General features: G+C 37.6%; 2 protein-coding genes, 1 non-coding gene and 1 pseudogene across 5 annotated transcripts; 1 reads left to right on the top strand and 3 right to left on the bottom strand.

Annotated features, from left to right (window-relative positions):
* Positions 1-57,107: 57,107 nt before the first annotated feature.
* On the bottom strand, positions 57,108-57,180 carry Trnar-ccu (transfer RNA arginine (anticodon CCU)). Its single transcript has one exon. It is a non-coding gene; the product is annotated as a tRNA-Arg (tRNA).
* Positions 57,181-58,162: 982 nt separating this feature from the next.
* On the bottom strand, positions 58,163-59,515 carry LOC129244229 (putative nuclease HARBI1; annotated as a pseudogene).
* Positions 59,516-64,451: 4,936 nt separating this feature from the next.
* On the top strand, positions 64,452-65,095 carry LOC129245276 (zinc finger HIT domain-containing protein 3). Of its 2 annotated transcripts, none has more exons than XM_054883354.1 (3): positions 64,452-64,593; positions 64,663-64,823; positions 64,896-65,095. In XM_054883354.1, the coding sequence occupies exons 1-3, from the start codon at positions 64,529-64,531 to the stop codon at positions 65,075-65,077; spliced, it is 408 nt and encodes a 135-aa protein (XP_054739329.1). In that variant the 5' UTR covers positions 64,452-64,528; the 3' UTR covers positions 65,078-65,095. The 2 variants fall into 2 exon arrangements, with proteins under 2 accessions (XP_054739329.1, XP_054739327.1); XM_054883352.1 differs by having other exon boundaries at positions 64,893-65,095.
* Positions 65,096-66,498: 1,403 nt separating this feature from the next.
* LOC129246489 (beta-glucuronidase-like) lies at positions 66,499-70,229 on the bottom strand. Of its 2 annotated transcripts, none has more exons than XM_054885346.1 (11): positions 69,786-70,229; positions 69,553-69,732; positions 69,321-69,487; positions 68,329-68,474; positions 67,887-68,263; positions 67,665-67,837; positions 67,449-67,592; positions 67,297-67,381; positions 67,053-67,229; positions 66,843-66,981; positions 66,499-66,785 (listed from the first exon to the last, which is right to left on the bottom strand). In XM_054885346.1, the coding sequence occupies exons 1-11, from the start codon at positions 70,098-70,100 to the stop codon at positions 66,586-66,588; spliced, it is 2,103 nt and encodes a 700-aa protein (XP_054741321.1). In that variant the 5' UTR covers positions 70,101-70,229; the 3' UTR covers positions 66,499-66,585. The 2 variants fall into 2 exon arrangements, with proteins under 2 accessions (XP_054741321.1, XP_054741322.1); XM_054885347.1 differs by having other exon boundaries at positions 69,812-69,920.
* Positions 70,230-72,089: the final 1,860 nt, after the last annotated feature.

Raw genomic sequence — 72,089 nt, 5'->3', positions numbered from 1 at the left:
GCTTCCGAGGTTAACTCTATTTTATGCAAAGGTTAACTCTATTTTATTGGAACTTGCATGATTATTGCAGTGTGAAACTCAAGCCTTAAGTTTAAAACTACCAAAAACACGATTTTGAGTTTTTACTTCCAATTTTCTAGAGTCATGGAATGATGGCCGCTTAAAAATACATCGAAAACAAATTTCATATAAAAAAAACACTTGTAGACGTCTAGCCAACTTTTTTTTGCGGTTCAAATCCTAAATAGACTATTCCATATACATTTTCACATACATGTATGTTTGCATGTAGTACATTCCATTGGAATTAACAACATAAGGAAAAATTACGAAATAACAAAAATTACATCTCTCGCTTTTATCAGCTGCTTTCCTAAATTGAAGCACTGTTGAAAATTTCTAATTGAAATTCGATTTCGGTAATTTAAACTCACACCTTAAATACATATCCAAAAGCTATTTTAATTTCATAAATGTGATTAAAACATTGCAGATGATCAAGTTATTATATTCTGGACTTACGCGCAGAAGCTAACGGCATATCGAGTCTGTGGGTGGTTAAACAAATTAACGGATTGTTTGTTAGATGAAATTTTGCGGCGTAGACATAAAATGGAATTGATTGGAGAATTAGGTAAATGCTACACTCTGATTATAATGTATAAATTAGTGATTTAAGTTTGTACATTTGTATGCATATTTAAGTACATGCATATGTATGTATAAATACATATAAGTAAATGGTAATCGATAGTTCAAGTTCTTGCTGATAATTTTGTATCCAATTGGGTATTTTCAAAAATCCATTTGGCAAGTCAATGGACATGTCAGATAACCGCAAAATTGTTGCAGCATTAAAAGCTAATAATGGCATACATAAATTGGGTTGCGTCCGAAAGTGTGCAGCAGCTTGCATTGTTTTAACTCGCCGATTATGCAATACAAATAAGCATCAATGTATACATATGTACTTATATTTATTTGGGAGTAATATATTTGGAGTGCTGTTCATATTTATTGATTTACTTTCAGATATTTTGTGATACTCAACTGATTTTAAAAATATTTTTTAGTCACAAGCTGAACAGTCAAAAGTTTTGAATTGGAATTTGACATTTTTTAACGCCAAGATTTACCTATAAAAATTAAAATATACAATATACAAATATGAAAAACATTAATAAAAGCTCTCGACTATTAGAACAAAGGATCGATTTGCGATCAATTACAATTAATGGTCAGAGTATGCCACAAAAAAATAAAATAAAATATCTCGGAATTCACTTAGTTAAAATACTCACATGGCGGAATCATATTGAAAGGAAAGTGACTAATATGCAGCTTAAAATGAAAAATCTGTATTGGATACTTAATTCGAAATCAGCATTACCTGTAGAGTACAAAGTGCTACTGTATAAAGCCATGCTAAAACCAATACGGGCATATGATATAGAAATGTGGGAACTGCTACGCCTTCAAATATCGAAAAGCTTCAGAACGCTAACATTCACAGAGGGTTGAGCAAAAAATACCTCCAAAAGGTGGACGACCATTGCAACAAACTAACCGGAAATCTATTTCTAAATGAAGGGCACTGACGAAGAGAGAAAAAAGGCATATTCAAGTCTACACTATCTAAATTATCTCATCTCGCACCAGGGTCCGTCTACGAAGGCAACGGAATGTCGGTCATTCCCGTTTTCAGTATGATCTCATCGTCATTAGAGGTAAAGACAATTTCAAAGGAGACTGGGCACTAGGCCTTTCCGGTTCCTAGCTACGAATAGTCGGAAACTCGAAAACCGTCCTTTCCGACTCCCTCCATTTGTTCACTTCCATCACATTCACATCCGATTTGATCGTATATACGTATGTACATTTGAACAAATAATTAGTTTCTGCTAGCACTGGCGAGGAAACTGTTAACTCTTGCGTTCCCATTCCTTTTTCCGCAGTTCCTGTAGCGTATTTACGGACCATTCTCTTATCTTGGCGCACACCAACTTCAATTGCAGTATGTGATTTACAATGTTGCTTGGGGTTATTCTTTCGTCTATCATTTCTTCAATGGAGATTCTTTCAGATGCGTATCTCGGGCAGGAGAAGAAGACTTGTTCCGCGTTCTCACCACCGTTGCCACAGAACGACCAGTCTGCTGCGTCCTCGTGGCAGAGTCTTTGAAGATACTCTCTATAACATCCATGTCCTGTCAAGAACTGTGTCAGGTAATAATCTGCGTCACCATGTCCTCTCTCAACCCAAGCCTGTACGGCTCTGATAAGTTTGTGCGTCCACCTCTCTTTTGTCGCTAGGTCCCAGCGTGTGAATATTTGATCGACGGTGGAGCGACCAGGTCTGAAACCGCACTGATACGGTTTTAATTTATCAAATAGCAGGCAGTATAGAATCTTAAATACGATGGAGACAAGGCTTACCCCTCGATAGTTAGCGCAGTTCGGGTCATCTTCCTTTAGAATAAGACAAAAGGTAGGGCTTCTTCGAGGCACATAATACAAGCGGCAATACTGCTGCACTGATGATAATTTGAAACACTGTTTCAATTGCTTAACTGATACATTGCCGAATTTTTGACAATTCAAACGTGATGCTTTTGACAATGTGGCCAGAATTTTACATCGAACCTGATACTTTCAATAATCATGCAACACTGCGGTTGTGATTGAAGCTCGAATGAGCCCATACTGATTACCGGGCATGATTTCTGCATGCCATATCAAGCTGATAAGTCGGATGGCGCCCGGTATTGAAACCTTGTGACAGACACTTCACCTTTTGGTAAAATTTTCCGTCGCTCGAGCCTTTCTTCTTCCCGTTTTTTGCGTGGCTCATGGGGAAAAACTTGGTTTTAATACGTATTACGGCCGGTCATTCACTAACAGTTCTAAGCCGCGACACAGCTTCTCGCAGTTTCGTGCTTACCACCAATCCAGACTCCAACATGTGCTTGTCCGCATGGCAATTGTAGTGCATATCGCCGTTTTATGAATACCTTCTCCTATCCATCGCATTTCCTGAGTGGATAGAGGGTTTTTCCCTATAGAGGGTCCAGACACTCTAGATGCATATCCGTAATTCGTGGTCCTTATAACGTTTGCGGGGGTCGTCAACTGAAAAAGGGGCTCTCATCCAAGGCAGTTGTTCGTCTTTTCATTAGTTGGTGTTTTTATGTGGCTGGTTCTAATGCCAGCGCACAAGCAGAACGCAGAAGAATCATTCTGACCACTACCAAATGAATGGCGTGGACCGCTTGCGTGGACTTCTAGCATTAGATAGCATTAGCAAGTGTTAATTATATATTTCTTAACACATGTCATTGATAAGAAAATGGCAGAGAAATACTGTAGGGAAGAGCATGAAGAGAAACGACTTCGGTGTCGATGCCGCAATACCTTCGCCTCCGAATTTAATTCACAAAAAAGTCTCAACCAAACTCTTGTCACCATATTTTTCGAGTTTAATTGCTAAATCAACACAATTTGCGCTATAGCATAAAATTCCTTTTATCATCGCTTTACGTAATGTTTTACGTAAATCACTCAGCGCTCACACCGTCAGAAATGCACACACTAATTCACACATGGATAGATTACAAGAGGCATGAACTAGCGACCAGTGTAACCGCAATGTGATTAATTGTGATAATCTCAGAGAAGCCAGGACGAGGCTGCAAAAAATCACTTGATAAAAATGAGCGGCGCAAAGGCAATGCTTGGTGTCTAACACACATTCCACAGCGGCCACAAAGCTTATGAAGTGTTCCAATGCACACATATATGTATGTACATACATACATACATACATATACGAGTATATATCTATTTATATTCTATGTATATGAGCATCATGCACTTGTATATTTACGTACAGCACCAGTGCAAAATCTGATGGATCACACCCTTTTCATCACCGCTTTTTTCGTGATTTTTCCGACTAGTGCCCATCGCTCCGACAGTTAAATCTCGATGCATGCCCTTAAGCCCCACTAACGTACATATGTATGTCTTTTGTTCAAATAGACTAGTCCATCAACAGGAAAACAGAAAATTGGTCACCCAGAAAACAGCAGCAACACTACTATTCTACTTGTATGTATTAGTGTCCGGTCGTAGCAGCAACGCAGTGGGGAGCGGTGGCTGCAGAGTCAGCTACACCAAAATGTTGAATGAATTTGCACTTTTTGTGCATTCGCAATGTGTGTTTATTTTATTTCTACTGCTGTTTATCATTTTTTATTGCAGTTGTAAATTTGTTTTTATGCCACGCAGAGCAATTCCATTCTTTACAAAACCGTACTGAACTCCTTCCTACTATTCAAATGAAAAATTTTGGTGAAATTTTGCAGTTGGAAGTTGGACGGACATGGGCATGGACATGTACATCCATGTACATAACACTAGTTTGGACACGGGCTAATAAATAAGTGACAATTTTTATTTGCCCCACAGTCAGCGCTCAAAGGGCAGTAAAAGGGCCATATAGAAATCAGGCCGTTCCGTGGATGCAATTTGTACTATAAGACTATTTTTAAATGTGTGCTCAAAATAGATTAGACTATAGAGGAAATATTAATTTGCATGTCCTGTTAGTGAATGCAATTTCGTATTGTTTTTCAAGCTGCTCGCTGTGAAGACTCAAACGAAACTTCGTTAAAGCGCACACACATCAGATTAATTCGACTTTAATGTTCATTTGCGAAGGCTGTCTTCAATGCAATGCTCAGAAAATTATACATCGCTAACTAGTTGTTCTAAACTCCTCTACCAGGATTATACTTGTACAGGGCCCGCCATCTATCGTTACGAATTTGAACTAGGTATTATTTGAAGAATGGTAACACTTAGCTGTCATCTGATTTGACAGAAAATTAGTTTTATTCTTCCGCTGAACGAAAATGGTTGTGTATACGCTCAAAGAACGCTGGGAGAAATTGCGACATTACTTTGAAAATCATGGTAATGTTGCAGAATGTGTACGGAAATTACGTACGGCAATGGGAAGAAGAAAAGCACCGAATGAATGAAGCCGAAGTTCTGATATCGTTTGGCCGCCTCGGAACTGCGATTTGATGCTGTTAGATTACTATCTTTGGGGTGCCGTCAAAGACCAGTGTTATGCCAACAAACCAGCAACAATTGATGCACTGAAGACCGACATACGAGATGTCATAGCTGAAATACAACCGCATACAATCGAAAATGTGTTGAAAAATTGGACCGATCGTATGGGATGGTGCATGGCTAGCCGAGGCAGCCATATGAATGAAGTTGTGTTCCATCATTAACCGGAAGGATTGTACTTCAAAATAAAAAAAAAAAAACAGTTTGGAAAAATATTGAGTAGTTTCTTTTTTATAGCATTTTTAATTCCGTAAAGTTATATGGGGGACCCTATATAGGTATATGCATGAGATGTTATTAGTATATGCAGTTTCCACTGGAATGAATTGCGAAGAATAACATACATACTATATGTAGACTCTCTTACAGAGGAAAAGAACTTCTCTTCAACTTTTTTCAGTAAATGCTAATTTTTTATCAAGTCATGGGATCCAGTAAGTGATAAGTAAACTACCAGAATGTTTTTTTTTAAATAGTGCACTATCAATTCAATAAAACTAGAAGTGTAGCTCACCATTCTATGCTAGTATTAGGCACAGTTCTCCTACAGTTTTTGATATGCCTCTTGGCTTTCTAGCTAAACATGGCAAGCCTAGTTTTGCAGAGTGAAACTTAGGCGCGATACCCACGTGTCCCGGGACACATGTTAGCATCAAGCTATTATGTCTACCGACATCGTTCAGCCTGGATTTACAGGACTCGACTACCTGGAAGTGGTTGGTGGTTGTCTAAGGCCGTGAGCGCAGCTTGGCTGTAGCTGTAGACACATATAGATCTGCCTGTCCATCGGTTTTCCACAACAAAATTCATCGCTTCTTGAACAGCATACACCTCCGCTTGAAATACAGATGCATGCATTCCAAGAGCAAAGTGTAGTTTTGTCTGGCTGGATTCCACGTAGACCCCAGAGCCAGAGCCGTGCTCGATCCTGGAGCCATCCGTGCAAGTGCGAAAACAGTGTTTGCCGGGCTCATTTTCTGAGTTTAACCACATTCGAGCCTCTGGCAGCACTACACTGTATCTCTTGTCAAGCACGATTGTGGATGGCATGGAGTCAAGGAGCATGGCAAGGATCGTTGGGTCGAAGTCCATGCCTTCTCTGTTTTCCAATGCCGTAAAGAGGTCGTACCAATTTACATTGTGTTTCAGCCTGCAGATGGGCTTCAAGGCCTCTCCTTGGATGAAAACAACAAGTGATGGTAGACTAATCACAGTATTTACTGCAGGGCCTGAAGTAATCGGAAAAGCTCGGTGCAACAAATGACTACAGTGCGTTGTAGTCTCGATAAGGTCCTCCTGACTCCCACGAGAGAGAGTCTACTCATCCAGACCACTTATGCATAGCTGATAATAGGTCTTATCATAGCCATGTAGATCCATAGGACCTTGCTAGGAGAAAAGACCCACGTTTTCCCAAAGACTCCTTTGCACTGCCAGAAAGCTGTCAGTGCTTTGGATCTCTTTGTTTCGACGTGTGATTTCCAGAGGAGTTTACTATCGAGAATTACTCCAAGATATTTAATTTCCTTGGATATCTGGATTGTGGCTCCTTTTAGCTTAGGCAGAACGAGTGCATCAAGCTTTCTCCTTCTGGTGAATAGGACAATACCAGTCTTGGTGAGATTTGCCGATAGCCCATTCGCACAACACCAAGTGTCAATCCGATCCAGAGTTTTCTGCACTTTGCTGCAGATGTTCATAAGCGAAGGGCCTGTTACCAAACAGGCAACGTCGTCCGCATATGGTTGTGCGTAGACTCCCAAGTCGTTTAAGGTGGTGAGCATAGGATCGATCACCATGCACCAGAGCAATGGAGACAGAACACCGCCTTGGGGACAACCTCTATTAACCCCGGATGACACCAGAAAATCTTCCCCTGCTCGCATCGTGACTATTCTTTGGGCCAGCATCAATCGAATGCTATTCACTAGTACCCAGTCTACGCCGTGTCTACTAGCAGAGCTCCGCATACTGTCAAAAGTGGCATTATCAAACGCCCCCTTTATGTCTAAAAAAACACCCAGCCTGTCGATGGCCAGCTCTATCCTAGCAACAAGATTTTGCAGTGCCGCATCGCAGGATTTTTCACTTTGATAGGCATGTTGAAATGGAGACAGAGGGTTAGCCTTCAGCAACTTCTGACGTATGCGCAATTCCACTAGTCGTTCGAGACTTTTCAGCACGAAAGAGGTCGTACTGATGGATCTAAAGCTTTTGGAGCTGGAGTAGTCATCTCTTCCAACCTTTAGGACGAAGGCGACCCTCACCATCCTCCAAGAGCGTGATACATAGGACAGTGCCAGACATGCAGAGAAGATTTTCTTCAAGGCTGCTGTCACGGACTCTGCGCCTTCCTTCAGCATGACAGGATATGTGCCATCTGGTCCGGGCGACTTGTGGCCGCCAAAAGATTTGATGGCAAATCGAATGGCTGCGTCATTCACCACAGATCTGGCAATGTACCAGTCATGCCGAGAAGGTGTAGCAGCTCTGACAACCCCCTCTATCAAAAAGGGCTGTTGAAGCTGACGTTTATCTGATTGAAGGTTAGTCTTGCGGGCCCGGTTAAGAAGTTTTTTCCACTCACGCCTCAACATCTGGAACTCTCGATTCCTTCAAGGAATGGGTGTCCGCTCAAGGAGAGGTCGAATTGGACCTTCAGTTAAGGCAGCGTTGAGTTTCTCAACAGCCACCTCAATGTCCTGTTCTTTCCGAAGTTTTGGGGACGTCACGTCACTTACCTAATAATACATTCACATATTAGTAGATGATCTACTTTTTCGTGCTTAAGTCCCAATCCGTGGACATAATTATTATAAAATGTTTGTTAGATATTATTAAGTATGCATTCATATAACCGAAATAAACTTCGCATAGGGCATGTCTTTATTGCTGGATGAAGGCTTTACTTCAGCTCTTGGAGTTAGTAGATCTTCTATCCTCTTAGATACATTTTATGGAGCAATTACATCAAGAATGTAAGTAAAAAAATTTTTAAAAACAAAAGCACCTCTCGCTGTCTACGGAAAGCTTATTAGTACTAGAAACTCCAAGCTCTAGTACTTACAAAGAGGGTTCAAAAAATTCTGATTCCAAGAATTATTACTCTTCCGATTTTAAAGTCCAATCACGAAATGAACTAGAAGTTGAAAAATTAAAAATGAAATATAAAAATAAAAAGAAATTAAAAAAAAAAATAATAAAAAAGAAGTCCAAAAATAGTACTTCAAGACCTCGTGATGAACTCTGAAAACTACAATTGTTGTAGGCGAACTGCATAACAAAAGTGACTTCAGATTTTTAATTAACGCAGACAAAGTATGATAGATGCGATCCAAAAAAATTTTCGATGGGAATCTAAAAAAGCAAGAAAGGGAATAAATTACTCCAAAGTCATTTCAATGTCGTGAAGGTTAAAGGATGTTTAGTAGAACTTCAAATAATAAAACCATAATAATCAATTCAAAGTCAAAATCACTTGGATTTTAAAAATTGGCAATATTTTGAAGGAAAGGGCCCTTCGGAACGCATCTCAGTGTGAGCATTGAAACATCATATCAACTTCCTTTAAACTTTTTTATTATTTGTACTATGTTATTATTCTTTATTTATGAATAAAAACATATTACAGTATATTTAAGCAATTTCACAAGTTTATATTTGTCAATTTTCGCAAATTTTCAGTGAATTCCGGCCCATAATGCGGCCTAAGTTGGCAATTTCTTTGCGACTTTTTCCTTCAAACGATCCAATTGCTGACAGTACAGACCCAACAGTACAAGAACTTGTTCATAAGAGCAGCTCATGGTAGAGGACTTCCACCAAAAACACAGCAAAACCTATATTTTTACTATACCTTACATCAAAGTACCGGAAGCTGTTTTTGAAACAACAAATTAATAAAAAAAACACATTAAGCCGGGTAATTGTTCCTATATAACCGTTCATTCTAATCATGAAATCAGGCTTAAAATTAGATTACTTTCTATTTCATTCATTTAATACTTTTAAGCAGTAAAAGAAAATATAAATCAGAACTTCAACGTCATTAATATTTTTATTTGGATTAGTTGAATATTAAGGCCAAAGTTCCTAGTCAAGGCAAACCCACACAAGGTCAATTCTTTAAAGAAGCGGATTTGTTTTTTCTTGCGATTTGCTGGTTGAATGTCACAGTGTCTGTTTTTTTTGTTGTTGCTGGATGGCCGCACGACGATTCATATGACCAAATTGCAAAAGCGGCATTTAAATACTTTTGTTCCTCAAACGAAGTCGCCTTCTATGAATTCATTCGGTATAGATTAAATCCTGATAAAACAAGTAGAAGATAGTTCCACTTAAAATTATTTTGACAGGCACAGGTATTTTTGAAGTTACTTACATAAGATCACCTAGTATTGATGGTCCTCGCCAGCATTACTCCCGGCAAAGACCTGCTTCTAAAACCACTTACCAGGAATTCTAGAACAAATATCGCACTTAGGGGCATACCAAAGATATGGAGTAAGGCGAAAGTGGTATTTATACCGAAGGCAGGAAATTCTTCAATTCAATTTGTCTTACATTAGAACAGAGGCCGTTCTACTAACAACTAACCAACATGCTTCGAGGCAGTATAGAAAAGAGGGGAACTGCAATATATGCATTCTCGGATATGGAAGGTGCCTTTGATAACACCTCACTTGAAGATATTAGTAGGATTCGAGATAAGAGAGGTATTAATAATAGTCTCCCTGAATAGATGGGCAATATGCCATGTATGAGAAATGAGAGATACCGACCAGCTCGGATAGCTCGTGCGCCCGCAAAGTAGTGTACTACCGCCACTAATATGGAGCTTAGTAGTAGATGAAATTTTGATGGAATTAGAGAGCAATGGTTTATAATTTTAAGGTTACAGTCATAATGTGTAGAAGGAAATTCAAAGCGAATCTATGCAATATAATTCAATTAGGATTTAAACTAGCTAAAAGGTGACCAAAATGGACCATCGTAACATTGACAAGGAAATACAAACTTAAACATTCTTAGCAAAATTACTTAGATGGAATTGAGTTACAAAGCGAAGTAAAATTCTTGTGTGTAACATTTGACTAAACATTACTAAGGAAGGCACACATAGAAGAGTGTAAATCGATTACAGGGAAAAGTTGGAGATGTACATCTTAATTACTGCGATGGTTCTACCCATACTTTGCTACGTGACGGAAGTGTGTTATAACTAAAATATTCGAAGAGTAAATTTCACTGGGGCCATTTGATATATTGTAGTTTTATCGATCATTATCCAAATCTAACAAAAGTCCTGCCTGGAGCCTAAATATACAAATTCGATAAAACTATGTTGATTTGTAAGATAGCTGCAATATATGTATTACAGCCTCCATTTCACAAAAAAAATCTTTACAAAGAAGCATAAACAACAATTTTTCACACTGCTCTTTTTATGAATTCGGTTAAGGACTCAATTTCTTTTCTTGTTTAGCAATGTTTTCTGAGAGCGGAGGCATAATTCGTGTTGGAATTCTACTGATTGTCCGTAGCGATTGTAACTCCTCTACGTCAAGCCTTTCTAGTAAATTCACATTTTTTGCGTTGTTGAATTCTCAGACCGACTTACACTGTCTTCCATCTTTTGCAACACGATTGATTTAGATTGATTTTTTATTACAATCAGAAAACAGAAATTATTGGACATTTTTGTGCTGGAACCTGGTGATACAAACTATCATGTTTCGGGCCTCGCTAAAGTTGATCGACGTCAGTAAGCTAGCGGGGGTTCCGTTGTAGACGTAAATATTTCTGACTTTGAAACCACAAATTCCTTCCTTGCCCAACATGGGGCTGAAATGATCTAGTGATTTTGAAATCGCAATGGGAACAGTGCTAGTGAGAGTCCCTCAAGCACCTTCGAAAGACTCTGCCGCAACTCAGAAGTTTTGGGCAACACTTAACTTTACGATATCATTTTCTTCCTCTCCTTCTCATTTTACACTCGGCTTTGTAAGTTTGCAAACATTTAAATCTACCGAAGTAGTTTGCTACTTATTCGAACAATTATGCAAACGATCGAAATTATTGAAACTTAATGCCAAATCTACAACTCAAATAACTAAAAGAATGAGATTGCATGCTAGTTACATAAGCGCTTCATTGATTTCAAAATAAGCAAAACTTAACAGGTGAGTAGAGGGTTCTAACAGTATTATGAGGCAAGTTGCATGCGTGCTTTCCACTCCATTCCCATAGACCAATGGTCACTCAGCTATTGGATCGTTTTTGGCAACCGACCGCGAGCGTGGTTTATTCGCCTATTTTGATTTTTGTTTTGTTTATATCCGCAGTGGAAGGTAATAAACTAAAAATGTCAAATAGTCACAAATAGCTGAAAACACAACATGCCAGAGCAAGAAAAAAATTACACGACAGGGCAACACGCCAAACACATTGGCACGCTCACACGCACAAACTTTTGGTCGTAGTATACCTACCTAGAAGAGCTCGGCTCGTCGAATAGGCAAACTGACTGACCAGGTGTAGCCACGTAACTGGATATCTACAAATAAGCGCTGTGGCCGTCGTATTCTGTGAATGTAGCTAGCCAATTTTAATTATAGCCGCGTTGGCCGTATGCTGACGTTTAAATTAAACGCAGTTGTTTCAGTATATGTAACACTACAACAATAACAACAGCGCGTTAACATGCGCGTTCACAAGAGGAAAGAAGTGCTCGAGCCGCCAAAGCCCTGTAAAATTCCCCTGATGCGATGCACAAGGAGTCCAAAAACTTAACAAACATCAAGTTGGCTCGAAAAATGAATGCAAACCAATTGTGAATTTCTCTGGTTTGCAGCAAATTACATAAATTAACATTTGGTAAAACGAAACGCACACGAATAAATACCCTTTCGCGTTCGCTAGTAACGTAACGTTTGCAATCGTTATTTGAGGGCGTAGACAAGGAAGAGGGTCACATATAAAGTAATAATTTAGATGTACTCGTAAATGTATGCAGAATCCGGTTTATTATAAGGCTCCATTAGTTATCTTGCATCGGCGTTCATATGTACAGAGGAGAATAGACAATTTATGAGCAAAAAGCTATTATCAAAACATCCGAGGTTAAGCCACGTTTAACAAAGGGGCAACTTTCTTGGCGACCAAAAAACAAGATGCTCACTATGCAAACGCCTGGGGCTTAAACCGCTGTTTTTTTAGTGAACCCAACCAGATAGCTTATATGGTCTGTTTTAGATCCCATCGGAGAGCATGAGCTATTAGTTAACCGACTTGAATTATGGTGTACACAACACACTAACTGGCCTAGATTGTTATAAACGACAAGAATTAGTATTAAGTATTTTATAGTTTAGAAAGAATAAAGTTTATGTGGGTGGTGAAGTTTGTTGAACTTGAACTCAAAATAAACACCCAAGTCTTTTAATTCACTAATTGACTTTAGCGGCGAGCTTGAGATGTAGTAAGGAACAATATTAAAAACTTTCGCATACGAAATATAGTCACATTTATTAATGTTAAGGAGCAAACGATTACGCACATACCAACTATATAAGATATTTATTGTAACTCACGAGCGCTTTAATTTAATAATAGATCTTCAGATCATCTGCGTATAGAAGAGAAAAATAGGAGGAAATATCGTTAATGAAGAGGATAAATAGGAGCGGTAGAGCATTACCTTCAGGGACACCAAACGAAGCAACAAAAGAATAAAACGATACGTTATCAAGTCTAACGACACAGTGCCTATTATTAAGATAGAAAATTAAGCAGTTAAGAAATTGAAAGTAAAAGCTGAAGCGCTCAAGTTTAGCTTTTAATATTGGGTGAAATACCTTATCAAAAGGGTTAGAAAAATCTGTATGATTACATCCATTTGGAAACCTCTTTGAAATGTATCCAAAGCTACAGCTAAATTCGTTAACAATTGGGGACATAAAAAATGTTTAACCGTAATGTACATCTTGTCTTTGACTATATACTCAAATCTATATATTATATATAAAAGAAAGTCATGTTAGTTACACTATTTATAACTCGAGAACGGCTGAACCGATTTGGCTGAAATTTGGTGGAGAGGTAACTTAGAACTAGGAGACGGGCATAGGATACTTGTTATCTCATTCGAACGCGTTTTTGTGAAGTCACTATAAAATGTGGTATGAAATAACAAAACGCAAATGACAGCTAAACGTAATCTCGTCTATGGTTAAGTACATAGAAAATTTGATAATATAAATTTTGTCGGAAATATTGTATATAATCACACTAATTTGTATTCTCTTTGAATCATCATTATCAATGCCGCGACCAAGACGATCGAATCTTTCCGAACAAAGCCGTAATGCAAGAAGGATACGAAACATTGCGAATGAATGAAACGACTGAAGAAGCACAAGGAATTGCCCGTCAAGAGCGCCGCGCTAGTATGGCTCGACTTCGTGCTTCTCAATCACAAGAGCAATGCGAGGCAGCCCGTGGAACGGCTCGGTTGACAATGCGAAATTGTCGGGTGAATAATAGAGATCAACAAGTAGGTCATTTTCGACGCACAAGAAGAGAATTATTAAGTGCTGATTTGAATCGAGCAGCGTTTCCATATGATTGCTACTGCTTGCATCCTAGCGTTTGCATTGGGCCAATGAACGTTGTTTCCGAGTATTGTGGCGCATTGAAGTTTTCCGGAGAAACGCCCGGATTGTGCTGCCTTAGTGGAAGAGTGAATATGCCATTATTGACTTTTTTGGAGGCGCAATGATTTTACTGTTTAGCGACTTCCGCCAAACACTGCCAGTAATTCCAAGATCAACGGCTGCTGACTAAATAAACGCTTGCCTCAAATCATCGAATCTATGGCGCTCTGTGAAGAAACTTCAGCTGACAACAAACATGAGAGTTGCATTACTTAATGATACATCTACTGAAGATTTCTCTGAGCAATTACTGACTGTCGGTAATGGTCGAGTACCTATCGACGAATCGAGCGGATTGATTTCTTTTCCTCAGAATTTCTGTAACTTTGTCTCATCGAAAGACGAACTTATCAATAAAGTATTCCCAAACATCATTAATAACTACAAAAATAATGAATAGTTGAGTGAGCGAGCAATTTTAGCGGCTAAGAATAAAGATGTATCATTGGAACAATGCATTCATTCAAACCCATTAACTGTGTAACAAATGAAGATGAAGCCACCAACTATCCAATTGAATTTTTAAACTCCTGGATGTGCCTGGCTTGCCACCGCGCAATTTACGCCTAAAAGTTGGCTCCGTAGTAATCATGCTTCAAAACATAAGCCCACCAAAACTTTGAAACGTTACGCGTTTGGTGGTAAATAAATTGATGAACAATGTGATTTGCGCGACGATACTCAAAGGAAAATTCGAAGGTGAAGAAGTTCTCATTCCGAGGATCCCGATGATCCCAACCGATCTTCCGTTTGAGTTTAAAAGACTTCAATTCTCGATCCGTCTTGCAGTCGCCTTGACCATTAACAAATCACAAGGCCAATCCTTGAAAGTTTGTGGTCTGAATCTAGAAAATCAATGTTTCTCACATGGCTAATTATATGTAGCATGTTCACGGGTCGGAGAACTATCTGTTTGTTTTGTTTGTTCTTGCACCTGATAATAAAACAAAAAATGTCGTGTATCACAAGGTGCTTAACTGAAGAGTGCAATCTATTAAAGCTTCATTGAAATACTTGATTAATAAAAAATTAACTTAATGAAATCAAAAATCTGCTTTTTTATTGCCTCTAGGGCGGAACAAAGTACGCCGGGTCAGCTAGTAATTTATAAACTGTAGATAGCTTGGAAATCGGTGTATAGTTTTCAATATTATTTTTATTGTCGCTTTCAAAGATATAAATACTTATGCTTATTGCACTTATACTTATTTTTTATTGAACTTTACACAATCAATTTTAAGCCCCTCCGGATGCATTTCTTGCAACGTCTCTGTATTCACTAACTCTCGTTATCGCAATAAAAGGTACTCATATTGTTGGTAGTTGCAATAACATTCTCGTTTGTTTGAAGTAATGAAAATAGCCAAAGGTAGTTTATTGCCCAGGATGCCCCTCAAAAAGTGTTTGGTAAATGCGATGAGTCGCATTGTCGCGAAGTTTGTCGCTCCCCTGTCGCGATTGTTGGTTTTGATTTTATTGTACTAGAAGCGATTACGGTGGCATTATTTTCTTTTTTTTTTTGCAATTTAATATACTCTTGGGACGAATGAAAAGGCCGAAATTTTCATCGTCATCTTCACTAACGTATAACCAATACCACCTTTCAATTAGACGTATACATTTTGCTTTTGATACATATGTATATAATAAAAATAGCTAAAACCAAGTTCAAAAAATTAAAATGAGGAAATTTCAAAATATATAATATTACTTCTTTATTGTGAACATTTATAGATTTATATGGATACGATTACTCGCACGGGAAATGTATTATTATAATTTTAATTTATTTAAAATTGTTTGTATTGGTTGCAATTTAAAAATATAGCTCTGGAATTAGAAATCCTAAAATTTCTTTCCTATGTTAACTGCGCCAATGAGATTTAAATTTCGTTCTGTTAAAAAATGCCCGAAAGTGATTATTTACAAAATTCCCGTAATTATTTATTTATTTATTTATTAAAAGTATAGTTTTTTATAAGTGGATTGAGCAGACAAGCGGATACTCCTTACATTATATATATGTACATATGTAATTTGCCCTTACACTCTTTATTTCATCCGAGCTCCAACTCCTATTTGTGATGTGCATCTTGATGTTGTTCCTACACTTTTATGACGTCTCCAAAAGGCAGATTATTTTTTGCGAGGAGCTGTTTTCGTCGCAGAAATACTCTCGGAGGTTTGGTAGTGACGCAAAAACCTTCAATTGTAAGGAGTAAAATGGTTCTGAAATACGTCAGATAACTCGCTACAGTCGATATTACCATCGCCGACGTTTTATACAACAAATTTTGAGGAATAAGTTCTCCTACCGCAGCCCAAGTAATTTGCGACGTAAGTAATAAGATCTTTGACCACCTTATCTTACAAAAAACAAAGACATTTTCATAAAAAATTGTTGGACTTTTCCAATTTTCTTTGAGTAAGCATCATAGTAAGAATATCATATTAGTGAGTAGTATGAGGCGGTGGGATGTCATAAAGCCATAGAATATTAAGCCATAATGGCTTTATGTCTCAATTCAAACGGACATAAAGCCATAATTTCAATATGGCTTCAGTCTCATATCAATTTTAGTCGAATGGGTTTTGCTGATGATGTTTTGCGTTACAAATGCTTTTTTTAACTTAATATGCCTTGTTATCTATGTTAGGCTCCAGGTTTAATATCTGCGAACATTTTGTGAAAGGAAAAATTAAAAGTTTTTTTGATTTACTTGCTTCATTTATTTGCTGATAGTAAGGCTGGCAAACCTTAAAATGCTTACCTGGATTAAACACTAATTGCCTTTCCTTATCGCAGCAAAATACGCATAATAGAGTTTCTCTATGGTTTTGGTTTGTTTTTCGTACAATTTTCTTCATTTTCATTTTCAAACTCATCATCGGATGTATGGATGCCATTAATGTTGTTCTCTGCAATCATGCAGTTTTCAATTTGTGTGTGAGAGTTTCCATCAAAGACAATTTATTTTGCTTTTGTAAGCGAATACGTTAGTGAATAAAATTGGCGCGTTGTTCATAACTACATTTTCTCGGTTTACATAACGCAGCATTACCAGACATTGCTTTTAAATAATCCATAGATTTATTTGAATCGATATCTAGTAAAACGTCCAAAACCTTAAAAAAATGTCCACGCTTAGGAAGCTGCATACTTAATGTACTGTGAAAGCCTTCAGTAGAATTACTTGTTCGTACGGGTTGTTTATAACCTGTAAAGTTGACAGGTTGCTCCTAGATTTATTAAATGGTAAAATATGCAAGTTTATTTTATGAGCTTCAATAAAAATATATAAACTTTCACTTACTTTTTTCATCCATTCATGCTCAAAATACTTTATAAAGGGTTTAAAGAAACTTTCTCGCGATTGTCCACTAATAAATTTTCCATTCATGGCTTCTTTTCTTAAACGATCGGATTCATATCTATCATTTCATACTCGTGAGTAGTATGGAGTATCTCAAATTTTCTAATAAAAATGTTGTCCGAATTCTGAAGTTTAACGAAAAAGTTCTTTCATAACAAATATGAGATGAGAAATCTTTTTCTGTTGCCAATCTGCGCGTTAAAATTATTTATATATACCTATATATAATTGGCGCGTACATCCTTTTTGGGTGTTTGGCCGAGCTCCTCCTCCTATTTGTGGTGTGCGTCTTGATGTTGTTCCACAAATGGAGGGACATACAGTTTCAAACCGATTCCGAACGGCAGATATTTTTATGAGGAGCTTTTTCATGGCAGAAATGCAATCGGAAGTTTGCCATTGCCTGCCGAGGGGCGATCGCTATTAGAAAAATGTTTTTCTTGGTTAGTGTTTCACCGAGATTCGAATCAACTTTCTCCCTGTGAATTCCGAATGGTAAAATGCGCACCAACCCATTCGGCTACGGTGGCCGCCTTAAAATGAGTGAAACTTGTTATGAAACAAGAACAACATATCGCAAAAATCGAAACTTTTTTTTGTGGAAGCAATCATCAGAATAAGTCGACAAATCAAAGGTTGGTGAAAAGATTTCAAGAAATTGGTTCTGTCAAGGGTAGAAAAAGGACTGGCAGACAAAAAACTGAACCTTCCGTTGAAAATATTGCTGCTGTAGCGCAAAATGATGCTAAACAGCAACCTTTAACGTTGATACCTCGACGTTCTAAACAACTAGGCATTCATAAATTGACTTGTTGGCGAATTTTATCAGTACACATGCTCATGATGGACATTAAAATAATGTAATTGTTCACATAAAATTATTAAGAGCCGTATTTCGAATAAAAATAATGAAACCTGCAAGAATCAATTTTTTTCAAGATGCATTTGAAAAAATATCTTAGCACGCCTTTTGGAGGACCCTTTATAATAGGCGCATGCATTTTTTACCGATCATTCAACTTTCAAATGGGATTGAGTTCGGTGAGAGGCTAGTGGTGAGATTGTGACATGATATTGCTCAATGCTTCAACTTAGAGCTAAGATTAAATTACACCGAGTAAAAGAGCAAAATTTGCAACAAAAAGTTATATGTGATTTCTTAATATCTATTATGTATTATGTTAAGTTTACGTTTCATATTATTGATAAATGTTGATAAAACAAAAGCTCATTGGGAATAGTTTTGAAAATCAGGTGTCAAATAACCAAGTTATAATAGAAAAACAATTTTGGTGGTTCTAGAAGGATAAACAAATTGTTTTGCTCTAACGGAATCCTCTGAACATAAACTTTAAATACAGTGTTAAATTTTTGTAACTTTTTTTCAACCCAGTCTACTGCGCAGTGTGTTGTCTGCAAATATCAGATAATTAGCAAACTTAAAATTAGTCGGTAAATCATTAATAAAAAGATTGAATAGCAATGTATCTCAGTGAGTTTCGTGAGGTGGGCCAGACCATGCCAAAAAATGTTCAGCCTTCCAGGAAACTAGCAACAAGAGTTTTCTACTTATTCCTTAATAATTCCACTTATGCAAAGCTATGGAATAACATTTACCAAAACCAAAAGTGGTCAGGCGTTGTATAATGAACATTATAAGGCCATTTGAGAAAGTAAATTCATAGCTTTTTGAAAGAAGAACTCAGGGATTTTTCACTGTAGGTAATCGACCCTGGCATAAGATTATCATTGTAAACGAATTACTGGCCAAGAACTTATAAAATATTATCGAACAACTCATGTATTAATCTGGTATGGCTCCGGCTGACTTTTTTCCCTTTTCCAAAGAACAAATTACCACTTTGAAGCACCCATTTTCATCACATAGGTAGTGGATGAAAAGAGAATTCACGGCAAGAGTTTCTATGAAATGAAATGAAAATGTGTTTGAAAAATATTTTGACGACGTGTATTATTTTCGGAAAGGACCTCTTTGTAAGCCAATGCAATGCATTTGAATAAATAATAAATATTGTATATTATCAAAACAATTCTGGGCACTTTTTTTACAGAAGTTAAATGTCATACAAATGTTTGCGTAGACAAATTTTAAATGCCAGAAATATGTAATGCACGTACATATGAAAACGCAGATAATATCCATATAAGAGTATTGCACATACAGTAAAATAGTGAAGAGCTAGGCCAGCAATGACATAAACTGATTTCATGAAATATCATTGGCAGTGGAGCCAGTGGAGACATATACATTAGGTGCAGAACATTTAGAAACCTCAATTTCGGTACACCACTGCGTATACGTAATAACAACAACAGGTACAAAAGCAAGCAAAAGTAGTAGCAGTAACCACAGCAGTGCAAAAACATGTTACCAAAGAAAAAACCGTTACCTTTTACGTACTGAAACACATGATGCAGCAATTTGGGAAATGTTCTCTCTATTTGCTTGTATGCTTTTATGTACATTTTAGCATATAATACTCGTACTCTTCGAGCTTGGCAGTGCGGGCTACGTAATGGTCGGCCGCGTCGGCCGATTTCGAATGCTCAAGAGCCAATGCAGTATTGCGTTAGTATTGTGTGTGTAAATTGAATATTTCTCAGACATTACTGAATAGTAGTTCACCATATGTACGATTCCCTTCCTGTACCGCTACCCAACTTCATTCTGCACTCTTGCATAACTGTCAAAAATCAAAAGATACATACCATACAAAGATAGAATATAAAAAGGAAAACGTACAAAAGTCATGTGAAAAACTTGTTTGCTATATAAGTTTGCTTATGTATGCTTATATGTGTGTGCGTGCGAAAAAATGTTGAAAGTACGAAAATGTGACGTCATTGAAGGAGATGAGATGCGCCAACGAAAGAGGTAATTTAATTTATGTTGCAGTAAAATTGAAAAGCCTCTTGGGAATGTATCCTGCCACTAGCACATGAACACGCACTCGTGAAGACTTACGTACTTACACGCATACATTCATTCCGAGATACACGAGGCGGAAAGTGCAACAATGCAGTGACAGTGCAGACGTAACGTCAACGAAAGAGCCCTAAAAGGCACAAACACAAATACAAATATGGTAAGCAAAAAAAAACAACTATTGGCAAGCCAAAAACCGAAAAAGAAATACTCGAAGGTTGGGAGTTGGGTGGAATGCGTCGTGGTAGGAGTTTTGGTGGTATTGGGTTTGGCCTGGGGCTATTGTGACAACGGGCCATGTTTGGTTCATGTAATAGTATCAATGGCTAGCAACAACAGCTCTCTTATGGGGTTTGTAGAATATTAAATTTCAACCTTTCACCTGCTATGCGGCACCTAAGAAACGAATACCCATAAGGTGCGTCGTAAAATGATCCTACTTATGTGTGTGGAGTGCGAAGTGCAGGGCAATTGGCAACCATTATTGGGCGTATTTTCAATCATTGAAAAACAAATAAAACAATGCAATGACGCTCACATCACTGTTGATAGCAGTGCAACACGTCTGGAGATCACCGACCCAAGTTGTTGGATCATAGTACCACACAACAACATTACTGCAGCGGCACATTGAATGACTTTTGGCAAATGGCGATGGCTCTTGAATATTTGTATCGGTGTCGATAGAGCCCAGCTGCGTGTTGGCTTATCTTTGCCAAACAAATCATAGATATTAAGGGATACAACTGCGTACAATATGTGTCACGGCCGCCCAAAGCATGCTGCACCATTCAGATTAGGCAGAAGCGCAAGTTAACGTGTTGCATGCTTCCCATTAGACCGTTAGTAATGCAGACTTACGTGCATATATATCGCTTTGAGAGCAATAGTTACACTGATTTAGACGCATTTTACTATAATTATCAAAATGTACAATCTTTTCGAAGTGATCAGCAAAAAGACAGATTCAAGTAATCATTCAAACTCTATAGGAATTTTTCCACTCTCTTTCCATCTATGGAGGAATGCAATAAGGGATTCTCACTAAACAACTTCGACACTATCTATACAGATGGTAGTAAAATGGGTTGTGGTGTTCGAGCTGGTATATATTCTCATAGACTTAAAATTGAAAAATCTGTGCATCTCTCTAATGCTTGCAGCGTTTCAGGCGGAAGTACTGGCAATAGGGAAAGCTTGTTGGTCACTATTCGAATATTTCTCTTTAAAGGCAATATCGCTATTCTTTCGAATAGCCAAGATGCAATCCAGACACTGGATTCGGCGACAACAACCTCTAAAGTGGTGGAACAAAGCAGGAATAGTATTACCACCTTCACTGAAAACCATAAATTAACCTTAATCTGGGTCCCGGGCATCGGAGCAGTGAAGGTAATGAAAAAGCAAATGACCTGGCAAAAGGACATGAATAACGATCTGGCAAAATCGGTATTCACACCATTAGGTGTAGTCAAGAATACAATTTTCCTAAAATACCTACGAATCGCGATTGTAGATGGAGAGACCAGACTACATGCAAAATTAGCATAATGTTATAGCCCACCTACAACCTTGAGCAATCGTCAACATTATTAAACGTGAAACGACGGGACGCCTTGAGACTAACCGCAGTCATAATTGGCTTGTGGTCTGCGGGGAACAAGCAGCCAAAATTTCCATCCCTCACAACACACTTTACAGTTGTAAACAACCGGAGAAAAAGGAAACAATCTTCATTTCCTCTGTGAATGCCCTGCCCTATGGAAGAGCAGAATGTTAACCCTGGGCAAACCGCTGTTTGAGAATCTCGAACAACTTTCTGGCTTAAATGTCAACAAGCTAATAAAGTTCTTGAACCACACAGACTAGATATAGTCATGCTGTAAATAACCTTAAATAAGTTGGTAACGAGGATGTGGCAACAAAATGGTGCAGAAGCGCTAGTTAGATTCTGGACGGATCACCACTTGAACCACCAACCAACCCATCGTTCAAACTAAGCAAATGTTTTGAATCTAAATTCATTATCTGTATACCGACTTGTGTAATACGAGTAAGTAGTTCACAATTTAAGACTGAGACGGTCACACACAAAATAGCACAAAGACGTTAAATCGTAACCTTGTTCTTCCTTCGTTTGCAATAAACTGTTTGTTTCGTTTGCTTTATGGCGCATCGCGCGCTCTTGTTGAACTCACGGATCGTAATATCCATACCATCAAAAATAGGTCAGTAAGCCCTTGTTAAATTTCTTGAAATCGTCGCATTTCCAGCGTTTCCTTCCCTTTACCCAGCTATTTGTTTAATTAAAGGACCGAAACGAAAGTGTCCTGTTGTTATTATGTCTTGTAGCGACAAGCTGATTTAACTAATTTCTTAAATCAAGTCTCTTTTCATGTCATATCCATTAGAAATTGTGTTGGAATAGTGACACACATTTTAGCTTCAAAATAAAATATGTACAATAGGCCGGGTCGATTTGTGGGGAGGCAAAAAAATCGCCCATTTCTCTGTGAAAATCATATTCTAGGGATCAAAATAAGAAACTTTGCCGAAGGAACCATACCTCTAAAACGAATTCTGATGTCCCCCAATTTGGGTCGAACTTTTAGTGTCTTTTGTGGGGAGGCAAAAAAATCGCCCATTTCTCTGTGAAAATCATATTCTAGGGATCAAAATAAGAAACTTTGCCGAAGGAACCATACCCCTAAAACGAATTCTGATGGCCCCCAATTTGGGTCGAAACTTCGAAAGTTGTTGTCAGTACAATTTGATTCTCATTAGAAACATCAAGTATCAAGGATTTCCAAACTAAGGAGTCTTCCCTTCCTCCTCTACCTTTGTCAGTAGCTTCACAATATATTTTTAATTATGGCTTAATTGAATTATTTTTCTTTATATTCTCGAAACGGTAATTTTTAACTGTGGCTTGTGAATCAAGAGTGAGCTCACTGCTTGATTTATTCTAATTCACTAAAAAACACATCCGATCTTTGTCTACAAAGGTTTAGGTGCGCATACTCGTACGCGGTTATAACATCGCACAGTATAACATAGTCATATAAGTATTGGGTTGAGCAATAAGTTCATAGCGTTTTAATATTTTCTTTTATTTTACAACGTCATAAGCGAGTCTACAGCATGGAAATGGTTTGCAAAGTTCAAAAACGGCGATTTTGACGTCGATTAAACGTCCCGCAGTAAAAGGCCTTTTGAATTCGTCTCAACTTTTGAAGCAGAACGGTCTTCAAACCAGTTAGCGAATTTGCGGAAAAAATGAACTGCGGTCATAAATCGATTCTCAATTATCTTTATTCAATGCGATTTACTAAAAAGTTGGGAACCTGGGTGCCTCACGAGTTCAACGAAAAAAACTAGGAAAGTCGCCTTCAAATTGCTTCTTAGCATCTCTCCCGCCATCATCACGCGGTCATAAACAGCGTGAGGGAGGGCATGGTGCACTGGGAAATGCTCAAAAAGAATGCCACGGTTAACAAGGACGACTGAAAAGACCTCATCGACATTGTCAAACCATACTCCTTCACGACAACACGACAACGGACCCCAGACCCCATGTTGTGCAAGTCGTCAAAGTCGCACTCCAAGAGCTCTAATGGAACCCGTCCTTCAGTATCCGCCGTATTCTCCGGACCTTGCACCAACAAATTGATCGAAAGGTGGGAAGAGGTTGTAAACAGAACGGCGAAGATATAATTGATTAACTTATTGATATAATTATTGTTTTCTGTTTGAATAAATGTGTTCGGTAAAAACGCTACGAACTTAATAGTTAACGTGCGCCGATTTCGCTTAAAAGAGATAAAACACATTCATCTTATGGGTGAGAATATTAATGTTATCCGATTCTAATGAAATCCCAAAGGCGTATTCGGGTTGTTCTGGGTAAATATAATTCTGAAAGATGGAATAGATTGACCTACTCTCACGCCACCGCCACATGTCACTTCGCACTGATGGTGCCACTACAAAAATTAAAAGCATCGGTATCAAGAGGAAGGGGCAAGTAGACGCAAAAAACCATTTTGGTTTGCACTGTCCAACATAGAAGAAGACGGATAATGCACCCTTTAGGAAACGCTTCAAGCTTTCCGAAAACTTACAAACTATCGTTTGCCTTGATAAAACATAGAAATCCAACTGCTTGTGATCAATTAAAAATATTGACTTTTTTTCAGAAGATATCATTCATTGTAAATCAGTCAATTTTTCAAAGCTTTTTCTATTAAATTCAAGCATCTATTTTGACCGCCTCGCAACACTGTGCGACATTTTTCCTGCATTTGTCTTATATATTTATATAGAATCATTATTTACTTGAGCTCACTAATGTCCAACAACTTTTTCAGCAGCGGGGAGAGTAAGATGTGTTGCCACATTGCTGATCTAGATTAAGAATTGCTCGCGGGGAGAAGCAACTGCAAGATATTTTACTACATCTAAACTCTGAAGTCTGCTTTCATTCTAGCAGAGCGTGATTTGATTTCTCGTTTTCAGCCAAATTGCCGGAGTTAGTCAGCGAAATATAATTATATTTAGAAAGTAAGCCACTCTGAAGCACTGAACTCGTTAAAAACAATTATTCTTGAGTTTTTCACATCTTCAATTCTTTTAAATGTTATTTTTGGGTAAATTCTTTAGAATTCTCAATAAATTTATAACACAAAGTCAAAGGATTTAAACTCATATTTTGGTTTGGAAATACTCTATTTGGCACAAAAAATTGTGGCTCTGACTGAAACTAGTACTGGAAACTGATTTTTGTTATAAAATACGAGGGCGGTTCAATAAATACCTGTGTTAGAAAGGACAACACCATTTTTTCACACATTTTTTTTTTATTCTTCAATATAGTCGATCAGGGAGCCAGATCGGGTGAATACGGGGGGTGCGGCAGCAATTCAAGCAGTTTGGCGGCGACAACTCCAGATGAATGTGCTGGTGCGTTATCGTTGTGAAACAGCACCTCCTTTCTCGCCAAATGCGGCCGTGTCTCCTTCAATTTTTTATGAAATCGGTTCAATAACTCACTGTAGGTTTTTCCAGTGAACGTTCTTCCTTTTTCTACAGCATTTATGAGGATGGCCCCGTTCGCAACCCAAAAAATTATCGCCATGAGTGAAATCCATTGTTTTGGTTGCTGCTTAAATTCTTGTATGTAATTAAAAGTCCAGGTTTTATCAACGGTAACAGGTTAGGTTAGGGTAGCCTGGTTGGCATTAAGCCAAGCCTTTTGGTCCCTAGCGATACCAGATACAGATCGACCTCTATGAATACTGAAAGTAGTCATCATGTATCATAGGATGTCAGCGCTTTTGGCGAATCTAAGCAGAACTGGGAGAACCGCTTTTGTGACGTCCTCCAGACCCTCAAACAGTGGGGCTCCCAAGCATTTTCAACGCATTTTTAAGGTAGTCTGGCCAAATACTAATTTTTTATAGATATTTTTTAGGAATTTTTTTTTCTAAGAAAATAAAATGCGATCGTTTTGATTTTATAGTATGTTATTATTGACATCAAATAGTATACAAACACATTTTCTTTTTTTGACATATTTTTTTGTAGTAGTGTGGCACCAAAGTAAGCGTCATAAAAAAAATATAGGTGGCTTGTCAACAGTATTTTGGCTCTTCAGGACATCTGAAACGAAAAATTTAAGGTGATTATTTTTTCTGTAGGCTTGTAATTCTGTAATTCCGTTAATTTAGACGGATTCTTGGATAGTAGTTTCCTAAGCCTAGCTACTTCATTAGTGCCCTCCATATTACTACAGAAGTCTTTCCAGTCTCTTGGCTCTACGTATTTCTTTTTTACATACTTTTAGTAGATCCCCATACCCAACAGAACTCATTGTCAGCAACTTTGTCTAACTTATTGAATTCATGTACACTACGCCTTTGTGCTCCTTATTCCTTGTTCCACCAAGTAGGCGTCACCTTGTGTCTATTACGCGTTGGGGGGGCAGGATCTTTCATAGACTTTAATTTTAACCCTTTCTCAAGAGCAACTTGTGACTTGTATTTCCGGGGTATCATTGGGTTTTTTGATGGTATATCCCTATATAGGTCCGAGTCCATATTCTTAGGATTTCTAAAGGATATATATTTATTTTTTGAGCGGAATATAACCTGTGATTAGAGAATGAAGGTACACCCAACACTTCGCATTCCTGCACTATAACATGCTTGCTTCTGTAGAGTGTTAAATCAAGTACATTCTTCAAGAATGGTCCAACACCGTGTGGCATATAGGCCCGAAGAGTAACGTCTCATTTTTGCAGCCCTCCAGCGCCACCACTATCAGATCGTCGGATGAGAGATTATGATCAATATAAGAATATATACTTTTTTTAACCAATATCGCTGTTCTTACCTTATTCTTTGCAATTTGGATGTAGGTGTTGTAGTTATGTGACTTTAAACCGGAGACTTGTTGCCCAATGCTGTCCATGGTTCCTGGACTAGAGCCACATCGTAGCTGACTCCCTCAATGTTGAGCAGGAGCTCGGCTGAGGCGTTCTTACTCTTGTGGGTTTATCTGAAGGATCTTCAGCATATGCTTTTCCACCTCCCCCGCAGCGAGCGTATTGTGGTTGTCTTCTGTCGGGTTGGGCTTTTTGTGACGAAGGTGCACGCTACCAACTCCCCACACCATCCTCCCGAATCGTGCGTAAAGCAAGTCCTCTGCCGGCTTGTTGATCTGGAGAATGCAGACCTGGCCTCCATCAGCAGTTGCTGGTTTTGGCACTCCCAGTCGTCTGTCGGAATGTCCGTGTTTTGTCTTTATAATAGTCACAGTGCATTTTCCGGTTTTACCACTCGCGAAATGAAAACCGTTGTCTTCGATATTGAGGGAATGCAGCTGCGGTCAACGATTTCAAGTCATGCCCCCTCCCACAGGCATTGAAGTGTTTTTACTGCTGCCTTTAACCATGTGAGCGTAGGGTCATCATTGCATCTTATAATTTTGACGCCGCTGAACCATCCTGATTCGTCAAATGATGGCATGGGTGCGTTTGGCTCTGTGTCCATTTTCGTAAATAGGGCTTCCAGTAGTTTAATTTTCACCGTTCTTGCGACATTCGCCCCAGCTTGTCACTACAGTCAGTGAGTGGTCTTATGAGATGTTTCTCAGCAACTTCACTTACCGCTGCCGCTGCTTTCGATGTCGTAGGTCTTTGGCCTAGGTAGAATGGCCACCAATTTCGCCGTAAAGCAGATGGTAGGCTAGCAAATCCCCATGTGGAGCTTCCCTCTTAGTTCGCCTCTTAGCCTCACTTCACTGGCCGCTGCCGTTGCTTTCGATGTCGTAGGTCTTTCCTCGTCTCTGTTTTTCGGTTTAATCATCTCGTGTTTGTGCTCCTGCTTTTTCGATGGCACTGAAGCCTCGCTATCCGCAGAATGCTGTCTCTTGATGGCTAGTTCATCTTCAATTTTGTTCCAATACTTCGAATTGCAGGTTACGAACTGTGGTTTTGCAGAAGAGCCCCTTCCTCGGCTGTATTTGTGCTCCCGACGCCTTCATGGTCGGAGTCTTCGTGGACAACAGCACCTCCGCGATGAAGAGCGTTATGTGTATGTTTGGCAGTAGCATTGCTCCTGTTACAGTGGAAGTTTTGTCGCTTATGTGAGTATTGTGAGTATTCATATTTTCCTTACGAGCACCTGCTCGACGAGGCGAGCACAGTGGTCTATGGATATAGAGCGGAATTCAAAAGGTCCACCACGGCAGCGCCCCATGCCGTGGCAGGGAGATAGTTATGAAAATTTACTGAGACTAATAGTCCGCCGTAACCGAATAAGTTGGTGCGTGATTACCATTCGGAATGCACAGAGAGAACGTAGGTTCGAATCTCGGTGAAAACACCAAAATTAAGAAAAACATTTTTCTAATAGCGGCCTCGGCAGGCAATGGCAAACCTCCGAGTGTATTTCTGCCATGAAAAAGCTCCTCATAAAAATATCTGCCGTTCGGAGTCGGCTTAAAACTGTAGGTCCCTCCATTTGTGGAACAACATCAAGTTATACAGGGCCCGCCATCTATCGTTACGGATTTGAACTAGGTATTATTTGAAGAATGGTAACACTTAGCTGTCATCTGATTTGACAGAAAATTAGTTTTCTTCCGCTGAACGAAAATGGTTGTGTATACGCTCAAAGTACCGACCACCCAATGTGTTTTCGCTTCGCTTCATGGGCTTGGGATCGACTTGAAGAAGATGAAGACTTTTACCGAAAAATCATCTTTTCGGATGAAGCTCATTTCCATCTCGGCGGGTATGTTAACAAGCAAAATTGCCGCATTCGGGGTTCAGAAAACCCGCACGCACTCGAATAAAAGCCGATGCATTCACAACGAGTTACTGTTTGGTGCGAATTTTGGTCGAGAGGCATCATTGGCCCATTTTTCTTCGAAAATGAGCGAGGAGTGGCCGTAACCGTCAATGGAGAGCGTTACAGGGCCATGTTGAACGAATTTTTGTTCCGAGAAATTGAAGAGGAGGATATTGGTGGCATTTGGATCCAACAAGATGGCGCTACTTGCCACACAGCGAATGCTACGATCAATCTTTTGCGCATTGTCTTCCAAGATCGCATTATCAGCCGAAATTCTGATATCGTTTGGCCGCCTCGGAACTGCGATTTGATGCCGTTGGATTATTATCTTTGGGGTGCCGTCAAAGACCAGTGTTATGCCAACAAACCAGCAACAATTGATGCACTGAAGACCAACATACGCGATGTCATAGCTGAAATACAGCCGCATACAATGGAAAATGTGTTGAAAAATTGGACCGATCGTATGGGATGGTGCATGGCTAGCCGAGGCAGCCATATGAATGAAGTTGTATTCCATCATTAACCGGAAGGATTGTACTTCAAAATAAAAAAAACAGTTTGGGAAAATATTGAGTAGTTTCTTTTTTATAGCATTTTTAATTCCGTAAATTTATATGACGGACCCTTTATATATATAATAGAATATATACCGAATGCCATTAAAAATGAGTGATCATATTCATAAATTTCTCTAAGAAAAAAGCCAAAAATTCAAAACGAACAATGTGTAATAATTCCAAAATCTATTATCAATCGAATAATTGTATTAGCGACCATTGTGGCCGACTTGACTTCAGATTTCTTATAATTTGGTGCTATTCAGCTTGGTTAACGGAACTTCAAATTCAACTTTGCATTATGAGCGAGCATTTAGAAGGAATATTTGAGCAGAATTAATATTGTTTCAAAGGTATTATACTTCAATTGAAATCAGTGGATTTCGGATCAGTGCATTTTCATAAACAGCTGCAATATTTTCAAGTAGTCCGTTTTAATCAACATACGAAAGAAAAGCTAAAATGTTCACGATCTGCATATGTCTGCTTCCAAAGCCAGCATATATAAAAAATATATTATATATGGTATATACCTATGTATAAATTTTTTTTTATTATCAGCACCACATTAAATTCCATTGATAGACACTTTGAAAAAAATGTTTTTGTATTTTTCAGTAGAAGAAAAAAGATTGTCAGCAGCCGTGAAAATTTGATGAGCAAAATACTTTTCCAGTTTTCAATCAAGTGTTTGCTATCAATGAAATCAGCCCACTATAAATTTCGGTTTATTTAGCATTACATTCTATACTCGAACTCTATCCAATTTTAGTAACGGCATTGAAGATCATTTTAACTCTGCCCGTAAGAGTCGCTTCGGGCGAAGGCAGAAGCTTCTTCCTTAGCTCAAATGGATCATAAACTCGTGGGGTGTAATGCATCATATATTATCAGTTCCTCAAATTGTACCCAAAAAATAAGCTAATAACCATACCCAAAATTATCCGATTTGCACAGGGTTTTTTGTATTTCGATGTTAATCGCTCTTGGAAGGTTTTTTCAACATAAGTTACAAAAGAGGCGTGTTTATAAAACAAAAGTTGTTAAAAAAGCATAAAAATAAATTTTCAACTTGCAATATCTCGAAAATGGCTCAACCGATTGTAGCACAGTTTTTTTCCTACAAGACTTTGAAGTCTTTACTATCACTCTGCATTAATGAAATTTATCAATTACTTCCTATTACTATAAAAATTTTTAAAATAATTGTATTTAAAAAAATTGTTGTTCCTGTATATTCGCTGAGTGCCAAACTCCACTAAGTGGAAAAAAGCAGGGAAATCAAAGAGGAATTGCTAATTTGTTTTAAAGGTAGAGCAGCGCATGCCAAGTGTTTTTAGTGTATACCAATATACACTTCGAGTGCCGGACCCTATACATATTCGATATATATTATACATAAGAAGATATAGAAAACTTTGATAACTTTCTTTTGTTGAAATCGGCTTACTGTCCCTGTATGTGAAACCCATGAGGAATTGTAATATAGTCGAAATCCCAATCGTTTCTTGGAAGTTTTAGAGGCTTGGTGACAATCACGGAGAATATCACCTTTAGAAAAAGAATGCAACGAAATTAAATAGTTTTATTCAGATTTTAATTAAAACGAAGTCTCGATCATTTAGACAAGTACTGTATAGCACGCCTACTGTTCGTCGGACCTTGCAAATGAAAGGTTATAGTGCACAAGTATATGGTTTGACACGTCTGTTATCCCAAAGTGTATTTTTGTGGAAAGTAGCAGAATAAGTAGAGTACTCATGAGCATATGTTTGTGTGGTATCTTTGCCATTTAATATGATCCGAGGCACGTCAATCTAAGGATGCGTTAAATATCTAAGTTCTGTTGCCTTGTCTATACTCTTATGGTTGTTTTTGTTCTTTGTCACAGGTGCGCGGCAGTGCGAATTGTCAAGCAAAGTGAACGATAAGTACCTTGGACCGCTTGACCTTATTGTTCGTAATACATTTTTTAAACACTTGCCACAAGCGACGTGACATACGGTACATGGTGCATGCATCAGCGCGTCTCTTCAACAGCTCGTTTGGAATTTTTACGTAACAATAACTCAACGCGTTGTAACGCCAAATTCGCTGATGCGTTCTATACTACGCGACTTGTGAGCCTTTGTGGCCACAAAATTCAAAAGGACACTGGCTTGGGGCAAAGTGGTGCCATACGTATTGCTCAGTCATAAGGCCGTTCCTATACACAAACGAAACCGCAAAAGGAAAATGGAAAATCGTTCCACGCATTGTGGTAGGCCACATCGACAACGATGACACGTTACCTCGGTGCATCGTTGGAAGCCATTGCTGCAGATAAATCTCATAAAATAATCACACGTATAACTATAAGCGCTGTAAAATTACACTGAATACCGTATGCCACACGCTACACATTATGCTTTATGCCATACAGCACCTGCAGAGTTGAGCGTTCAGTCTGAGCTGCTGGTGTTGGTGCTAAAAGGCCAGTGGGAATTTTACTTAAGGCGGCCACAAATTCCATCGAGCGCTGCAGCAGCTTGCAACGTTATCGTTATTGTTTTTTGCTGTTTTTTTTATTTCAACTTCAGAGACTTTTATCCAAATCGTAAGCCGCAATCGAGTGAATGAGCCGAGTTACCTTCGTTGCTTTTAGCTTTAGTGGTCCACCACACGCGCCTTGTTTACCTTCCTCCTCTTGTTGTCGTCTTCAGTGTCCGGCGTTGCATGCCGCCACTGTAAATGAAAGCAATGCGGCAGTGCCTCTGTTACCACTTCGGTTGCGGCTGTTCTGTTTCAATCTTTCGCCACTGGGGAATCAGAATTTGTTTTACACTGCAGTGTTTGGGTTGGGCACCACAATAGAAGCCTATAAAGCAAAAAAGAAGTGCAACACTGTTATATGCTGTTATATGTGTGTATACCTGAAAAGTCCAAGCATGTACCATAAATATGTCCAAATGTTGGATATACCTAAAGAGAAGGACTATTGTGTAAGATTTATACTCTCTGATCACTTGCAATAAAATAAATGTTGTTTAATTTTAAACCGATATCCTTTAGTCATGGAGATTGGGAGTATTAGAGTCGAGAAAACTCTTCAAATGTCCACTAATGGTGTGGAATAGAACTCCTAAGAGATTTAGCAATAGAGCGGTATAAATGGAAAATCGTCCAATGGCTACAAAGCCATTTGAAGAAGCAAGCCACCTAAGAGGATGTTGAAAATCGGATCCTTTCCTCTTTTATGAGAAATGAAGTCAGAACTAGTAGAATTGTGTTTCATTATAAGCTTTTTCGACGAACTGTAAATTCGAATTAAAAGGAATATATTTGCACACCAGGCTTCAAAACGAATCATATTTAAGTTTTTTTGTATGTTTTTGATGTTCATGTACAAAAGCCTAGTTCATTGTCTATGAATCGTAGTTGCAGTTTTATAGCTTATTTTAATATGCGTCTAAATGTCTTCGGCAATTTCAATATTTTGCTATATCTTGAAATGCTCTTTTAACTGATCTCACCCTGAACTGGTCCTTGATCCTTTCCAGATACCCTTAACTCATTGTTTTCTTAAGAGACCTGGCCTCCCGCATGGTCAAAATTTTGATCTCTTCTATCACGAGCCGAAGATCACTAGATCGAATAACGATCTTCATGTAAGCACACAACAACTCGGTAAAACGATAAGGTACCTAGATAAGGTTAGGTTGAAGCGGTTGTCCTGTCGGATTTTTATAGTACTGAGGTCTTCTAGCTCATTAAAAAATGGCCTACCCAGAATAGTATATTAAACGTGCGTCTGGATAGAGCAGGGCAGTGGCACAGTAGGTGCGAGATTGTCTCTTCCTCGTCCTCATCTAGACAACTTCTACAGAAGTCATGTGTTTGCACACCCATCCTTTGGGCGTGTCTGCCTATTAGGTAGTGCCCCGTTATGAGTTTAGCCAAAGTTGACGGGCGATTTTGCAGGTTGCTTCATTTCGCCATCTTTCGTTTGCTTCCTTTACAATTTCTTCAAGGATGTGTAGCTTACATGTTTGTAAGGGTATCCCTATGTCATTATCTATGTGCTCGTCAGACAGTTTAGTGCCGAGTCTTGCTAGTTCATCGGCTCTACAGTTACCCTCAATGTTGCGATGGCCAGGAACCTATGTTACCTTTAGGTGAAATGACTCAGCCATCTCGTTAAGAGAAGTGCGGCATTTCATGGCTACCTTGGAGGTTGTCGACTGTTTTGTGAGGGATTTTATCGCCGCTTGGCTATCAGTGAAAATGTATATTAGATATCATTTCCGGATATCGCATCACACTGTATCAGTATCGCGGCTTTTGTTATTGCCATCAGCTCAGCCTGAAAGACACTACAGTAGTCGGGGAGCCGAAAACTGAAGGAGATCCCCAGATGTTCAGAATATATGGTACACCTCCGCCCACCCTTCCCTAGAGCTTTGAGCCATCTGTGTAAACATGGATGGACTCGCCCTGTCTCACGTCGTCCCATTCCCACTCTTCCCTTGAGGGTAGGAGGGTCGTAAACGATGTAATGGCAAGTATAGGCGGGAGTGCATAGTCCACCAGTCCGGGAAGCCCCAAAGTGCCAGCCAGGATTTTACCGTGGCCATAATCCGTGTTTGACCACTTGTTTAGAGTGTTCAGCCTTATTGCCGCTCTGCGTGCGTTATATATTGCCTGCAGATCTACCGGAAGGAGGTTTAGTGTCGCATATAATGCTTTCGATGGTGTGGTTGACATGGCGCCGGTTATCAGAACAGATGCTAGTCTTTGCACCTTGTCAAGTTTCTTGATGTTCACACCCTTCTGAAGGGCATCCCTCCATATTACTATACCGTAGTAGAGAATTGGCCTAACCACTGCTGTGTAGAGCCAATGTATCATTCTGGGTTCCAATCCCCATTTCTTCCCAATACGCCTTCCGCAGGAGTACATTGCGGTCATAGCTTTTCGTGCTCTGTCTGCGACTGTGAGCCCCCAATTTAGCTTCCTATCTAGTATAAGTCCTAGATATTTTGCCCTTTCTATTACTCTAAGTGGTTTCCCTCCTAGGAATATTTGTTGAAGAGTAAGTGTTTTGTGTTTCCTACTAAAAAGTATCAGATCCGTTTTTTTCCGGATTTACCTCTAGTCCTCGACTTTTACACCAAAGTGATAGTCTGTTGAGAGAAAATATGTAGGAAATTTTAAATTAACTATTTACAGGGTCCGGCACTCGAAGTGTAACCAATTTAAAAGAATATAGATTTAGTTTGGAAAATTACTTTTATTCAATTCAAAGTAAAAAATGTACGAAAATAATACAAAAATAAGAATCAATTTACTTTTGTTCGATATGACCACCTTTTGCCTTGAGAATGGCCTTGAGACGGTCCAGAAACGAATCGCAACCTGCCCGAATGTGACTTACAGGTATTTTGGCCCACTCGCGGACAATGGCTTTTTTCAGCGCCTCGAGACTCGTTAATCTTTTAATTCGGACCTTGCTCTCCAAAATATCTCAAATAGAATAATCCATCGGACTCGCTTCTGGTGAATTTGAGAGCCATTGTGTGGACGTTATGAAGTCCGGAACGTTGTTTTTTAGACATTCTTGGTTCACACGATTTTTGTGAGACGGTGCCGAGTCCTGTTGAAACGTCCATGGTCTGCCACCGAAATGTTTGTCTGCCCACGAATTCAAAGCAACCTCCAGAATATTTTTCTGATTATATTTCGCATTTACGTTGACGTCAGGCACTTCGTCGGGGATTTCTCTCAAGTTGCTTCTTCACTTTTTGAACCATTTCACGTGACGTTGCAGTCTTTTGATGACCACCTCCATGACGTTTCACGACGCTACCAGTATCTTTGTAATGAGTAATGGTGCGATAAAGAAAAACTTTATTTACTTTAAAGTGCTCGAGCTCACGACCAATCGCTGGTTGTGATTTTGCAGCCAAATATAAGGCAATCACATTATTACGTTTGAAATCCATTACTGATTTTCTTTTTTCGCGTTTACGCTCGGCAAAATGCATCCGCGCGTTTGTAACTAATACTCTGGACTGTCAACTTCAGTCAACTAACAGACAGCTGATGCCCGTGTTCGAGTGCCGATATTCATCAAAGATCCCCCAAAATTACTTATTCTGTTTTACTTTTTTGGTAAGTTTAACCAATAAAATCATATAAATTGTATGAGAGATGGTATCAGGACCTTTTTTGGAACTAAAATGAGATTTTAATCGTTTTCCAGACTTCTTCTGTGACTTGGTACAAATAATAGGTGAATTAAAAATAAAACCGTGGAAACGCACGTATTTATTTATGTACTAGTATATATAATTATTAGATAAAAATAATTAGTGCTTCTTCTGCTGCACATAATTACGGATTTAAATGTCTGCAGGTGTATATTGGTATTACTTTTTCCATATATAGGCATGAATAAAACAACTTATTCAAGACCATAGTACGTAAAAGAATTGCATATGAACCATATGTCACTGTTTTCTACTACAAGGCACACACATCCATACCTATTTATGGCGTGACACCTTATGTTGTATATGTTTGTGTGTGGTATATTCAGCATACACAACAATGGAGCCAAAAATATGAATATTAGCTAGCTAATAGTTTGGAAAAGATATACTACCCGATATCAATGGGGAGTTGTCGCAGTACTTAAAACTTCTTTGTGCCTCTATGTGTATGTATAAAAAACCAATAACCAAATTAATTTCGTCTTCTCAAAGGAAAACACTCGCACGCTTAATGTATAATATAAGCATACATATTTATAGAGGTCCCAGCAAGCTGATTTTAATGCGCCCTTCTTTTTACAGCCGGAAAGTCAATGAATGAGCTGTCATTTTGCTGCGTTTGCCCATTCATTCTTGATCGCGCTTCCCAAGAGCTAAGGTGAACGACCGTTCAAAGCAGCCCTCTACCAGCAATTATGTGACACAAATTACAATGTTGTTGACCTTCAAGACTGCTGCGTCCCCGAACAATGTACCATCTCTACAAAGTAATTTATTGACGTCCCAGGATGTCAAACACTGTTTGCTCGAACTACGAATTCCACAAGAGGTAGAAATTAATTCTTGAATTTATTTAATTTTGTCTTTTACGAAATTTATTATTATTACTATATCAATAACATATAGTGAATATAAGTTTTAAAATCGTTTTTTTTTTTTAATTCAACCCTTTGGAACTATAAAGTCCTTTAAAAAATTTAATTGATAAGAAAATTAAAAGTGAGAACGCAGCATTACTATATTTACCTCACGGCCATATAACAATTTTCCCCAATAACTTTTGCTGGCATACAGTATAATTTTCACACTATTTTTATACTGAGCAGTATACTCAGGGCTTCACTGTACTTACCATAAAACGGTCGAAGTTAGGCTGGGATATTAGCAAATTTCCTCCCTTTATTGTCAGAAGTTGTAATAGGAGGCCGCCGTAGCCGAATGGGTTGGTGCGTGACTACCATTCGGAAGCTTTTTATACAGATGGTTCCAAGCTAGACGATAAAGTTGGCTATGGAGTATTTTCGAAAGAATTAGGACTGGAACAATCCGTTCGACTACCAGACTACTGCAGCGTCTATCAGGCAGAGATTCTAGCCATAAAAGAAGTGGATACATACCTAAATATGCATGCCATAACAAACACGACTGTAAATATATTCTCGGATAGCCAGGCGGCCATTAAATCAATGAATGCGGCTATACTAAGATCAAAGGTTGCACAGGAATGCCGAGCAGCCCTATATGATATTAGCGTCGTATTCAAGATCAGCCTTATTTGGGTTCCGGGACACAGAGATATTGAGGGAAACTGTAGAGCTGATGAGCTAACCAGAAAAGGTACTGCTCTTCAACTGTTCCGTGATAAAAGTACCATTGGAATACCTTTGGCCACGAGTAAATTAATAATAAAAAACAGCATTACCCAAGAGGCCAATAGGTCATGAGAACAAGAAGAAGATACATGCGTAACAGCCAGGCTATTATAGCCGCAAATAAACAAGAAAAGAACAGAGGAATTGCTTAGCCTCTCAAGAGAAGATATCTCGAAGGTCGTGGTCACCGGCCACTGGCTATTTGAAAGGCATTCCTTGAGACTAGGATCAGGAAGAAACAGTAGAGCACTTCCTTTGCAATTGACACTTTTTCAATTCTCTTACAGAACTATCTGACGCGGGGATTAGACCAATCCTGCGCTTCATAAGAGCCTCAAAATAGTTTCATGAAAGTAAATAAACAAGGTTCCCGTGTCGCACAGTGGTATTACAATGGACCTGTGAAGTCTAAGTGAGTTGGTCATACGGACCAACTACCACCATAACCTAATCTAACCTACGATATAAAGCAACAAAAACATAGGAGGATAGGAGCAAATACACCAGAGAAAGAAATACATGCAACGGGAAAATAAGAAAACTTAAAGGATCATACTGGTAAAGCTTAACAAGAAACATGGAGGAGGAGTTCCTATATGGAACTCAGAAAAAGATGTGGATAATGCTTCGAAATGAAAAATTGGAAATAAAAGATACCATAAAAATCAATCCAATTAGTAACGCAAAATGGACATCCTAGTTTCAACACATTTTTCATGAAGCCCCTGACATGCGTACGACAATACCCCAAACCCAAAATACGTCTAATACTGAGATAAAAGAAAACAACATTGGTGGTGAAACATTATATCGCGAAATCACATGTCTATTTAACATTATAATGAAGACAGGTGGATCCCAGACGCATGGAAAACTAGCATAACAATTCCAATATTTAAGGAAGGTGATAAAAGGGACCCTGAAAATTATCGTGGTATATCACTACTTCAATCTACACAAAAACTTTTTTCAAAAGTTATATTGGGCAAACTACAGCCAAATTTGGACATACAAGAAGAGCAATACGGCTTCCGAGCGAAAGATTTACTGTAGACAAAATTGTCGAAAAGTCTATTGAATGTAATGTGCCCGGGGTATATGTATGTGCTTTGTTGACTTAACAAAAACATTTGACAAAGTCAAGCTACAGGATGTTTTGAATAGCTTAGCGCAAAAATCTGTACTAGCTGATATACATATGTATGTACTTGCTGGCATTAAAAATCTTAACGACGGATGTAAAACAAAAATAAAGGTAGATGGAAAATATATTGAAGAAGTGCCATGCGTAAGTGGAATACGGCAAGGTGATTCCCTTAATCCAATGCTTTTTAACACAGTAATGGACCAAATAATAAAAGCGGTCAAAGCATTAGATGGATGCAAACCTACTAACGTGAGAATACCAATTTTATGTTATGCAGACTATGCTGTTTTAATAACTGAATCAGAAGACAGTCTCCAAAGACTACTGCTCAAATTTGTTGTAACAGCAAAACAATTCAATAAGAATGTCTCAAGAGAAAAAACGGAAAGTTTGGTAGTCTCCAAAGATCCAATTAGATGTAAACTTGAAATAGAGAGGGCAATAATAGAGCAAGTTATGAAGTTTAAATAACTGGAAGTAGAGATATTGAGCAACCACGATATTATTAAAGAGGTTCGAGAAAAATGTTTATGGGATGCTTCAGATATGTGATATGGAGGAATGAATATATGAGAACTTAAAGCAAATCGCGTATATATAAAACTACAATCAGACCTATAATGATTTATGGAGCTGAGGCATGACTTATGAGTACAACTGAAATGCAAGTACTCTAATCAATAGTTGGAAAAACACGATTAGATTGCATTAGAAACGATGCAATCCGAACCGAAACGGGAATAAACGACATCATTAAGTTTACCAGAACACGACGTAGAGCTTGGAACGAGCATGTGACGAGGACTGGAAGCGACAGAATTATTAGAGTAGCGAGTGATTTAATACCAACTAGAAGACGCAGCCCGGGCCGTCCAACAAAGCGATGGCGCGAAAACTTTTAATGCTCACAATGTTATATGTACACATGTATTTACGTAGATTGTTAACTTATATCTGTCGCTCATTTTTATCTATAAATTGTGTAAAGAAAAACTGGTGCAAACCTAAAAAAAAACTAAGAACAGGAAGAAGAAGAAACATTTCTGCATAAAAAACTTAGATACATTTTAGGCATCAGCGAGCGACTCTACATAGGAATAGGATGTGACATTCGGTTCTGTAAGCTAGTGTAATCTTTCGACTAAATTAGTGAGTCTGGTAATCGCTTGTTGTTGTTGTTGTTGTAACAGCATAAACATTCCCAATGCATATACGGGGAATGCTACTGAAATGACAGTATTTGGCCGGAATCGACAATATACCTTGAACCGACTGTCGTGGAAACGAGCTATTCTTCTTTTTTTTGTTTCTCTTCTTCTTTTTCATTGGCGCAATAACCGCTTAAGCGATTTTGACTGAGTTTAATAAAGTGCGCCTGTTTCTTTCCCGTGCTAACAGACGCTAGTTGGAAACACGTCTCAAGCCAAATCCCTCTACAACGCAGAGGAGGCCATCATCTTCCTCTGCTACCACCAGAATGTTCCGCATCGAAGAAGAAATAGTGAGCGCATACGTTATTTATGAAAAGTAAACTTGAACTTGGCGGTTGGTGCGTGACTACCATTCGGAATTCACAGAGAGATCGTCGGTTCGAATCTCGGTGAAACACCAAAATTAAGAAAAACATTTTTCTAAAGCGGTCGACCCCCGGCAGGCAAGGGCAAACCTCCGAGTGTATTTCTGCCATGAAAAAGCTTCTCATAAAAATATCTGCCGTTCGGAGTCGGTTTGAAACTGTAAGTCCCTCCATTTGTGGAACAACATCAAGACGCACACCACAAATAGGAGGAGGAGCTCGGCCAAAAGGGTGTACGCGCCAATTATATATATAAACTTGAACTTCTTACTACTAAATTTGAAGCCACTGGTCTAAGAAGTGAATGTTATGCACCAATAATTTTTTGACACTTCTATTACCCAAATTTTATCCGGGAGCCAAGAAACTATTCAAATTTACCAATATGTGTATTTAAAATATGGTATTTGGTGGACTGAAATTGCTAAAGAAATTTAGGATAGGTTCAACGAACTAAGAAAATCATTGTCGTATCGTAAAGATCTAAAAAAGTCCACTTCTTTGTTAGTCATTAATTAAAATATTCTAAGTTACCGCAGTATTATCAATTATTTAAACTTTATCAATATGTTTGCTATTTTTTGGCGGCCGTAAACAATTTTTATTCTCATTCGCAGAGTTTCCAACATTTTTATCATTGACGCACTTCATCTTCTCCCAACAAAGAACTAAATATTACATTCCATTCTCTTATGCCTTGGCTTATTTGAAGGTTGTGGCCAATTTACCCGGCAATGCGTCAGCAATGCCATTTGATTTATGTGATGACTTCATTGCGGCGATTTTTGCCAAATAATCGTTGAGAAGGACAATAACAAAAAACAACAACAATTAAAAAAACAAAATGTCTGCAACGATTGCCAGCTACATTTAATAAAATATAAGTACTCTTACCACAAAATAATTAATATTCAACCATATATTCTACATACTAAATATTATGACGAGCAGGTGGTGCAATGCACAAGTTTAAATTTTTGTATACACCAACTGGTGTCGATATGCTTACACTCGATACTAATGGTTGCTCTGAAAATGAGGTTTGCCAAATTCTTATTGTACATTACTTTCTATATATTTGGTAATCGCTCTAGAAAATTATATTTTTGATATAACATTTAATGACATCATGGGCCAGTATTAACTATATCCTTCACTCGAGGTGACTGTGTCATTGCTGAAGCAATAGTCGGGATAATTATCTCCATTAATTTTGATTCACTCCTCGGAAAATTATTAGTATGGAACATTTATTTTATTGCGACTGAACGTTCACGTGTATAATACTCGCAAATGTCACATTTCGCCTCAACCATGACAGCTCTCTCACACTGTAAATCTTGGCAGAAAATCAATATCAAATCAGCATTTTTCTTTGAAAATGCTGCTGGAAACGCAATTTCAATCAACGGAGAACTCTAAAGAGACTTAATAATCGATTTCTGTGGCCACAATCGGTCTTTTGGTCGCCAAGTTTAGTAATCTCCGTCTCGACGATGTCAATTGGTCACCTCGGAACCGCCATTTGACGCCATTATACCCATTTTTGAGGGCGGCCATGAAGGGCCGATGTTATACGAACAATCCATTGACGATCCAGGCCCTTAAGGCGAATATCGAACACAAGCCATTCATGAAATAGAGACAGAAACCTTCACCAAAATCTTGGAAAACTGGCCTAGCAGGATGCGTCACTGCAAAGTCAGCCGAGATACCCACATTAATGAAATCGTCTTCCATAAATATTTGCTCTTTCAAATGTACCAAAAATAATCGCAAAAAAATGATTTTTGTTAATATTTTTTTTTTTTCAATTTTAAAAATAATTCACTACATAGACCATCCTGTATACGAGTGCATCTTATATATAAAAGTTTAGGCCGCGCGTATTTGTGGCCGTTAAACCAAAAAAGCAGCCAGTGAGTTCAAATTCACAAGATAAGTTTATCTCCAAGCCATTTTCAATCGAAGAGTTTTCCGAGATATTTCTAAAAATCGAATTTGTCGTCCGATTAGACTCACATTTGAAACTTATATGTATTAGCTATACAAAGAGACTAGGCAGGCACTGGAGGCGCTGGAATTGACATACAGTAGATTCTGTTTTTATGCGGCTTTTTTTTATGCGGTTTTGAAATAGTGCGGTTTTTTTTTAAATTACAAAATGCATGTCGACCTATGGGGAATTGTACATATAAACAAGATTCTAAACCAGCTAAGCAAAAACTCATCACAGATTGCATCAGAAATGCTAACCCTACAAGTATGGAAGATATATAAAGATATAATTTTCAAAGATACAATATTTTGTTTATGCGATTTTATTTAATTATTTCAGATTCATGCGGTCTATGGAACGTATCTATAGTAATAATATGGGACTAGTGCCCTTTTTTATGCGATTATTTCAGATTTATGCGGTTTTAGCATTTGAAACGTATCTATAGTTTTACTATTTTTATTTTTGTCTACAATATTTGCCGTTTGCACTAACGATTAAGTATTCACAATCTGCTTCTATTTATTCAAATTGGTATATGGTGGCATCTCTGTCGAATTAGATATCAAACTAAGCGAATAATGCAAAGAAGAATAACAAAAATCGATACTACCCAAGCTGTTAAACTTCAATTTTGAATGTTTTTTTTTTTTTAATATATAATGTTTGCACAAAGTAAGTAAAATAAAATAACTATTTATTTAAAATTAATGTTTACTTAATACTTTTAGTATATTACTTTAAAAGAAGCCACACCACAGATAAGCAGCTCGACTTAGGTCATAGAAAACCTCACCTTAGCGCAAAAATTTGAATGGTTGATTGCATCTGTTACACTATGTACTCCACGGCTAACGGATGACTGGCTCATGGATAATCCGTTTTGCTCACCTACGGGTGGTTGATATCATCCAGTTAGGAAAAAAGCAATGCAGGTTGTCCTAGTAATATAAAATCATAAGAAAACAAGATTTTCCTCTTTTTCAACTTAATTCGCTGCTTTAAGTTGACTGCCAAACTGAGAAACTAGGCCCTTAGCTAAGTCCGCGGTTAACTGTAATATTTTTTGGAATTCCCCTGCAGCGAAATTGAGAGGATTGTCTACATCCCGGAGCAAACATCAATCCACAGTTTGAGAGCTCATAACCTCTTCCCCACGCGATAAATCATAGCTTCATAACTTTTTGATAATATAATTTCATAGTTTTAATTAAACGGACTAATTCTTATTTTCTCATTTGAGCTAACAGCACCAAAATTGTTGTCGGCTAGTTTGCGTGAATTGACTTGTTAACCAAAACAGCTGATGTGCTCTTATCGATTTTCGTTATGAAATGGGTTACCGAATAGCTGAATCGTTAAAATTGTGGTTAAGGAAAGATAACAGTGCGACTATCGTTAAAATATGTTAGTAAATTCCGCAACTGATTTGGTATACATCAAAAATATATAAGTACATGCACATTGTTGAAGTGAAAATAAATACTTTGATTTAACATTTAAAGGGTGTTTTTTTAGAGGTTAGGTTTTCAAGATGAAATAAAACGTATATAATTTAATGTTATGGCCAAGAATTTAGCTTTATTATAAAGATAAGGGTTTGCCATTATGTTTTAAAAATGATTTCGGGCAAGTGGCCGCCGCGGCTGGCTCGAATAAATTCCAGCCGAGAGGCCCAATTTTCGACCACTTTTTGCAGCAATTGGGGCCGTATGTCAGCAATAACGCGCCGAATATTCTCTTCCAAGACGTCAATCGTCTCGGGCTTATCTGCGTAGACAAGCGACTTCACATAGCCCCACAAGAAATAGTCCAGCGGTGTTATATCGCACGATCTTGGAGGCCACGCCACAGGTCCACGGCGCGAGATAAAAGTTCACCAAAAGTTTCCTTCAATAAATCGATTGTTGCGTTGGCTGTATGGCATGTAGCGCCGTCTTGTTGGAACCAAAGGTCGTCCACATCAACATCGTCCAATTCAGGCACGAAAAAGTCATTAATCATGGCTCTATAGCGCTCTCCATTGACTGTAACATTATGGCCGGCTTCATTTTTAAAGAAATATGGACCAATGATTCCTTCTGCTCATAGAGCACACCAAACACTGACTTTTTGAGGATGTAACGGCGTCTCAGCAATGGCTTGTGGATTATGTTCACACCAAATGCGACAATTTTGCTTATTGACATACCCATTCAACCAAAAGTGAGCTTCATCGCTGAACAAAATTTTCTTCGATGCGTCGCGCGAACCGAACCATTATTTTCGTAATAAATTTGCACGATTTGCAAACGTTGTTCAGGTGTAAGTCTATTCATTATGAAATGGCAAACCAAACTGAGCATAAATCAAGTGACAGCTGTCAAAAAGACCATCTACGAAAAAAGTAGTGCCAACTTGAAAACCTAACCTAGTATATGTAACCATTCCTCTAAATCTTTTTATAATAAAGCGTTTTTCAATAGGTGCGCTTCAACTTTTTTCCGATAGGGAGGGCGAATGACGCAATATTTTTTATTTTTCGCTTGTCATTTGTAAACTTCACTCCACACTTGAGCAACGATTGCAAATCGTGCAAATTTTTTATGAAAATAATCGTTCTGTTGCTGCTACTTTAAGAGCATTACGGCCATTTTACGGTCCATTTAACTTTTGGCTCAATGGCTTTGTCAACAAGCAAAATATGCGTTACTGGGCAGAAAGCAATCCACACGTGATTCATGAGGCACCGTGCGGTTTACATGCCGGCAGCGTAATTGGCCCATATTTTTTCGTTGACGAGAACGATCGCCACGTTAATGTGAATGGAAATCGATACCGCGACATGATAAACGATTATTTTTGGCCGCAATTGAATGGTATGGACTTAGACGACATGTGGTTTCAACAGGACGGGGCCACAAGCCACACAGCATACGCTACAATTGATTTGTTGAGGAGTAAGTTCGATGAGCGCATTATTTCCAGAAATGGACCGGTCGAATGGCCGCCGCGCTCGTGTGATTTGACGCCTCTAGACTATTTTCTTTGAGGTTATGTGAAGTCATTGGTCTACAGTAACAAGCCGGCGACGATTTGTGAGCTCAGAGCCAATGTTGAACGCGAAATTGCTGGAATTTCGGCCGATTTATGCAAAAGAATGGTCGAAAATTGGGTTCAACGATTGGACTTCGTAAAACATCCACGCGGTGGTCATGCAAAAAAAATCGAATTTCATACTTAAATGTACATGTTCAAACTCGATAATAAAAAAAAAATTAGTTAAAAAAGTCAAACCGTTTGTGTTTTATTCAAAAAAAAGTTGAAGCGCTCTTACTGAAAAACGCTTTATATTGATGTCTATAGTGATTTTGGATACGCATTGTCGCTATTTCTTTCATGCGTTTAAATAAATTACGGAATAGAGAGAGAGAGTAGATAAGTTTAAAATAAGCAAAAGAACCTTTAATTCAGCATCAATATAAAATTGTTAAACGTTTTATTTAAAAAACGACATTTATTTCCTTATATTTGTTTGATACACGTAACTGTAAAGAATAATATATGGCACGGCAAGGTGCGATGAAAAAACTGGATGAGATGGCGTGTCTGCAAATTACAAACACATCCTACTCGGAAATGGGCAAAACAAAAAGAGCGCATGTTGCACTATTTAGCGTCCATTGAAATAAAAACTCGGCTGAAAATAACTGCCTGTCTGGCAGCCTGACTGACGGAATGACGGACTACCTGTCGTACTGCCTAACTGAGTGGGGTACAAAAACGAATAGGATAAGCGGAACTATTTCCCAAAACCATAAAAAGTACAAAAACAAAAGTGCAAAATGGGCTCAAAACGGGCGTAAAAATCACATTCCGAGCGCAAACCTTAAAACAACAAATTAAACAAAAAAAATACATATACATATGTATGTATGCACATATTTACATACGAGGGTGGATTGATAAGTCTTTAGAATTGCGACATCTATCGGTCATTAATTTACTTAATTATTGTGATCGTTAAAAGTGAACTGTCAAAAGCGAGCTGTCAAAATTTCATAACATATGGTCAAACGGCACGTTTTTGAGAATTATTTTTGCAAAACCCTATTGTATTTTTATTAAAAATGGAAAAAAGTGAACTTCGTGCTGTTATAAAGTACTTTCATTTGAAAGGTTTAAACCGGAAACAAAATTATTGAGGACTTGCAGACAGTATTAGGGGAACATGCACCCTCAAATGCAACAGTTTACAATTGGGTAAATGAGTTTAAACGTGGTCGGATAAGCACCAAAGATGAGCCACGCTCTGGGAGGCCAAAAGAGGTAACGACTCCAGAAACGGTGGAAAAAGTGTACAAAATTGTCACACAAGATCGAAGAATTAAATTGAGAGAGATTGCTGACATTGTGAACATTAGTTATGAACGTGTGCATAACATAATACATGATGAATTGGGTATGAAAAAGCTTTCAGCAAGATGGGTGCCGCGTTTGCTAACTCCGCTGCAAAAAATGAACCGAATGTCGACAAAAGGTGGTTTAGACATGTTTAACAGAAATCCATCGGAATTTTTGCGTGGTTTCATAACGATGGATGAACGTGGATCCACCAATATACATCAGAGTCTAAAGAACAGTCCAAACAATGGGTAGAACGTGGCTCAAGTGCTCCAAAGAAGGCAAAGGTCGTTGCATCAGCTGGTAAGGTTATGGCATCTATTTTTTGGATGCACAAGGTATAATTTTCATAGATTATCTTGAAAAGGGTAAAACCATCACAGCTGAATATTATTCATCTTTGTTGGATACATTGGACCAAAATATTAAGCAAAAACGGCCACATTTGAAGAAGAAGAAAATCCTCTTTCATCATGATAACGCTCCTTCACATTCATCTTGGAAAACGCAGGAAAAAATAAATGAGTTAGGCTATGAATTGCTCCCTCATGCGCCATATTCGCCAGATTTAGCTCCCAGTGACTTTTTCCTTTTTCCAAATATGAAAAAATGGCTCGGCGGAAAAAGATTTGTGTCAAATAGTGAAGTTATAGCTGAAACAAATGATTATTTTGAAGGTTTTGAAAAAACTTATTTTAGAGAAGGAATAAATATGTTAGAAAAGCGTTGGAAAAAATGTATTGACTTAAAAGGAGATTATGTTGAAAAATAAATCATTTTTTTGTTGAAAAACCAATGTCTAGTTTTTCATTCCAAAGACTTATCAATCCACCCTCGTATATAGTCACACTGTGACTGTCGACCCATTTCTAAGGCAATTTCTAATACAGCGATATTTGTTCATGCGCAACGTAAATGAAATAAATAAAAAGTGTTGCGTATGTGAAAGATAGCTGGGGAACTATTTGCTATTTCAGTGCTTACGTTCTTTTTAGACAGAGAATACTCCCGGGAAAATTTCCGAAACTCTATTTTCTTAAACATTTTAAACCTCTAACGAACTTAATAATACATTTTTCAAACTTCTCCACAATGGGGCAAAATAACCCTACGAGCATTTTGAGAGTTAAAACATTCTACACAACTATACCTCGGGAAATCCTACCCCACCATAGCATATCCAAACTAGATACCTCACTGAGATAAGTACTTTAACAGTTTTACAAAAAGCGCAAAATTATTTATTTATTTATATTAAATTATACAAAAATTACCTGGGAATGCAAAAAACTGGTTCTGTTCCTAGTACTCCCATCCTAAATTGGTTTCATTCCACCCTTTAAACTATGACAGTAAAATTTGTATACAGTGGTATTGGCGTAAGCTAAGGTGCTCATTTCTTATATTCCCACCTTAGTTATTTGATGTGAACCTTGGTGATGTCAGCAACGAATACGCGAATGGTTTTATCAACAAATGAAATTCATGGAGCACCGCAACCAAAACGTTTGTAATAAAATTACGCTATGAGATGGCGTGTGTATATGTATTTATAGATGCTGAATTTAATTAAAGTAAAGGCAAAAACGCGGTCGCGGCCGCTGGGTTGGTGCGTGACTACCATTCGGAATTCACGGAGAGAACGTCGGTTCGAATCTCTGTGAAACACCAAATTAAGAAAAACATTTTTCTAATAGCGGTCGCCCCGCGGCAGGCAATGAAAAACCTCCTCATAAAAAATATCTGCCTTTTGGAGTCGGCTTGAAACTGTAGGTCCCTCCATTTGTGGAACAACATCAAGACGCACACCACAAATAGAAGGAGGAGCTCGGCCAAGCACCCAAAAAGGGTGTACGCGCCAATTATATATATATATAATTGTGCTTGGCTAAGTTAAAACATTGTTAAGTAGTTCATCCGGTTTTTTTCTCGCTGAAAAGTTCTCAATGGATATACTTGTGCAGGAAATGGAGCACCTTTATGACAGACAGGAGTAAAGCCGACAACTGAAGAGAAAGCTGCAGAACCTCTATATTTGTTAGAAAATAGAAAGCGCGGAACACGTGCTCTTCTTCTGCGATCGTTATAACGAGGAACGCCGAATTCTCGAGTTACTCTTGGGAGATCAGCTGAGTCAAGACAGCTTAATCAATAACATGTATTCATCAAATGACTGTTGGAACGCAGTTGAAAGTTGTGCAAAGATGACAATGCTAAACCTGCAACGCGCGGAGTGGCAGCGCAAAACTCAGAGAAGAAATCAGCCCTCGACAAGAGGTGGACTGTCTACGAACTGATGAAAATCACAGACGCTCGAGTCAAGTGATCATGACGGTATAAAACTGTATAATATTATCGCAACATCTTCCGATGTTTCTGTTTTGCTGCAGATGCAAACGAAACTATCGATAGCGTATAACCTCCATACATCCATGTGAGAGGAACCTGGGAGCATGCCCCACATTAGAAGACGAGCCTATAGCATGAAGCTGGCTACAAATATGGTGGACCCAGACGTGGGTGAATAGTATTGGTCCATGTCATGGACGCCGTTGTGGGCCCTCCCGAGGTTATTTATAAAGTAGTTCCGGGAAGCGAGTCCCCTCAGAGGAGTAGGAGGGATTGTTTTAGTGGCTACACCATTCGACGCAGTTGATGACGGTTGCTCCAAGTGCGAAGGCATTTTGAACCCTATTTCACACACAAAAAAAAAGCAAAAACACCAGTTAAAATTGTTAACCTCACGATGTTTAAGATAAGGTACATTTATTGTATTGATTTATTTTTTTTTTCAATAATTTATTTATTTTTTGATAATTTTTCAAATAATGTCAATATGCTTGAGTAATTTAAAAATGAGTTACTTTCTTCATTCAATTCTAAACTTAAAGTATAAGAATTACATCTAACGGTGGGCACAGGAAAGGGCTGTTTCGACAGGTTGGGTCCAGAGAGAGGGGTATCAGGTAAGTAGGTTTGATAAGGCATGTGAATAGGTGATTAGTATTGTGCGAGGTACCTTTTTTCATTTTCTTTGCCCCTTTTATTGAATCTGTCTTGCATAAGAAACTAACAATAAGGTGCTATAGTACATATTATGTTTCCTTACCAGTGCTAAGAAACTAATTATTTTTTCAATGAGATATATACATACATATGTGTATATATGATTAAAGCGGATGTAAATATGATGGAAGTGAATGAATGGAGGAAGCTAGAAAGCACGGGTTTCTAGTCTCCGATTCTTCATAGCTGGGAGCCGGAAAGGCCTAGTTTCCAGTTTCCTTTAAGCCTTCCGTTATCCCTCATGCTGATTGTGCAAGTTTTTTTCCCGGATATGATAGATGCAGGGTTCTGAAAAGGACGAGGAAAGGCCTAATTTCCAGTCTCACTTAAAGTTTCCGTTATCCCTGACGACGATTGTGTGCGATTTTTTTTTTTTTTTTAGATGTGATGGAATTGGATGGAAGGAGCCGGAAACGCCTAGTGTCCAGTCTCCTTTGATATTGTCTTTATCTCTCTAACGTACTAAAAGTCGGAATGGCCGGACTTCCGTTGCGAGATGAGATAATCAAGATAGTGCAGACTTGAAGATGTCTTTTCAATAGCAGTAGCCTTCATTAAAAATAAATTTCGGGCTAGTTTATGGGGATGGTCTTCAAGCTTTTGTAGGCATTTTTTGCTCAACCCTACTATTTCGTTGGCTACACGATGTATGCAAATGGCTCTGTGAATGTTGGCGTTCTTTATATACCGTAATTATCCGCAAGACTTTAGTTTGCACTCTCCAAAGTTTTTCGATATTTGAAGGCGTAGCAGTGTCCCACATTTCTACACCATATGTCTATATTGGTTTTAGCATGGCTGTATACAGTAGCAGCTTAGAGATAAGGCTGATTTTTCATTTTAAGCTTGATATTAATCACATTATTTTCAATATAATTCCGACGTGTGAGTCTTCTATCTGAGTGAATTCCGAGATATTTTATTTCATTTCATTGTCGTATATTCTGACCATTAATTGTAACTGCAGGACAAGTTCCTATCCTTTATTCTCCAGTTTTTAAGCCATGTTTCTATTGTATCTATATGTCATTGCAGTATAGACATTGCCACTTTTGGGTCTTTGTGAGTGTAGAGAACTGCAGTATCATCGGCAAATGTTGATGTCATTGTTTGGCTCGTTATAGGCATGTCAGATATATACAATACGTATAAAATAGGACCTACATATTTCTAGGACCTAAAGAAGGTCGCGGTGCCATAACTTATCGAATGTTTGTGCTACTTCTAAGAGCAGTGCAGTGCAGTACTGTTTTTTCTCAAAGGACACTATGCGATGAACTTGATCAGTTGTACTATAATTTGCTCTAAATCCAAACTGGTGTTGATGAATAATAATGTTTTCATGAATAAAGGGCATTATTTTCTGCAAGAGCTACTTTTCAAAAAGCTTCAAGAGTACAGACAATGGACTAATTGTCGGTATGAGGATGCGGACAAATAACGAACTCAACTAAATTAAAGAAATGATGAAGCAACTTATATCCCAAATGTCAAACATGATTTGTTTCGAAAATAGATGGACAAAATAAATAATCTGAAACTAGTTCTATGGAATGCAAACGGCCTTAGTCGGCATGTCTTGGAACTTAAAACATTCATAGTTGAAAATAGAATAGACATCCTACTAGTTTCAGAAACACACTTTACGGAAAAGAGCTACATACAAATTCCAGACTACAATATATTTTTCACCAATCATCCGGACAAAAAGGTACATGGGGGTTCAACAATAATATTATGAAAAGCAGTCAAATGTGTTATAACGGACCCGCACAAAAAAGACAACATCCAAGCTATAACTGTCCAAATTGAAGACCAAATAAGGCCCCTACATAAGTACAGGTGACCCTAACTACTGGCCCACCGATATGAATAAAAATCAGATCTTATCAACTTTTTATGTACAAAGGTGTATATAGAAATGAACTCACAATTAAACCTACCTTCGACTTGTCATCAGATCATTCGCCAATATTTTTATGGTATCAAACAACTATTGAGTCCCAAGTACATTTCTAAAAATTATACAATAAAAACACAGACTGGGAAATTTTCCGAGAAACTATTACAAGCGCAATTGACTGCAATGTACCACTTAAAACTGAAAAACAAATCGACGGCGCTATTGCGTTTTTCACTAATGTAATAATTCACACAATAACCTTATCAACACCAACAGTCAAACACACAACCAAAAGAAAATATATTCCGGACTATATTAGACAGAAGATAAAACTTAAAAGAAAACTAAGGAAACAATGGCAAACAACACGACATCCAGACGACAAAACAATCTTAAACAAAATGACTAAAGATATTAAACAGATGTAAAAGGAATTTTAAAATAAAAAGCTACAATCTTATCTGGCAAATTTAGACCCTACAAAAAACGACAAATTGGAAAGCGAGCTTAGAACAAAACAACACTTCACCAACATGCAATTCTGACCGAAAATGATACGAGTACATGGGCTAAAACACATTTGGATAAAGCTTGCACACTTGCGAAACACTTCAAAAATACCTTCTACAATCCAAAACTAGGCAACAAAATAACTTACCTGAAGCATTCGAATTCAAAGGTGGAAAAATCAGAAAGGTCAAAAATTAAGAATATAAACAATAAAAAATCACCAAGCTAAGACAGAATTAATGGACATATTATAAAAAATCTACCCAGCAATGGAATTAAGTATCTAAGGAATATATTTAACTCATCAAGAAGACTCAAATATTTCCCTTTGCCTTGGAAAGTTTCTGAAATAATTGTTCTGCCAAAACCAAATAAAGATACCAATAAGCCTTCATCGTACAGGCCGATAAGCATCTTGCCTATTTTGCCGAAGCTATTTGAACAACTGGTTTAGGACCGCCTTGATGCCCTAATACAATTCAACGATATAACAGGTATACAGAGTAACAAACAAAAATTATTGCGTCGCAGTCTATCTTGACGTAGCTAAGGCCTTTGACAGTGTATGGCATCCCGGACTATTGCACAAATTAAAAAAAATGCTTCCAGCTGACTGTTATCTACTCTTGCGGAGTTACCTTAATGAAAACATAAATGTTGCCACAAATAAACTACAACAGCTACTTAACACAAAGCTGGCCTAGTTCAATACATGGAGAATCGAAATTAACACAGATAAAACTATCCAAGTAATATACACAAGCAGATATTGGCTATAAATAATAGAGTCATTAAATATGATACAAAAGCCAATTATTTAGACATAATAATTGATGCAAAACTGACCTGCAGCTACGACAGAAATCATGCGTGTAAACGCCTAATCTCCTTGCATGTTTTCCTATGAGACAATGTCCTGTGAGGGCCCCTACTAAGGTCCTGATTTGAACTCTACTCAGTTTTATAATACTCTTGGACAGACGTAAATTTAGCCTTGGCCATGTATGCCTAGCAATTTCACAGGTGTTAACGGTAATCAATCTTTGATTTGTAGAAGTGATTAGTGCATCCATAACAAGAAGCTTACAAGTTGCGAGAGGTATCTCCGTAAAATTACTTATATCTGGCATACAGGTACCTTCTCTTGCAATCTGGTCTGCCCTACAGTTCCCTGGTATATCTCTGTGGTCTGGAACCCAGCATAAAATTATACGATATTGCTTGGCCATCTCATTTAGAGATTGGCGACAATGTAAGACACTTCTTGATGTTTTTTGGAATGCATCCAGGGCTCGTAGGCAGCTTGGCTGTCCGATAGAATGCAGATGTCCGTTGATGATATTCTGTTTATCTTTAACCATTTTAAGGCTTCATGAATAACGTTTATTTCCGCTTGAAAAACGCTACAGTGATCCGGTAGTTCACTAATAGAAAGCTCTTCGCAAAATAGCCCTAATCCTACACCGGTGTCCATTTTAGATCCGTCCGTGTAAATCTTAGCGGGTGTGTTGGGTGTTGGAACTTCTTCAAGCCATTCCAGTGTAGAAGGGATTTTCATTAGGAAATTCCTTTCGAAGCAAAGAATGGGAGGGTGATAATCACAGTCACTAGGAATATCCGTGTAGGAGTCTAAGATGGTTGAATGTCCATGTGTGACAGTCCTCCATTATGAGCTCGCTTTGAACCTTAAAGCGGAGCAGGCCGCTGAGTATTTGCAGAAGAGATCTAGGGTGGCAGATGTAGCATGATGTCCAAAGCCATGGATGGTGTGGTTTTCATGACGCCACATATTGCTAATTCCTCTGATCTCTGTACCTTATTCAATAAATTAGAATAGGTTTTTTTCTGCACAGCACACCACCAGACTATATTTCCATATAGAAGAATGGGTCTGACGACAGCAGTGTAAAGCCAATGAACAACCTTAGGCTTAATTCCCCAGCTCTCTTGCAGGCATAAAAAGCTAGTTTCGCTTTCCTGACTCTTTCTAAGATGTTTGACTTCCAAGTCAGTTTCCTATATATGTTTAGTCCCAGGTACTTGGTTTCTTCCGAAATCACAAGAGCTTCCCCCTTAAGCATAATTGGACTTAGCTGAGGGATTCTGTGTTTCCTAGTGAGCAATATGAGTTGTGTTTTGCCTGGGTTGACTCCTAGACCACACTTTTCTGCCCACCTAGAAAGTATATCTAGACCATTTTGTATTAGGTCTCTTAATGTAGATACAAATTTACCAGAGACAGCAATAACAACATCATCGGCGTAAGTTATAACTTTACAGCCCACCGATTCCAGTATTAACAGAAGTTTATTTACAACTGCGTTCCATAAAAACGGTGAGAGGACTCCACCTTGCGGTTTACCTCTACTTACCAATCTCCTGAGCACCGATTCTCCAAGTTCCGCTTCAATGATTCTGCTATTTGCCATTTTGCCAATGAAGCCTACCAAGCCCGGTTCTACCCCAAGATCAGTGAGTGCTGCAGTAATTGCCAATCAAGATATCTGCATGTGTTTCATAGACTACGAGAAGGCCTTTGATGAAACACAACGTAACAAGCTAATTAATAGGTTGGCAACTAAGTATTTGCGGATTTTTTTAGAAAATCAAAGACAATTTTTTCATAGAACTAAATAATTTTATTCCGTAATGTATTGCCCATTTTGATCAATGATCTTTTGCCATATTTCAGGCAGCATCATAATCCCACGTTCATAAAACTTCTGGTTTTTTTAGGAAAAAACTGAATCAGGTACGATTTGACATCATCATCATTATTGAAATTTTTACCTTTCAAGGAGTTTTGTAAAGATCGAAACAAAAAGGAATGAGATGGTGCAAGGTCAGGACTATATGGTGGATGTGGCAAAACATCCCAATCAAGCTCCAAGAACTTTTGCCGACAACTTTTGGCAAGACAATGATGGAAGACAATACTTTTTCGATTAGTCAATTCGGGCCGCTTTTCTTCAACTGCATTATTTAATTGCGTTAGTTGTTCAATGTAGACATCAGAATTGATCGTTCGGTTGGGTGGTAAGAATTCAAAGTAGACAATTCCACCAAACTGATAACAAAACCTTCTTTTGATGAATATCAGCTTTTGATGTTGTTTGACTTGGTTCAGCTGGCCTGCTCCACGAGCTTTTCCGCTTGATATTGTTGTAAACAACCCATTCTTTACGTTACTTTAGCAAATCGCAGCTGTTAATGCATTGCGTTAAATGCGTTTCTTTCAGTTCGTGAGGAACCCATGTGTCGAGTTTTTGAACATAGCCATGTTGTTTTAAGTGATTTTCAATGCATGTATGTGTTACATGAAACTTCTCTGCAATCTCACGTGTTGTACTTTGACGGTCCGAATCGATTATTGTTTTAATTAGGGCGTCATTAACTTCAACTGGACAACCAGAGCGTTTTTCATCTTTGAGTGAAAAATCACCAGAGCAAAATTCGGTAAACCAATTTTGACACTGCCGTTCTTTTAAGGCTTCGTCACCATAAACAGCACATAACTTTTTACGAGCTTGCGATGTGCTTTCCCTTTGCGGAAATAAAAAAGCAAAATATGTCGAAAATGTTCCTTTTGATTTTCCATTTTTCAACGAACGCCAAACGAAAACTACGCAACCGATTAAAAAACTTTTTTTACTGATTGACAGCTGAATTGCCAACTATCAAATAACAAAATGTGTTTTACATTTGTACTACGTCTGCAAACCTAAAAATTCCACTGAGGGCATCTATGCCAACCCAATAAAATAATGAAAGATTTGGACATAAGCAAATATGATGTCAAATGTATACCAAACTTATAATGGAATCATACTGCAGAAATTAGATTCGGAGACGGTACCACAAAAGAGGCAAAAATCTACAGAGGAGTGAGACAAGGTTGCATATTATTGCCACTATTATTTAACGCGTACGCAGAAAAAATATTTGAAGAAGCAATAAATGACGCAGAAATAGGTATTAAAGTTACAATACAACGCTAGTAACAAACAATTTCCATTATCTCCAAACTATTATAAACAAAGTGAAAAAATACTGCAAAGACTTCGGGCTAAATATAAATATTGACAAAACCAAATTTATTATTGCAGAGACTATTCCTACGCGAGACTAACCATAGGGCGGCAAAGCAATAGAGAGAGTAAAGAACTTCAAATACCTAGGATTATGGCTTAATGACCACTGGGACCCTGATCAAGAAATAAGAGACAGAATAGATATGGCTGGGCGGCATTCATGAAGATTAAAAAAATACTGACCCGCCAGGACATACCAATTAAATTAAATACAAGATGTTTAAAATGTTATGTATGGTCAACACTCTTATATGGAAAAATAGAAAAAATTGTATACAAGGAAAAATTGAAGGACAAAGAGGAGGGGGGATCGGGTACTTTTTCCCCCGGGCCCGGAGTTTTCAGAGGGGCCCGGACTCGAGGGTAATTCCAAGAAATTTCCTGCTTAAAAAAATTTAGTAAATAATACTTCTACCAGAGTTCCGTCACAGACTTTTTTTGGTGTCACCATATCGAATGTTATGATCACGATTACGAAGAATAAATATAATATGGTGATACAAAAGTTTATACAGTAGGTTCTGTTTTTATGCGGTAGATACGTTCCGCAAGAAACAGCATAAAAAAAAACAGCATAAAAAAAGCTACCAGTTCTATAGCAAAACTATAGATACGTTTCAAATGCTAAAACCGCATAAATCTGAAATAATGTAATAAAATCGCATAAAAAAGGGCACTAGTCCCATATTATTACTATAGATACGTTCCATAGACCGCATGAATCTGAAATAATTAAATAAAATCGCATAAAATAAATTTACATCGTCAGAAATAGAATCAGACAATACCCGCATGTTGCGCATTCGTTTAGGATTTGGCGTAAAATCACTTCCGTCACTTGAGGAAATGCACACGTCTGATCTAGATAGTTATGCAGGCGGTTCCATACTTGTAGGGTTAGCATTTCTGATGTAATCTGTGATGAGTTTTTGCTTAGCTGGTTTAGAATCTTGTTTATATGTACAATTCCCGCATAAAAACAGAACCTACTGTATTATTGAGCTCTTATTAAAATGGAACATTTTATGCTACTGATTTATAAGGTAATTAATAATTATAGTGATAATTAGATTAAATTTAGATAGAATTCAGATCTGCTGAAGAGTTTTCTAAAATTAATTTTAATCAATATTTCATAATTAATTCTATCAAAAATTTTATAAATGAGTTTTTCAATGTTTAAATGTTATATCACTATAACATAATACGCATTTTGATAAATAAAAAAATTTGAAGGGGCCCGCATCTCAAGTTTCCCCCGGGGCCCGAATACTCTCTCCACGGCCCTGGGCATGATATTTCCAAATAAAATTGATTTATTATTTCCAAAAGCTGTTTTAAAGTTGAACGCTAAGTATATATGTATATACATTTGATTAAGCGCTTGATCCTCTGCTTTTAAAAAAATCTCATAAAACAAAAATAGACATGCGAGGAACGTTTACCCCAAATGGGACTCGAACCCACAATCTTCGGCTTAGGAGGCCGACGCCTTATCCATTAGGCCACTGGGGCGAATAATTTTATTTTGCAGCAAGCCGCATTTCAAGTAAATCAGTTCTTCTCGTTCGTCTTCCATTACCAGTATTTATACCAGTTACTGCCTTTCTTAAATTACCTGACAGATGTCACCCTACAAAGTGTTGTAAATGGAGTATGTCTGTACTAAAAAATTAATATCAGAAAGAACGTAAATACTACATGGAGCAGAGAGCGTAAAAATAATCTGCAGGAACGGATGTGAATTGCTGAAAGCTATTCCAACCACCTCAACTTATTTCACCACTTCAATCGTAAGACAGAAACACAGAGAACGTTTATATATAGAGAAGTCTAATGCCCGAATTCTGTAAGCGAATCTCATCTCAAGTCACTAAAATTGAGATTATAAATTAGTGACTATTTTTGTGACTTGAGACAATTTTGCTATTCAGTAAGGCAAAGTCACAAGAAATTCACCAAATATCATGGTGAAAATAAATAGAGACAGTCAGCTGATGGCACGTATCGGCTAGAGATAGTCAAAAAGTTTAGCAAAAATTCCCTTATCGATTCCATATGTAATGGAATTTTTTAAACTCATTTATCAAGCGAAATTCTTCATCAAAAACATAAAGAATATGAATATTGCTAAGCTCATACAAAATAACGTTTTTAATTTCTGTTTTATAAACCTTTTACCCGAATCGGATTATCAACAATTCAATTGAGACAAACAAAATTAGTAATCGATAAATGTTGAATTGCATCTTTATATACAATCCGTTGAAATGAACGAGCTGGGTAAGTTGTAAAATAGAAGAAATTTCCTGATTTCTTTTAAAATATGTATTATTTGTTTTACAGATATACATTGCAAAACTAAGCGGACAAGCAAGGAGCCAATGCTATTCTAGCTTTATAGCAAGCCGTTATCAATAAAGATTATAATAATAAATAAAATAAAGTGTATATATGTTATGTTATATTTCATTGAATTTTATTCTTTACAAAAGTTTTACAGTGTAAGTGCGTTCATGCAATTTTGCCGCGCCCTTCTGCCTTCAGAATAATATTCTGTTGACCTTATTGGTTCACTATTTTCATCATTCGATGGGTCTTCTGGTGGCATAGCCTCATCAGTGAATATGCCACGTTTTTGCAGCATATTGTGGAATATTACACATGTATAGATGATAGCTGCCGCATTTTTGTGCGAATATCTAAGAACGCGCTCTTTGGATAGACACCGAAATCGTGATTTCAGGACTCCAAAGGCACGTTCAATTGTGTTCCTTGCTTTTATATGTGTTTTATTGAAAATCTCTTCGCTAGCGGAAGAAGGTGTTGCTATTGGTGTTAGTAGCCATGGCTCCAAAGGATAGCCTGAATCACCTAAAAGCCATTTAAATGCTCCCAAAATGTGTTCCCTGATGAGTTTGATTCTCACCGGCGAAGTTGTCCATATACCGGCGTCATGACAAGATCCTGGGAATCGTGCATTGACGTTTTGAAAAATTAGTTCGTCGTTGCAAATCTAGGAATGGGGTTATTAGTTATAAACATTACAAAATGTTGATAAACCAGTATTTATTTTTTATAAACTCACGGCTTCAACATTAATGCTGTAGTATCCCTTGCGATTCATATACTCATGAGGTACTACTCCAGCAATTAAAGATTGCGGGGAAAGTATTGCAATATGTGTGCAGTCAATAGCACCTATGACGCCTTTTGTTCCGAATTTGTTATGGAAGCTGCAAATTTTAAGCCGTTGAAATGGTGCAAATGTATATTTTGTACCATGTTTAAAACTTACCCCCTCTTAATGCTGTTGTAATGCTCCGCCTCATTGGGAAAACTAATTTCAAAGTGTTTGTGTTCCACTACCATTTTGCAAATTTGCTCAATACATCTCGACACGCTTGGTTGACTCATGCCGAGAAGTGGCAGTTTCCTATAACGCTTTGGTAGGAGCCATTTGCCAGAAAATATAGTACTGAAACAAACTGAAAGCAATATGTTGTAATGCGTACCTATATATTTTTATTAATATATCAAGCCCACCCGAAGCTCATATGGAATTCTCGAATTCCGCTCAAACTTGTCAAGTGGTTTGAGATCTTGAATAAGTTCCCAGCAGAAGGATTTCGGGAATCTTAAAAACCTCCTGAAAACGTCTTCTTCCAGAAGGAATGGGTCTTTCGTGCTGCGTAAACTTGCCAGAATCCGTCTACGCATGTTTCTAAAACGTCAATAAATACACAATTATTCGTGTTCTTAAGAAATTTTTACCCAAAACATATTACTTCGCTTCATTTTCGCGTTTTTTTTTTTGCAATATATATAAAATAATTAATTCCTCTTCCATATTTCTCGTTTTGTGAGCTGCTCAGAAGTAGATCACTAATTAGTGACTTTTTTTTTTAGACTAATGACGTGAGATTGAATACCAACTAGTCTCAAAATCAAATTTCACCACGAAAAGTCTCAATTAGTGACTTGAGACTGCTTACAGAATTCGGGCATAAATGACAGGAACGTATGGAATTTCGAGGGGTACTCGTCTCGCGAAGACTAATCACCAGAGACACATTTTTCACCAAAAGTTAACAGTAAGGGGCTGAATTATGTAAATTTAGAAGCAGTCGATAAGAATTTTTTGGTAATTAGAAGCAAAGAATGTTAGGTTAAAATGACTATATTAGAATTTTTTCCAAATCATCCAAAATTATATACATATATTATGTCTGTCTGTCTGTCTGGTGCTCTGTAAAACTGTGTTGATTGAATTCCTACAGCTGATTCAAAATCCTCTATAAAAAACACTTCATTACCAGGCGCACAGGAAGATGGCATATGCAAATTTAAATTTGTGAATTTATACATGTATGTACATATGCGCACCTGCTACAGCAAAACATATTATGGTAAAATTTCTCAAGAAATCCTGCGCGCATTCATAGGCACAGCGCGCATTCATAGACACAGCATTGAATGTACAGTAACCTTGAAATGTGTACAGGCACCTTAAAATGCTCTGACTTCGGAGTAAGTTTCTAACTTTGCAGATATATGTTTTGTGCACTTTTTATCAATTGAAGAACTACATACGTGAAGTAATATACTAATTAACTATTTGCCTATCAGAGAACATAAAATAATTGTTAATCGAAGTTTTCTCCTAGTATTGAAATGTCCGACACAGAACTTTTTATAAGCTACTTATGTATGTAGTTTTCTGCAATTTACTGTATGCTCATGCGCGAGTTATGTTCCTATCTTCTGAAGGATAGAAAAAAAAACAATATACTACTTTCTTTCACCACTGAATTACAACTTATTCTTTTATTAAAAGTGTTTAAAATAAATCTTATAATTTAATTACAAAATTGCTAATTCTGTATTTTAAAACTAAATCAATTTGTTATAATGTTAATATTGCTTAATTAGCATTTTACAAGTTTTTGTTAATTCTGCAATCGGTAATATGAAGCTTATAAATTAATTGCAAAATTGTTTATTCTGTATTTTAAAAATTCTTATGAACTTAATTTGATTACAATTTGCTTATTCTATATTTTAATAGTATTTCTTATGAACTCAAATTAGTTCATTGACTTATTAGTTAGTTATTTTAGTTGAGTTATTTTATATTTAACCTTGGAGGTTTGGTTAGTGGTTGTGTTATGGGGGTTTCCATAACTCGCGCACTTGACGCAGAGCAGCTGCGGATGTCGAGCATTTAGAAGACATATTTACATACATATATGGGTGCAAACATATGTATATACGGAGCCGCGGGCAATCGACTTGACAAAAATTCAAGATCAATATTGTCTATTTTCGAATGGTCGGAGAAAATTGGCTTACGGGCAGCTCGTTTTATGAATGAAAGTACTTTGCTCTTAGAAATATGAGCTCGAATTTATCAACGAACTTTTTGATGATGAGTTTTTGTTGCACAGTTCAATAGTTGAAACTGTTCGGCGCCGCCGCGACTATTTCAGACTGTTCAGCGCTATGGCAACTAGAATGATGGCCGCTACGGCTGCGCCTATTAATGCATTTTGCTCTTGCAGTGTCTAGGCATAGAATTTTAAAAACTTGTTTTTTTACATTGAAAATTATAATTTTTTCTAACAAAATTTATTACAAACTACTCCCTATATATACACATTTATTTCAAACAAAACCTACTTATTTTCACAGAAAATTATAACGAATAACAAGAGTTGAAAAACATTAAAGTATTTTAAACTAATATTAAATTGGACTCAACCATACCTATTATATATATATATATGTTTATATATAAATATAAAATAGAAATAAACTATACAAGTTTATATATTAATTCTTTTTTTTTATTACAAAGCCAATTCAATTTATACAATAGTAATTCTTAAGATTATCAAAAGTTCAACCATAGGGTCTTACAAACTAAATAAATGTAATGAAATAATTTATAAATAATTCTTTTTCATTTATTTTATTTTTACTTCAAGCTGGGCATCCAGCTTGTAAAGCAATTATTTTATTTCTCCTATACTCCTCAATGGAGATAGCTTTCGGCCCTTCTGTGGTCATCTATCTTCTGGTCTATTGGCCAGACCAGGAACTTCTACGCAACTGGCAGATCTTATGAAATGAAATAAAAATAAATGAGTTAAAATTATTTATAAATTATTTCATTACATAAACAAGCAACTAGATAACGGCTTAATTAGCTATTGTGAAAAAAACGAAAGAATAATTACATTTATCAACGGATTTACATAGCGAATTTTCATTACGAATTTATGTATTTCAATTTATAACGCTGATTGTAAACTTGCTCTTTCTAATAAGTGTTCTTTGAATTGCTTCCTGAAATGCATCATAACTTAAAAACTATAACTGCTGGAATTTACAATAATGTCTATTGGGCAATTTTATTCGGGAAATAATAACTTCGTAATTATTTGCCTTCAAAATGCCCTCGGGAACTTCACTATAATTTGCACCATTACACTATATATTTTTTAACACTTCACCAAAATTCTCCAAATATACACTCACACGCGTGTTTTTACTTATTTTTATCCTTATATTTGAAGTATTTTTATTAAAATTAAATGCAAATGCATTTGTCCATACAATCACTTTCCACTTGTAAACGCGAATAAGATTCGTCTTCGTTTATTTAGGAACCAGCATTAACACCGAAAACAATGTCAGCCTTGAAATCCAACGTAGAATCTCTCTTGCCAACAAGTGCTACTTTGGACTAAGTAGGCAAATGAGTTTACTCTCTCGACGATCAAAACTAACACTCTACAAGGCTCTCATTATGCCCGTCCTAGCGTATGGCGCAGAAGCTTGGACGATGACAATATCCGATGAAGCGACGCTTGGAGTGTTCGAGAGAAAGATTCTGCGTAAGATTTTTGGACCTTTCCACGTTGGCAACGGCGAATATCGCAGACGATGGAACGATGAGCTGTATGAGCTTTACGACGACATAGACATAGCGCAGCGAATAAAGATCCAGCGGATACGTTGGCTGGGTCATGTCGTCCGAATGGATACAAACGCTCCGCCACTGAAATTATTCGATGCGGTACCAGCTGGTGGTAGCAGAGGAAGAGGGCGGCCTCCTCTGTGTTGGAAAGATCAGGTGGAGAAGGACTTGGTTTCACTTGGTGTGTCCAATTGGCGCCGGTTAGCACGAGAAAGAAACGACTGGCGCGCTTTGTTAAACTCGGCCAAAATCGCGTAAGCGGTTATAGCGCCAATTAAGAAGAAGTATAAGAAGAAGAAGAAGATTGGAATGACAACAGTATGGTGTTGCCGGCTGCCTGCAAATTAAAACAAAAATTAAGTAGTTGAGTTTAGTGTTAATGATGGGGATGGGCGTTTTTGTGTCTCCTTACTACATAGACCCGATTTACACGAGGAGACATCTGGAAGGGAAACATTTTGTTCGAGGGCGAAGGACGGTCGGGGAAGAAAGAAGGGATTTTGTCTCCCGTACTCGGCGACACGCTTTGCTCTTCTTATTCGTATTTCCAATCTTTCCAATTTTTGACAGTTGCTTCATTCGTATTCTTCTTTTGTGGGAGAAGGTTCTGGGTTATGTGTTGGTTTTCAAGCAAACGGAAGATAACAAAGATGACAAACATCCGAACACTGATTGGGAAATGCACGATTATTTTTGCTAATAAAGTAGGTATAATTTAAAATATATTATGGGGCATGTTTATGTTGAATTCAAATTATCCTCACATTTCTAGTTACTCAAGTTAATTTTAAGTTAATTATTTACATATGAAGTATTTTTAATTTAATTTTTTTTATTCAAGTATAAGAATTTATAAATATATTTCAATAAAAAAACAACAAATTATTTATTAATTAACCAGTTTGCATTTTTCATTCATATATTTAAGAAAATGTTGTCGAACGCTCTCTGCTTTACATGTAAGCGCGTGCTAGAATACATCCGAACCAGACGATGCTAAAGTGTTAAATGTCAAAATGTCGCGGAAACATTTTTGCCCGTGTGAACGCGAATGAAACTTCAAAAGAGAATTTCCAGTGTCTCCCTTCCAGATGTCTCCTCGTGTAAATCGGGTCATACACGCATATGACGTCTGAACTTTGGGTTCAATGGTTTTAACACGAAAAGGAGTTCTACGCAAAAATACTGTGGATTGCGTAGCCGGAGTTGGACTGGTGAGGGTTATTTTTTTTGAGGCACGGCCGAAGGCCGTCCACGCGAAAAAGAGTTCCACGCAAAAATACTGTGGCAGCAATACAAAACACTTATAAACCGTAATTTTTGGCTTCTAATTACTTGATTAGTTTTTGTGATTCGCTTAATATCCTTGTTTCTAAATTTAAATGAGCTTTTATTTTCAAAAATATTTCTCAATTTTAAATTAAGGCAAAAAATACTGCATACATACATTTAACCTTCCACTGAACATCCCTGCATACGAACTTCGTTTATATTTCAGGTGTAGGGCAACACCAACTTTTCGTTAAATTACAGAACTTTAATATTAAATTACTTAAAAACTATAAGCCTCCGGTAGATGCGGTTTTCAGTTTTAAGATGGGGATACACCCCTATATAACCCCGCCCCCCCTTTAACCTTTTTTTTCAAAGCGGTAGACTCTATACTAAATATTTCCCACTAGAACCCCCCGACCGGAGAGGTTTTCACTTTTGAGTGTAGAATACCCCTCTACCCAGCATCTGTATTCTTTACATTGAGACGGTAATAAATTTATCAATCTGGCAGCTCTCAGTTTACTTTGGAATCATATGGTTTTTCTGCCAATAGATTATTTGATTTTGTTTATTTAATTAAAGATTTTGGAGCAAACTGCTAAAAAAATGTTTTGTGTAACATGTCAAGTGCCAACTAAAAAATACAAGTGTCCAACATGTTTAGAATCATAGTGAGTCAATATTAAAAAATTGAGAACGCATTGTACCAATTGCATTCGATAAATTTTCTTTAATACTAGTTGCTCGCTTAACTGCTACAAAAAACACAAAGAGGCTGACTGTGAATCAAAGCAGTCCTTAAATACTCCAACATCAGAAGTCAGCCATATTCAGGAGCCTACTCTGCACGAGCCTTTTAGTACTAAAGATACAGTTCCACGAAAAAAATTGGAGATGCTAAGTAAAAGATTTAAGTTGCGAATTTTTACGTATTTTTATTCTATTAACATAATTACATTTCCATTATTAGAAGACTGCGCAGCCCTTCACAGTTTGCTATGGAATCCCCATTTACGCAATTTACTAAAAGAAATAGATGTAACTCCTGATGCGTGGAAAGCTATGAAAGCTGCAATGCAGGAACCACTCTTTTTAGAATTTGCCGATGAATGTCTGAAAGTTGTTGAACCACAGGTTGCAGACGATTGTAATTGAAATGTAAATTCCAAAATAATTATTTATAGCCTATATATCTTTATATATATATTTCTTATGTTCGTGTGTTTGTCACTGAACTCCTCCTAAACGACTGAACCGATTTTGATGAAATTTTTTGTGTGTGTTCAATGGGATTCGAGAATGGTTTAGATTCACAAATTTTAAGAATCGGATACCAGGGTCTCGAGAAATAGGCCAAAACGTGAACCCGGGTAACCCTAGGATGTGTTTGTACAATATGGGTAGCAAATGGAAGCTGTTGGTGAATGCTTTAGTTCAGAGTATTTTTCATGCCGCTCCGTGACTAGGGTCCCGAGATAGAGACCAACACGTGGACCCTAGAATGTGTTTGTACAATATGGATATCAATTGGAAGCTGTTGGTGAATGCTTTAGTACAGAGTATTTCTCATGCCGCTCCGTGACTGGGGTCTCAAGATATAGGTCAAAACGTGGGCCCGGGTAACCTTCGAATGTGTATATACAATATGGGTATCAAATGGAAGCTGTTGGTGAATGCTTTAGTTCAGAGTATTTTTCATGCCGCTCCGTGACTAGGGTCCCGAGATAGAGACCAACACGTGGACCCTAGAATGTGTTTGTACAATATGGATATCAATTGGAAGCTGTTGGTGAATGCTTTAGTACAGAGTATTTCTCATGCCGCTCCGTGACTAGGGTCTCGAGATATAGGTCAAAATGTGGGCCCGGGTAACCTTCGGATGTGTATATACAATATGGGTATCAAATGGAAGCTGTTGGTGAATGCTTTAGTTCAGAGTATTTTTCATGCCGCTCCGTGACTAGGGTCCCGAGATAGAGACCAACACGTGGACCCTAGAATGTGTTTGTACAATATGGATATCAATTGGAAGCTGTTGGTGAATGCTTTAGTACAGAGTATTTCTCATGCCGCTCCGTGACTGGGGTCTCAAGATATAGGTCAAAACGTGGGCCCGGGTAACCTTCGAATGTGTATATACAATATGGGTATCAAATGGAAGCTGTTGGTGAATGCTTTAGTTCAGAGTATTTTTCATGCCGCTCCGTGACTAGGGTCCCGAGATAGAGACCAACACGTGGACCCTAGAATGTGTTTGTACAATATGGATATCAATTGGAAGCTGTTGGTGAATGCTTTAGTACAGAGTATTTCTCATGCCGCTCCGTGACTGGGGTCTCAAGATATAGGTCAAAACGTGGGCCCGGGTAACCTTTGGTTGTGGATGTGCAATATGGGCATCAAATGAAAGCTGTCGATAAGTGCTTTAACGTGGGGTAATTTTCATACCTATTGATGACTAGGGTCTCGAAATATATGGCAAAACGTGGACCCACCGTGTCTTTGCCCAGCGAAGCGGGTCGGGTTTGCTAGTACAATATAACTCTAACTTAAGCAGCACAAAAAATAATTATGTATATTAATAAGTACTTTCAGTGTTTTATTATAGGTTTCATATCATACATATGTATATAATTGATTAATTTTTACAGACTGCAGAATTATTATAAATCTTCATAATCTCTTATGAAAGGTGGCTTCTCTTGCCAGTTTATAATGTAATCAAAAACGTCCTGAGGTGTCTCGCATTGATCTAATTCCACGGCTAAACTGTAATAACGTTGACGAAGTAGATACGCTGCAGATTTAGGTTGTCGATTACGAGTGAAAACACCCTTTTTATTGCCTCCAACACGTGTAAAAGCTGAAAGCAACCAAACAAATAATGTATTACAGTGGGACACTATTTTTTAAAACCCACTTTGAGCCGTTTTGAAGTCAGCGAAATTCCACAAAAATTCTCCAATAAACCACTTTTGAGATCTTAGGTTATCGAAGGCTTTAAAGTGTTTGCTAAGCAGTGCTCGCTGGTAATCTTCAGACCAAATATATGATGGCAACTTTACTCCAAATTTTAAGTTAGGTTTAGCAGGATATTTAATGAAAGGTATGTTTGTTAAATTGTACTTACGAAGTGTAATCCTTCATAAGTGTCCGCCCCGTATTCTGTCATTATGACGGGCTTATTATGCATTTCACGCCATAGATTTGCCTCCTCTTCTACATGTTTTGTAATCATATCTAAGTGGCCGGCGTTTTGGTACCACGCATTATATCTATTAAAACTTATAATATCCAGATATTTTGCCTGTTTTCAGATCGTGCATTATTTTAAATGTGCTTGAAATGCCAATGAGTAACTAAGTTTCCCTTACCAGTTTATCCGCTTTGGCGTCAACGTTTAAAGCGGCAGTGATAGGTCGCGATGGATCCATTGTTTTCGTATAATTCGACAGAATTCTGTAAATTACATTCCACTTTAATATCAACAGTTTGAATATTAATATTTGTGATCTATACGAATTACTTGAAATATTTATCAGCTTGAGCATGAGCAGAGCGCGGTTCATTTGCTATCGACCACATAACTACACTTGCATGGTTGCGATCTCGATGTATTAGTTGTTCCAGTGAGGATTTATGATTCCGTAACAACAAAGGCTCGTAAATGCTAAAACAAATGATATTGTTGTCAAATTTATAGTAGGCATATTTGTACTTGGAGCAAAGTTAATATATTTACTCTGCATTAACGCCCGGACACTCATCTATGATCATGAAACCAAATTCATCTGCGAATTGCATAGATTCTTCGGAATAGGGATAATGTGAAGTACGATATGCGTTCGCTCCAATCCATTTTAATAAATTAAAGTCACGTGTCATCAATGCAAAGTCAAATCCCTTCCCTCGGATCTAAAATAACAAAATTCATACAAATATATTATGGAAATCCAATACTCACATCAGAATCCTCATGACGTCCAAACCCTCGCAAATAAATGTTGGCATCATTTAGAAGCAGACTAGAATTATTCCATTTTAGTGTGCGAATGCCGATTTTCATACGATATACATCTAGTAGAGATTCATCCACAGCGTGCAAATATATTTCCAAGGTGTATAAATAACCAGGCTCTGGATGCATTAAGTATGGCCACCATGGCATGACATCTTTTACCATCATCGTACCATTGAACGAAGTTTTGGCTACGCTGTGGGCTACAATTTCTCCTTCTTTGTTGCGTAATTGCGCATGAATATAAAGTGGCTCAATAGGTGGGTCATAAATTACGGATTTTTTGGCAACACCATTCACGATTACTTCATAGTGTACAACTCCTAACCGGTATAAATATATTTCATATCATCTTATTTTGAGTAATAGCTATGAAAAATATGCTTACCAACGTGACTTTTAACCAAATCAGTTGATACTTTAATATCTTCAATAAAAACAGTCGGTGTGGTATACAGATGAACTGTGCGGTGTATGCCAGCATAATTGAAAAAGTCGAAGGTATATTGTTGGATCACTACCTTGCCGTTATCACTAAAAATAAGCATTAATGTAATCTATAGAAAACGAGGTGTGTTCAAAAAATAAGGTGAATTTTCAAATTTCGTGGCCTTCGTTTGAGCATCGTATTACTGTCGTTGAATAGTGAAAGTTGTACACATTTGAAATATTTTGTAATGGAGCAAATTGAACAAAACCAAATGGAATCATCTTCGGAAGGTTAGTAAAATACGAGAAATCTTTAGTACATATCAATACCTCGACACAAAATTTTTAGCTGCAAGAATACGTAGATACATTTTTTGCAATTTTTTTTATAAAATTTGAGTTTTCAAACTGTATAGTAATACAACGCCGTCATATGCTGCTTTGAAACCTATTAAATGTTACTCAAAAAAGTAATAGTTACTGAATAAAACAAGATTCAGCTGCTACCACTTGCTACCTTGGCTTTTATGCCGACCCCAAAAACATATAAATTAACATGCATCTTGATTATGTTCTTGAATATACGCTATTTCACGTGAGGGGGTGGCCAATAGGGGTGGAAGGGGGTGGATTTTCAAAATTTTAAGATCAAATTCGTAATCAGCGAACCCGACAACCCCCGAGTAAGAAATTTTGAATCAATTACTTAATTTTTTGAGTTTTGGCCAGCTTTTCGGGAATCGGCCGCACTGTGCGACATCCTCAGCACTTATCTTATATATGCCTCTCACAAACAAAACAATCGAGACGAGTGTACCAACAGAAAAAATAATAATAATCAAAAGTCGAATGTACGTAGCCTGTGAAATTTGAAAATTAACCTTGTTTTTGAATACACCTCGTATATAATATTTAATTTACAAAGTGTTTCATTAAATCATCATTAAATACCTTTCCTCCTCAAGAATTTTTCCTTGCGGAATCGTTGTGTTCAAAAGTGTGTTGTCGCAAAGAAGCGTTAATCTGTTTTCAGCACCAAACTTTACCTCACGTGTTATTTCCGCTTCGAATGGTAAGTGGCCAATGGCATGAGACATTACTTTTTGCCCGTTCACCCACTAGAGTAATGAAGGTTTGTTTGAAAGCTGTGCAATATAAATACCATACAGTAATGATAACATACGACAATGGCAGCATAGTGGACACTACCAAAACGTAACCAAATACGTTGATCGATGTTCCATGAATGTGGGACAAAAATTTTTTTTTCGTACCATACTGTTCCGATGTGGTCACGCAATTCATTTTCTGCACTCACATCATTGTAGCTGGAGGGTACTGGCATTGGCCGTGTTGGTTTCACCTTGCCGCATAAATTTTAAGTGCAAAATCGATTAAGGAAAATACACAAATTACCTTATCTAAATCATCTTGGTACCAACCATTGCGTACTCCCTCCATAGGATCTTTAATGTCTGACTTTAAAAAACGCCAAATCCCATCAAGCGTTCGTACTTCCCGGGACTCCGATGCCCGTGGATAAAGTAAGCCACGAGTCACTGGTTCGTCCTCCAATCGCATATAATCGAATTGTTTACCCTGAGACTCTGTCTTGGTTATTTTGCTTTCTGAAACATTCTGTTGTTCTACTAAACCAAAAGTAAGACCGATGCTCCCACACATTCCAAGGATAAAGCTGATAAGCGGAAATGATTTTGATTTAATTATCATTATGTTTATTTTTCTAGTCTGCAAACTTCTATCATAACTAATGGCATATGAAAATTGCTTTCGACTTAGTAAACAAAATATTTCCAATGCAAACAAAACTCAGATGACCTAAACAAAATTCAATATCAGCATTGCCAAAGTCATGTCGACCAAAATGTTTTCGCGTTGAGTTTTATGGTGCTCATACTCACTAACGTAAACGCAAGGCGAATTTATTACAGGTGACAGCAAACACATATAAGTAAAACCCACATGTATTTGTTGTTGCGTTTGGTCCAAGCATCACGTCAAAATCAGTAATCAAATGTAAACATACGAATGTAAACATACCAATACATACAAACAAAGCATATCATTTTGACGTAAGCCATACCTACGGCGAAAAATTCAGCTAAGTGAATGCTGTCACCTTAATAAATCCACCTTGCGTAAACGTACATTCCGTGGCAGCTCAGACGATTAAACTAATGAGAGCGCCAGTAAATGAAAAATCCCCAGTGTTCCGTTCGTGTACTTGAGTAAATGAAAAAATTTGGATTGTTCCGTAGAAACGTGTTAGCTGATTGCTTTCTCATCACACAGTGTTACCAAACAATATATTTCGAAATCATTGACATAATAAGCTTAGAAAATTTATAATTTTTATTAAAATAACTTAAAAACTATGTTGAATAATGTTAATTATAGATAAGATAGCTGAATTATAATTATAGATAGCATTTGTTGGTTTTTGACTTTGGTTTATTAAGGGGGGGTAGGGTCACAAAATCGAAATTTTTTTTCTTCACTCATCTTATAGTAAATCATTTCAAGAATGTTGTGTCAAAATTTTAAGTGGATCGGAGCAGAACTCTCAAAGTTATAGCCTTTGTAGGCACTCTACCTCGAATGCGGAGCATCGATAATTTTTCATAGTCATTTTTTCAAACGCGTTTTTCCCGAAACGACTTCTTAAAAGTCGGTGTCAATCACAACTCCGAAGCTATTCAACCGATTCTTTTCAAATTTGGCACACGTTTTCTAAATCAAAAATACTTCCCCCCTACACTGTTTTTTTATTTTATTTTTTTTAAGGTTGTTTTTCACTTACAAATATGGCGAAATTTTTCGCCAAAAATGCTCGTTTTACGTTTTTTTGCCACCAAAACTACAAAAATTAAAAAAAAAAAAATTTATTAATGGGAGGGGGAGCATTACGTCATAATTTAAATGAAAAATTCGACTTTTTTAGTTTCAGATAATTCTACGACGAATGCCGATTGGCACCGCAGAGCACCTCTCGAAAAACATATCTCCAAAAAAACTCTGCCATGGGCTTATTTGTCAATATTTTATTATTAATATTTTTTAAAAACTTATTGAAAAGATGTACAATATAACATGCAACTGATTTTATTAAAGTATCTTAAGCCATATTTCTGTAAAAAATTCAAAAAAAAGTGTTTTTTTTTTAGCGCTAAACCCTACCACCCCCTTAAACAATGAAAAATTGAAACTGAGATTGCGGATGCAGAGAACGTTAAAGGATGATCTAATTCGGTGGAGTATCGGGCATATCGGGCATTCATGTTTGACCGTGAGGTGTGTGTTGCTTAGCAGGGGGAATGTGTTACGTTTGTGTGGCCAAGGCGAAGACGCGAGAAAACAAAATTTTTTATTTTCCGATTGTATTAGTTGGGTATATGGCAGGCGCGTTTTTTGTGTTTATGGTTGAGTAGTGGTGATGTTAAATGATGCTCTTCTGAAGCATTGTTGTGTTTGGTACTGTAGTAGACTAGCTCGTAAGAGATCAATTTTTTCCATGATAGGCTTTTAAAAATTTTCGCATTACAAGCAAACTTTGCTGTAGTATCTGTTTTCTCATTGCCTGTAATTTCTACGTGTCCGGGAATCCAAACAAGTTTGGGGTGTTTGGCTTCAGCGGTAACTATAGACGGCACAGTGTAGTTTGATCGCATCTGGTCTTTTGAGTCTACTACTGCGTATGCG

Source organism: Anastrepha obliqua, chromosome 4, assembly GCF_027943255.1.
Source record: "Anastrepha obliqua isolate idAnaObli1 chromosome 4, idAnaObli1_1.0, whole genome shotgun sequence".
In the NCBI taxonomy this organism is placed as follows: Eukaryota; Metazoa; Arthropoda; class Insecta; order Diptera; family Tephritidae; genus Anastrepha; species Anastrepha obliqua.
This window is presented reverse-complemented; position numbering and strand designations above follow the sequence as displayed.

Coding starts and splice junctions, on each gene's coding strand:
- LOC129245276 (XM_054883352.1), top strand. CDS start 64,529: ATGTTTTGTGTAACATGTCAAGTGCCAACTAAAAAATACAAGTGTCCA. Junction 64,594..64,662: donor CCAACATGTTTAGAATCATA/GTGAGTCAATAT, acceptor CTTTAATACTAG/TTGCTCGCTTAACTGCTACA. Junction 64,824..64,892: donor AAAAAAATTGGAGATGCTAA/GTAAAAGATTTA, acceptor TTCCATTATTAG/AAGACTGCGCAGCCCTTCAC.
- LOC129246489 (XM_054885346.1), bottom strand. CDS start 70,100: ATGATAATTAAATCAAAATCATTTCCGCTTATCAGCTTTATCCTTGGA. Junction 67,838..67,886: donor GACGTCATGAGGATTCTGAT/GTGAGTATTGGA, acceptor TTGTTATTTTAG/ATCCGAGGGAAGGGATTTGA. Junction 67,382..67,448: donor CAAGCTGATAAATATTTCAA/GTAATTCGTATA, acceptor TGTAATTTACAG/AATTCTGTCGAATTATACGA.